Below are 63,937 nucleotides of genomic sequence, written 5' to 3'. Positions count from 1 at the left end.
AAAGAATTACATATTATTCATCTTTTAATTTTGCAATATTGTTTAATCCAAGTTTTTTTGTGTTACTACAAAAATATTGTATAAGATTCAAAATTGTTTAGCATTAAAATTATTTTGATTATTTAATTATTAAGTATTAAAAAAATTTATTATTATATATTTTATAACATTAAATTTATTTTGAATATTTAACTATTTAAAAAATGACTCATGTTTATTTTCATTTAATATTGAAATTTTAATTTTTAAATAAATATTTAAAAATAAAAATTTGAATTTCATTGAAATTGAATTACTTTATCCAAACAAGGAAATTAAAATACAAGAAATTAAATTGTCTCATTCAAACAAAATATTTACAAAATAAAAGAAATTTAAATCAAGGCGCTGTGAATTTGAATTTCCTATAAATTTTTAAATTCCTCATTCAAACATATAGTAAAAGTAAAATAAAATAATCAATCTCATGGGATTAGTGGGACGAACTGTAGTGAGATGGTGGGCTAGAGTACCTAATGGGTTTGGTGGTGGTGCAGATGGGTGTAGATCAGTCATGATGGAGCAATGAGGGGATGATGATGCAATGGGTGTAGTGAATGGCATGGGAACAAGAAGGTGGAACAAGAAGGTGGAACAATCAAAGCAAATCCGGAAAGAAACCGGAGAAGAAAAAGAAGAAGAAAATAGATTTTAAAATTATTTAATCTAACGACTAAAAATCATATTTTCACTATGGGAGACTCATTTTACTCTCCCACCCTAGCCTCGCCCGCCAATTAAACTTTCTTTCGTTTTCCTCGGAAGACACGTTGGACAACTCTGTATATTTTTTGGGGCTTTTCCCCTCTCTTTTTGTGTGGGTGTTTGTCGTTTTGTCATTTTTTATTTATTTATAGTCATTGTGTTTGCGTCTACGTTATTTTATGTCCCATCCCATTGTCACAAGTTTTTTGGCAGAATCCATGTGATATTTGTCTCATTTGAAATATCTAGAATTGATTATATTACTATAAAAGAAATAAAAATATTTTTAGCTTTTAAAATTGATTTAAGTCTTATTTAGATAAATTTATTAATAATAATTCTAAAACTATGAAAGTAAAAATAATTAAATTTTTTCATAAGATAAAATTTATAAAAGCTTTCATATTTTGTCTGGAATGATTTTTAATGGTAACTTTAAAAAATCCAATTTTTTTAGTTTTTAAAAATTAGGTGTTAGTTTTTCTTGTCGATAAATATTAATTATTAATTTTGTTAATTTTTTTTGTTAGAGGGAATCGTACATGGAATATTTTTCTCTTTTTTTTCTTCCATAACCATCCAATCAACCTTAATAATTTTTTTTTTACTTTTTAGTTTTGTAATAGATTCACTTTTAAAACTTTCCTATCTTATTAAAATTAATTCAAGGTTATGTTTGAATAGTAGGTTTGGTTTGACTTTTAGATAAAAAGTCAATAGAATTAAACATAAAATAAAAATGTGGTTCAATTTTAATACAACATCATAAATCAAATCAAACTAATCTTTTGTATTTTTTTGGATTTGATTTGGCAGTATTTTTTTAACACTATTAGTACATCCTTTTTTAATATATGAAAGTAAAATATACATCTTAATTATATAGCAAAGAAAAAATAATAAATTATTTAATGCTTATTACTAATTACCATAATAAAAATAATATAATTACAATATGTGGTTTGTTGATTTAATTGGATTTTTTATAACAAGATTTGAAAACCAAACCAACCCACAAAAAGTAAGTGGTTTTAAAAAAAATTATGGTTTTCAATCTTTATGGATCGGTTTGACGGTTTACAAAAGATTTTGTTTGATTTTGAACATCCCTATATTTGAGTAGTAGTGATAATAATAGTGATGATAGCGATGTTAAGACTAACAACAATAATGTTAGTTACAATAAAAATGACAGAGATTGTGATAGTAACAGGATGCACTTGCATGACCATGGGACAATCCCTGACAAGTAATTTTTATTTATTTTTACTTAAACATCTTTAGTAGAAAATTTCCGTAAAAAAATGTTGCTCCACAAGATAATTAGTTTTTTAAAATGAAGTTAAAAAGTTAAGAGATAAAAGAGAAAATGCATTAATTAATATGTGTAAAAGATAGTTCTAATTTATAGAAACTTTGACATTTAAAAATCTTGTCATAAGATTAATATATTTATAAAAAACTTATAATACTTTTTTATGAAAATATTATGATTTTTTTTTGCTCCCACTAAACAAATATTTGGATTCACTGGATAGTGATGATGGTGACAACATGAAGGAAATATCACTCAAATATAGCAAGAGTGACAACATGAAGGAAATATCACTCAAATATAGCAAGAGTGACAACATGAAGGAAATATCACTCAAATATAGCAAGAGTGTTTTTTATTAAACCAAAAATCAAATCCACAAATTTTATTTCTTATTTTGAAAATAAATGAAGAGTGCTTTGAAACTAAATGATAAATTATTTCAACTCAATTTAATCAAGCATATTTTATTTTGAAAATTATATTTGAAAATCAAAACAAAAAATATACAACCCCTCTAAACATATCTTTAACTTCTCTATAAACTTATTTTAAGTTATCCATAAATTAATTTTAATGTAGGAAAAAAGTATATCTATTTGAGGAAAAATAATATACACTATTGTTATAAAATAATTTTATACCGTCATTCAATCATAATTCATCATATATGATAAGTTTATTGACTTTTAGAATAATTATTTAAAAATCACATAAACAATGATTTGTAATTAAATGATAACATAAAATTATTTTATACAGTCAGTAATTTAAACTTTATCTATTTTACTTATTTTTTTATTTTTTTTATAAGTGCTCATCGAGAAGCTTTATCCAATTAAGATCTTAGTCTCTTTAAAATCCATGAAATATTTGTAATTAATTACATTAATTTTAAAAGATAAAATTATCACTTCAGTATTTAAAATAACAATTTAATTGACTTGTTTTTTTTATTTGATTTTAAAAAAATCATTATTTTTATGTTTTAAGATTAATACAACGGATTCAAAATTTCTGAAGATTAAGATATTCATTTTAAATTAACATCTCACTTACCTCTCTCTGAACTGTATTAGACTCTTGGAAAAAAAAAGACAAGAGAGTAATATAATGGCGTCAAAGTGTCAATTAAATACAGCTTAGCTTACAATTACAAATTAATAAATTTCAAATTTGTCAACATATTTTTATTGGCGTAGTGGGTTGAATTAGTAATAGCCAACATGTTGACCTATGTCAGAAATATAGTAAAACAGAATCTTATTTATTAATTATACTCTTAAGTCTAAGCGTACGGCGGGCGTTGGTGACATGTTAAAGAGAGCAGTAAGCCCATAACTTTTCGTAGCCCAAAGGCCATTACGCCTTTACAAACACGAAAGGTTGTGGAAATTTTCAAATAAATATCTCTCTGTTTAAATAAATTCGCTTTCATTAGTTTACAATTTCAATCTTAGCATGGATTTGTATTATCATTAAAAAAAAATCTTGAGTCCTATTTAACCAGAAGTCTATGATTCAATTCTTGAATATGCAAGTGGTCTATACCAAAAAATAAACGTGTAAAACTATTTGCATCCTCATGTCATATATGTAAAAAGAATCAACATATAACATGTATTTAAAGTATAAAAATATTTCTCAAATTTTATTTTAGGCCTTCTTTATTAAGTTTATTGAAAAAAATTAATCATTAAAACAGCTGGTAAATATTTCAAACCAATATTACATTAAACCCCTAAAAATGGACATTAAGAAAGTTCTGTTTTGTTGTATTAAGAAAGTTTACTTGACTTTGCCAAAGAAAATAAAACCTAATGTAACTTTAAATAGACTTAATCACATTTTTTCTCTCTCTAGTTTGAAATATGTGTGACTTTGTTTTTTTGAATTTTTTTTCGAGTTAATTAAGTAGGATTATTTTAAAATTGACAAAATTTGATTCCTAGACATTTCTTTTACCTAAAATCTTCAAAAAAAAATTACTTCCTATTAAAAAAAATCATGAATTGAATTAATTATATTGACTTTTACTCACCACATACCAGTTAATTGACTACTTGGTAAACAGACTTTTTTTAATTACTTTTAGCATTTTTAAAAAATTACTTGAAGTAATCTTATTTTAAAATGGTAGTTTCTAATTTTTAACTTCTAAATTTTTTATATTTATTTCATTTTTGTCTTCGACATTTATTATATTTTTTTAATATTTTCTATTTAAGATAAAATTTTATTATTTTTATCCCTTTGTTACATATAAGATTTTTTTCTTCTCATTTTTACCTTTTTATATTGATAGTAATATATAATAAGTTTATGCTTTTTAATATTTTTTTGGATATTTTATAAATAAAAAGCTACAAGGGTTTAATATTAATTTAATACTGAAATTTAAATACTACAAAATATATTTTTTATCAACAAAATCAAATTAAAATCTGTATAAAAACATTCCATATATATGTTCATTTATGTAATTTTATATTTTTTAGCTATTTGAACAAATAATTTTTATCAAACACTTATGATTTAATGAGATAATTTTTCAGCTTTTAACTATTTACTAATTTTCCATCTGGCTAGCTTTTTTGCTTCCTACTAGTTTTTCAGATCAAACGTGACCTAAAGTATCAAATTTCAACACCCCCTTTTCAAATTCCCATTTTACATCTTATAAAAATCTTTCATTAAATTTCTTACTTCAAAACTTTTATAACGACGTATATCCCAAATTTATCAAAAAATTATTTCAGTATTTTAATATAAAATAATAATTTAAAGATAACTTAAATATATTTTTCTCCTCAAATTTAGGTTACTTCTTGTCTCCTAAATTTAAATTTATTCTTTTAATCTCTTAATTTTGAAAAATTCTTTTTTTTTGTCATTCATAAATCTAATGAATTTTTTACTGTTTGAATTCATAATTTGTGCGGGTTTTTATCTCAAGAGGGATTTAAAAGAGTATTTTTTTTTTGAATTAGGAGACTTACAAAACAAGTTTAAATTTGGAGGATAAAAAATAACAACAACGATCCCAATTTTAATGAATTACAAACCTATTAAACCTTTTAAAATTTTAAGTAAAAGAAAAAAAATCTAAACTTGCTTACTTTTAAAAAAAATATACTTAATCAACTTAAAAAACCTTAAAAAATAAATCTCATATAATCTTAGAAAACTATAGTTGCAATTTTAAACATTAATAAAAACTTAAAGGATCTAAAGTAAATTGGCATTTATCCAATTTTGGAGTTGCAATTGCATTTTCATTATAAGTAGCTATGAAACCGCAGAAATTTTCGGATGGTTCAAGGTGGGAACGGTCAACGTCCCCACAATTAAGATGGTGACATAGGCAAATAGGGAACAGCACATGCTCCCTTTCCTAACACCAAGAGTTACCAACAACCCACCAACCAATATTGAGAATAAAATATGTTAGCAGAGAGATCAAAATGAAGATGGATACTCCTACAATACAAGTGTGTGGAAATTGACCCATAGTTAGATGCAGATAGAGTGAGACCCCATGCACCCTTTTTGAGAAGCTACACGTGACTCAATGTTGAGGAGCTCACAAAAGGGTTCAAGGAATGGAAATTTGGAATATGCTTCCAAAACGGAAAAGGGTACTGTAATACATTTTTATTTTACTTTTTAATTAAATGTCAATCTATTCAATATGTTATTATTTTTGTTTTTAAAATTAAATTTCAACATTCTTTTAGAAAAATGTGAATAATTAAAAATAACTTTACATTATAACTTAATTAAATTTCTAATTATAAATCTAGAGTATGATTTATATATTAAAATCATTTATTATAAAACTTAATTAAATAAAATTTAACATATCATACTTAGTTAATATACTAATTAACTAGTAATGCAATATTTATTACTTTGTTCTTAACTCATTTTTATTAGTTAGTTAAAGTTTATACAGCTTAGTTTGGTTTTCTATGAGTATAAAAATATCTATTAACTTGATTGATGGTTAATATATGTCAAAAAATTTAATCATTTTTAATGATATTTTTTCTTTTAATTATTTTTTTCATTTACCATACTTAAAGGCTGAGATGATTAACATCTAATCTAGTTAGTTTGGAAATGAGCCTCAAAAGTAAATAAAAAATGAAACTCGTTTATTTAGTGAGTCTCACAAAACTTATTAACACTCTCTCACTGATATAATTTTTAAACTTATTAATATTCTATCAACTAACATTTCATTATGAATTAATTTTTAGGCATAAGCCGTGTTCTAAAGAGTTGGGTATAGTTATGAATTTAATTTTTCACGAGCAGCTAAACCAATTACTAGATTGATAGAATTAATTTTGATTCAATTCACGTAAACTCCTTACCGATTCGATAGTAAAATTTAATATTTTTCCGATTTGATCAAACTTAAATATGTTTCACCTTAATTTTAAAACTTCAGAAATATTTCTTTCATTATTGAATCTTTGACTGAATATTTAAGATTTGATTTGATTTGAATTGAATTAATAGATGTGCTTTTTCTCAACTAATTTTTATTTTTGTTCTAATTTATAACTCATGCTTCTTCAGCTTCAGCTTTGCGCCTGCCAAACTTGACCGAATACAGGGAGACGTGCCACGAATCTACCTCTCAAACGTACTGCTACTCACCTCTTCCAACTGGGCTTGAGCAATTCATTTTGGGCCAATTTTGTAGTTTTGTGCTGGTCAGTACTTTATGCACCCCAAAGGAAACTCAACAAACTGAACGGACAAAACTACCCTTTAGGACTATTTTCTAGGTTCTAAAGAAACAGCTCTCCCGTAACCATACAGGTATTGCAAGTAATACTTTTTGTGTTATGTGAAAATGAATCCAGAACAATGTAAAATGAGTTTCGGAATAACAAATCGAATATATTGAGCAGGAAACTGATCCTTGCGAAGCACATTATCTAAAGTTATGAAAACATAATTCTGGATTAAGTAATCTAAAAAATAAATCATTTATGGAAAACTTAATCCAGAACTATGTTTACATAATTCCATCCTAAAAACAATTGTTTCTAGAAAGCTTAATCCGAAACTATGTTCACATAATTCCATGGAATTATATAACAATTCTGGATTAAGTTTTCCAAAAACAATTTGTTCTTTGGATTGATTAATCTAGAATGACACAAACATTTCATTATTTTGGATAGTGTGTTATCAAAATAAAATCATATCTAAAAAAAATTGTGAAGTCTCATGGCTTTTCCATTATTAAGAGAAGAAACATTTTTCCAATGAATTGATGAATCAACCCTCCTTCAAATTTCATATAGATATCATCACTTGTTCTTTTTGGGTTTTACTATATCATCCTTGGCCATGCTTGCACTTTCACAACAATGGAAACAAGTTTCATAGCAAAACATGCACGTCACATTTCCATTAGTTTGCATTAATTGGAACCAAAATTTTCATTGCCCTGAAGAGCCTTCCATTCTTAAGCCATAAAACAGATGCAATGGGTTTGCACAAGAGAATAAGTTGTTGGAATGCTTTAGTCTTTAATCTTTATTTCAATATTCTTTATTTTTTATGCGGAAATCAAAATTTATAGGCCTTAAGATCAACCACATGTTTTGATTATTAAAGATTGAGATAAATACCTAAATTTGTAGTTGATTCTTGATCAAAATATTCTTCAACAATTGTTGCAGGATCTTTACAGTTATCGGTCATGAACATGAACAATGACATTATGATTCTTCCTCAATCAGAACCTCTTTATTCCTCAACAGGACCTTCATATCTCTTTAGATGGGGAGAAGAGAAATTGTGTATGACAAGTCGATATATTAGGGACCATAATCTTCTTATAGTGTGTTAACTTAATAAGATTCTCATAATTCCCTAATGAGCCAACACTAACATCTGCTCATTTAAGCTCATATCACACAATTTAATAGTCTAACAGACTCACTTAATTTGACCACATAAAGTAAAGTCCACTAATGATAAATAACTAATATAATTATCTTAATATTAGCCCATATTAATTATTGAAACATAAAATTCCAACGATCTCTCACTTGAGCTATATATTGTAACAATTATATCACAATTCCTCAGATCTGCATTTGTATTCTATTTATATATAGACTTCCACTTTAACAATCTAGTCCATCTCATGCATCAATATTGAATCACTGTGACTTTCATCACTACAACATAGTCCACTGCTACCAGGATGTATTCATTGTCGTATGACAATGGTAGGGGACTGACAAAATCAATGCCCCAATAGTCAAAGACCTCTATCTCCAACACAGATTGTAGTGGCATTTCATGTCTCCTAAAGATGTTGCTGGTTCTTTGGCACTTGTTGCACCTTTGAGCATGTGCAATAGCGTCTTTGAACAAAGTTGGCTAATAGAATTCGAACTCTAACAATTGTTCTTCCCCATTGAAATGACCTCCATAGGGTGAACTTTGACAATGCCATAGTATGCTAGCTAATTTTTCCCTTGTCACATACCTACATAATAGATTATCAACCCCAATTTTGAACAAGTGAGGGTCATCCCAAACATACATCTTAGCTTCTCGGTAGAACTTATTTCTATCATATGAATTTAGGTCTATTGGTGGTTCCCCTATGGCTTTGAAGTTAGCCATGGCAGTAAACCATGGGAACTTGTCTTTCAAGGAGCTTATAGCCATTAGTGTCTCATGAATGGTGACCTCTTCGTTGACCAACCGTGAAAGATGATTGGCTGCGAGGTTCTCACTCCCCTTCTTGTCTCATATCTCCGATTTGAATTCTTGCAATAAGAGAACCCATTGGATTAGTTGTGGCTTAGAACCTACCTTGGTGAGAAGGAATCTAATGGTGAATTTATCTTTTCTTAAGAGTTAAGAATTTTTAGGATTGACTAAGAAAAACTAGTCTCTACTCTCAAGACTTAGACCTCCAAATGCACTCAATGACATATTCAAGTTTGGCATCATCAAAGCCAAAAAGGGGGAAGTTGTCAGAGATAGGGGGAGCAACATGAGCAACACGAAGACTTAAACTTGAAGAAGTTTTGTCTTTTACATCCCTGATAAGTGCCAAATTTTTGTTATTTTTGGCATTAAATTGTTAGCACTTATCTTTCGATTGTAATAGTTTTTTTTATAAACTACCCTTAAATCTAGTTGTTTTATATATATTGTACATTTACCAATGTTGTTGTTTAAATATGAAAGATTCATCCATGATTTTCTAAGTTTTGATAGTTGTTTGTTAGATCCAAAAATAAAGCCAAAATGAAGGGCAAAATGGTCTTTTCTGACTAGCCTGGGCTAAAAATCTTACTTCAGCCCTAAACAAGCAACTCGCCTAAGCGAGGGGATGCCTTCAAGAGTAAGCAACAAATTCGCCTGGGGGAGCTATAGCTCGCCTGGGCGAATTTGTCTGCACTCCTAGGCAATTTTCTATAAATAGCCATGCATTTGGGGAAGAAAGTAATCCAACAAAAGCAGGATAGAGAGAAAAACGAAGACAGAGTGAGAGGAAAAAGAAGGAAAAAGGAAAAGTGGAGTCAAGGCGCTGCAGAGTTGTGATTGTGGATCACATCCTTTGTCATTTCTCTTGTTAGTCTTGTGTTCTACGCAATGATCGGTTAGTTTTTATTAAGGATTGGATGTAACCTTTGTACCTTTATGTATTCCTTTTGATATTATATATGTATGAAACTTTTCTACTCATTATTGGTGATTTCATTCTACTTGTAATGCTTGATTCTATTTGATCACTAGTGTCATGAAATTGGATTTAAGTGAGACTCGAAAGTAATCTTAGAATTTGAATTGAATGATTTTACTCTTTACGTTACGTTGCTAGGAATAGAGCATAACGTTTTGATTGCAAAAAGCACAAGAATATGATTGTAATGCTGAGGTATTTACTTCATATGCGAGGAATTGATATTTGGTAAATATTCTTAGACCTCAAGTGCAAGGGATCAACTTTGGGTAACTTAATGTTTGCATCAGTAATGCTAGAAAATGATTCATATATGTTAATCTTATTAGGATACTAAGGATATGAATGATGAAATCCAATCTTATGTTTTCTTGAATTAATTAAATTCGTTATTATTGTATTTGTAATTTTACATATTTCTAATGCGTTAAATTCCGTTATTTTCGTTATTCTTGTAATTCCGTTATTTTACACTTAATGTGTGCATCTGTAATGTTAGAAAATGATTCATATATGTGAATCTTATTAGAATACTAAGGGTATGAATGATGAAATCCAATCCTATGTTTTCTTGAATTAATTAAATTTGTTATTATTGTTTCCGTAATTTTACATATTTCTGACGCACTAAATTCCGTTATTTTCGTTATTCCTGTAATTCTATTATTTTCGTAAATCCATTATTTTCACTATTCTTTTACTTTAAAGTTATCTTTAGTTAGTTAAACCAAAACCAATGACATTCGATTAAATTTGTACATAACTGTTGAACTAATAACTTTTATTCGAATGAATTAAGTAACTCAAGTCCCTGTGGAGACGAACTCTTTTTATTTTCAGTTAGATAGGCTATTTTTCTTACTTTTGTAATTATTTCTTTTATTTTCACTAACCTTTGGTGCTTACGGGTTGTTGTAGTGTGTTCTTTTTTCCTTTGTGCGAGGTAAAATTCCAGCGGATAAAATGCCATTTGATCTGGAAATTACCAAGACTAAAAGGAAGAATAGAAAGAAAAAGAAGCAAGCAACCACTAAAACACCGGGTGAGTCTTCTTCTTTTGATTATCTTTCAACTGATAAGCCACTTGTAGAAAACAACATGGCTGATCGAGGAGAAGGAAATAGGCCCCCAAGTAGGACTCTTGGTGACTATGCTTATCAACAAGGACCAAAGAATTACAACAACATAGTCATTCCTTCTTTTAGCAATAAGGTTGTGGAATTGAAGCCATCATTGCTTAGTCTAATTGGCTCACATCCCTTTGTTGGAATGGATCATGAGGATCCATACACGCATTTGTCTACCTTCATGGAACTATGCAGTACCATGGGGGCTTTTGACGAAGATGCTGAAGTTGTCTACCTCAGAGCTTTTCCATTTCATTAACAGGTAAGGCAAAAACATGGCCCCAATCACATCCAAATAAAAGCCTCAACACTTGGGAAGAGGTGAAGGAAAAATTCATAGTGAGGTTCTTTCCTCCATTAAGATTTATCAGTGCAAGGATCTAACGAACCTCTCTACGAGACATGGGAGAGATTCAAAGCTTTGTTGCGGAGGTGCCCAAACCATAATTTGGATGATGTTGCACAACTGCATATCTTCTGTAGTGGTTTGAAACCTCAAACCAAGATGATCCTTGATGCCTTAGCTGGAGGCACTATGATGTCCAAAAGTCCAGAGGAAGCTATTGTAATCATTGACTCTATAGCAGCCAGTGATTATCAAAGTCATCATGATAGAGCTCCGACTCAAAGAAAATGTATAATGGAGTTGGACACTCAGAGTGCAATTCTAGCTCTAAACAAACTCTTGAGGCAACAAATAGAGGCTTTAACCAAATAGATAGGCCAACTCCCTCAATAGTATCACCAAGGTGGACTGCAGAAAACGCACCAAGCTCATCAAGTTCAACAAATTCTGAGATGAGATTTTTGTGGTGGTAACCATCAAAATGGCCACTGATCAGCACCTGGTGATGGTCAACAAGAAGAGGAGGCCCATTATATGCAGAACCAAGCTAGACCTCAACAAAACTTCTAAGGAAGCTAGCAAGGCTATAGAGGTGGCTCAGGTTCAAATCAGCCTTATGGTTGGAGACCACAAAATTCTGGTCCCACCAAGACTTCTTTTGCAGGTCCTTCTAACAACTTTTATGGAGGTTCTTCAAATAGGGGTCTACAACAAAATCAAGATCAACTAGATATAATGTCAAAGATAGAAAATACTTTAACATAGTTTATGCAGGTATCCATCTCAAACCAGAAGAACACTGATGCTTCTATTAAAAATCTAGAAGTTCGGGTTGGAAAACTAGCAAAATATTTGTTTGAGCATGGAAGTGGATCTTTCTCAGCAACTACATAGGTCAACCCAAAGGAACATTGTAATTTAATTACAACAAGGTGAGAGACTGTGGTTGGTTTGAAGGATAATGATGAGAAAAAGAATAAAGAAGGAGTTGAAAAAGAAAACGAGAAAAATGATGAAGTGGCGACTAGTGAAAAAGTGGAAGAAAAAGTGGTAAGTGAAGAAGAGAAGAATAAATCAAATGAAAAAGCCACTAATAAAGGTAAAGATATAGTAAACCATCCACCAATTGAGCATCTTCCTTATCCACATGCTCCGTCAAAGAAAGATAAGGAAAGACAATACAAGCGTTTTATAGACATTTTTAAATGATTGCAGATTAACATTCCTTTTTCTGAGGCATTGGAGCAGATGCCAATATATGCTAAATTCATGAAGGATTTTCTTACAAAGAAGAAAAGTATTATGGATGATGAAATAGTAAAGCCTCAGCCACAATAATGACGTCCAACTTAAAGGACGTTAAAGAAGTGCTCCTGGGAGGCAACCCAGTGTTTTTTTTTTTTAAAAAAAACTTTGTCTTAAATTGTTTTACTTTAATTTTATGTCTTATATGTCTGAACTTTACTTTTGAGTCTTTATTCAAAAATTATATTTTTTAATGTCTAATTTGTTTTGTTAGAGTTATCATTACATGGCCTGGGGATAGGCCTACTTTTTCAGGAGGAGGAAAAGTAAGTGAAGATGAAGATATGGCAGATCCTATTGAATATTTCATTGGAGGAGACTGAGCTCCTCAACCATGATCTTCAAAAATTTGTGAACTTGTCTTTATGTTTATTTATCACTTTGTATTAAAATCCAGTACTTTATTATCTTATTTATTGTTTTGATTTTTTTATGCGAGTTTGTGCTTTTGATTGTTTTACGCATGCTTTGATATATTTTGTTTTGTTAGTGTAGTTATAGATTATATATGACTCTTTTTGGGACTTAAACAAATTTTTTTTCTTGAACATAACATGCTTTAGAAAGAATCAACAACCAGTGTTTTTGAAACTTATTTGGATCATAACACAACAAAAGGATTTTTTTGGAAAACATTGAGAATGAAAACAATGAAGGACTTTCCCAGATACCAAATGAACTCAGATGTTTTTGCATGGACTTGATAAAAGAACAACTTTCAAAACATTGATTTGATTTGAATATGGAAAGATGCCTTAAGCTTTAGTGACTGTGTGCAATCACAGATTTTTCATTGAGTGTCCTCATTGATATATTCTATAGTTGATTTTGCATGAATTTCTAATTGTCATAACATATGATTCATGGATATGATTTAGGCATTCTTTCTTTCTTTACATTTTAAGCCATTGACCAAAAAGATGTCCCAATGTATATTATTTTACCATTTGCAAGCCCTTTGAGCCAAACACTTGATATTTTGTTGGAACGCTAACCTAGGATAAAAGTTTCCTACCTTACCTTAGGTTAGGAGAGCAAAGGTGTTTTGATGGGGATTTCTATCATTGGGTGGCTAATGTGATGTAAATACTGTTTTCAATATGGGTATTAAGGGAAAACAGAAACGAAAAGAAAAAAAATATAGGAAAGAAAAGGAAAAACAAGTTCTTTGTGTATAAATAAAGGTCTGAATCATGTAGATTTTATCAGAGTTGTTGTAAATATCTGAATATAAAGAAGTGATAACTTGGTGGAAATGAAAAAGGGATAGGAAGTGATTGTTCATTTGAGTTACTAGCTAATTTTTATGTTTGCTCTCTTATTCTCAAGGTATGTTTGAATATCCAGAAATACCACGATTTCCTTCAAAACCAGGCCCAACCTCAAAAGACCTATTGATCCATGATGATTATGTAAATTATCTTTGATTTGATGGGAAATGACTTGCAAAATTGATTTATGACATATTAGTGATTGGAATTGAGATGAAACACTTGCCTGTGTGATAATTATACAACTTTGAGAGGTTTTCCTTTGTTTGAATGCATCTAGTGTTTCCTCTAATGTTCTTTAGAAACAAAATGTGAATTGATCTTAGTCTCATTTTTGGTTCTGTGAATTCCATCTTTGTGCTTTCATTTCTCATTGTTGCTTTTTGAAAAATGTTGTTTTGATCAATTTGGGGATTGATTCTTTACAAAGCATGTTCATGTTTTTTGAAACATATTTATTTTATACTTATACTATTGTTATTTGTAATTTTTATTTACTTTGCTTGAGGATAAGCAAGATTATAGGTTGGGGGGAGTTGATAAGTGTCAAATTTTAGTTATTTTTGGCATTAAATTGTTGGCACTTATCTTTCGATTGTAATAATTTTCTTATAAACTACCATTAAATCTAGTTTATATATATATATATATATATATATATATATATATATATATATATATATATATATATATTGTACATTTACCAATTTTGTTGATTAAATATGAAAGATTCATCCATGATTTTGTAGGTTTTGATGGTTATTTGTTAGATCTAGAAACAAAGCCAAAAGGAAGGGCAAAATGGTCTTTTCACAAATATTTCTAACCCTTGTCGCAACGTGCCCTTTCGCGGGCGAGCGAAGGCGAGGCTCACGGGTGCGCTTTCCAAAGGAGGAAAGATGCGCGGAGTCGCCACCAACGTTTATTTGTGGGAAACGTCGGAAAAACAGAAGGAAACCGGTCAAAATGAAAATTCTAAGTTCGGGAGTTGTATTTATGTTTGAGGAAGGTATTAGCACCTCTCACGTTTGTCTCAAAGGACAACAACCTATTTTTAGAGTTGTGGAAATTGTGTTATCTTACCTTTTATTTCTTTTTATTTTGTTGAGGTCGACAAAAGTGGGGCTTTTGCTCCTACGTACCCTCCATCGAAGAGGAAATCAGACCTACGTAGTTCTTTCTTAAGAGTGAATCAAGTGATTCTTTTTACATTGAAAGGTGATCATTTTAAGGCGTTTGGACCTTAAAAATGATCCATTTACTTGATAAGGAAAACTGAAATGATAAACTTTCAAACCCCATTTAATGACCTTTTTTGTGGATGAGCTTGACTAGGCGAGTTGATTTTAGCCTTAGTTTCACTTTAGTTATTAGTCAATTCGATTAAGAATGAGAAATCCCAAAGAGAAAACGTCCGATTGATTTTTCGCTTTATTTTACTAAAATGTATTTTTTGATTATTATATTATTATTTTACCTCTTTTTTGATTTCCAACGTGGTTACGGCACGATCGAACGGTCGAAATTCATTTTAACAGAAATTAACGGATGATATAATTCAAATGATCGGTGGAAATTTATTTTATTTTTAGATTAGGCGAGAAACGACTTAAATAAATAACTGAAGCACATCAAAAGGGGGTATAGAAAGTGAATGAAAACGAGAAGAAAAGTACATGAAACAAAATATGGACCACCACGGGTACATAGAATGAATTGAAAAGCTCGGTTTGAGGTACTTACCAGTTGAAGACTGAAGAAAACGAAGAACGAACGATGAATGTCGAAGAACGGTTGAAAATATTCGCGTAATTACTCACGAAAACGTTACGGAAGCGCCTCGGCTTGGATTTTCTTCACGGAAACAATTTTCCTCAGCAATTTCGAGAGAATAAGAAGTGCCAAGAAGGCTGAACCCTTTTCTTCTACACTCCTCCTTCTCCATTTATAGCAAAATAGGGGAGGAGCTTGCCACCCAGCTCGCCCAAGCGAGCAAGGTTGCTTCCTCCAGAAGCAACCGCCTTCTGGAGGAAGAAACTGGAAGGCCCAAGTGGGCCTGATTGCTATTTGTACCCCCTTTTTACTAAATGCACCCCCTTTACCTTTTTTGGTAATTCTTTTTTCGTAACGTTAAGAAACTTTACGAATTTCGTAACGATACTTATTTTCCTTCCGCAAGGTTACGAATCCTTACGGATTATGTACTCACTCTTTTTTAGCTTTCGAAGAAGTTACAGAAACTCACGGATTGCGCAAAAACACCTCCTTTTGATTTCCGTCACATTACGGAATTTCACGGATTGCGTAAGCCTGCTTCCTTTTGATTTCCGACACGTCTCGGGACTTCATATATTGTGCAACAAAGGACGCCAAATATCCCAAAGCGGCCAACCAAAGGTTGCATGTCATCAAGTAATAATCCCCGGACGAAATTAGGGTATGACAACCCTAAATTCGCCCAAGTTAGCAACAAGTTCACCTGGGCTCAAAATCTTACTTCATACCTAAGCAAGCAACTCGCCTGGGGGGGGGGATTTGTTTGCACTCCTAGACTGTTGTGGAAGAAAATGATCCAACAGAAGCAGGGTGGAGAGAAAAACGTAGAGAGAGAAGAAAAAGAAGGAAAAAAAGGAAAAGTGGAGCCGAGACATTACAGAGTTGTGATCGTGGATCACATCCTTTGTCATTTCTCTTGTTAGTTTTGTACTCTACACAATGATCGGTTAGTTTTAATTAAGGATTGGATGTAATCTTTGTACCTTTATGTATCCCTTTTGATATTATATATGTATGAATCTTTTCTACTCATTATTGGTGATTTCACTTTACTCGTAATGCTTGATTCTATTTGATCACTAGTGTCATGAAATTGGATTTTAAGTGAGACTGAAAAGTAATATTAGAATTTGAACTGAATGATTTTACTCTTTACATTACGTTGCTAGGAATAGAGAATAACATTTTGATTGCAAAAAGCATAAGAATATGATTATATTGGTATTTACTTCATATACGAGGGATCAATATTTGGTAAATATTCTCAGACCTCAAGTGCGAGGGATTTACTTGGGTTAACTTAATATGGCATCAGTAATGTTAGAAAATGATTCATATATGTTAATCTTATTAGGATACTAAGGGTATGAACGATGAAATCCAATCCTATGTTTTCTTGAATTAATTAAATTTGTTATTATTGTATCTATAATTTTACATATTTCCGACGCACTAAATTTCATTATTTTTGTTATTCCTGTAATTTCGTTATTTCCATAAATCCGTTATTTTCACTATTCTTTTACTTTAAAGTTATCTTTAGTTAGTTAAACCAAAACCAATGATATTTGATTAGATTTTTACATAATCATTGAACAAATAACCTTTATCCGAATGAATTAAGTAACTCAAGTCCCTGTGGAGACAAGCTCTTTTTATAAATGTGTAACATGCAACGACAATTGGTACGCTTGCCAAAAGTCTAACAATGCCCAACTCTCTTGAGTGGCATTTGTATTGGTTGCTATATTGAATGTTGTATCTTAGTCCATATAATGTCTTTTGTGCATCATGCATCATCATGAGTGAGTGAGAAGAAAGTTTCTAAAGTTAGAAAGTTTTTTCAGAAGGCAAAACTCTCTGTTTTAATTGATTACAACCTTATCATAATTGATTACACAAGTTGTCTTAATCTTATAGAGTTATGTCTCGTATCGGTTTAGTCGATTACAACCTTATCGTAATCAGTTACATAGTTTTTTTTGAGACAATGATTGATTTATTCATGAGTCTCTGCTTTAATCGATTACCATGTGATATAATCGATTATTTCTCTTTCTATAAGTGTTTCAAAAGTAAACAAGAACACTTTAATTGGTTACTTTGAGTATCTAATAGATTACATTATTCTTGAGCTATTTCCAGTTTTTTGGAAGAACATTTTAATCGATTGAAAAGATAATCTAATCAATTACTTCATTGAATTAATCAATTACCTTGTACATTTAATCGATTACAGGCGGTTATAACTGTTTTCTCTATAAATAACCAACTTTTGTTCTATTATAAAAACTATGAAAAAACAACGAAATAAGCTTCTGATTGAGCTAGGATCACGTGTTGTTATTAGTTACAGAAAGAAGATAAGAAAAATGCTTAGAAACAGTAACTCATAACTTCAAATCTTTTTAATTATGAAGATCTTTTGTGATAAGTGAGTTGTGTTACTTTCTTGAGTTCAAGAATACACCTCATTCAGTCAAGCAAGGTTTTACGAAAAGGATTGATCAGGTTGTATCTATATTTGACTATAGTTTTTCGTGTATGGTTTTACATATCTTTTGTTTGTGCATGAATCTCTGAAGGCATGCTAGAATATATGTTTCTAGTTTGGGCTAAGGGTAGGTTTCTCTTAGGCTCTTATTCATAGAGGACCCTAGTGTTAGGTGACTAAGTCTTTTTTTCTGGGTGAGAACTGAGATTGCTTGTGATTTCTTGTAAGGATCCTATATGCATAGTGAAAATCTAATTCGGGTTTGGATTAGATAATTGGATTAGCTTCTTTAGTGATAGAGAGTGAACTAGTATAAAAAGTCATGTATTTCTTCTCTTGGTCTTATCTTTCTTTCTCATTCTGGTCTTAATCAGTTTACTAAAGGTTCAAGAAAATATATTTTTGAAAGAAAGAACTTTAACAAGGATCTTGTGTAAAGGGTGGATTGATTCAGTATTGATTAAGTTCGGTTTATGTGAGTTTTGTGATACGATCCGTGTAAAAGAATTTTTTGCAACTCTGGTTTTAAAAGTTTGTTTTTTTTTAAAATCATTTCATCCCCCTCTTGGTTTGTGAATATCATCATCTTTTTTCACACCATTGCACACTCTAGTGGAGACCTCACACAAAATTGTATGACGTGTTCTCAATTGCTTCATTGGTGGGATCTACTTTGAAGTAAGCTTTTTTGTCCTCTGGGTGTTACATAGCTCGGATTGTAAACTTCCCTTCAACAACACTAATAATGACATTAGCCTAATTCATGAATGGTCTCCCTAAAATCAAGGGAATGTTTGAATCCTCCTCTATGTCCATAATGACAAAATCGACGGGAAGTGTGAAATTTCCCACATCAACTAGCATGTTCTCTACCACTCCATGGGAAATTCTGATGGAACGATTTGCTAATTGGATAGTCATGTAGGTCTCCTTCACCTCCATGTTTCCAATTTTCTCCATCACAGACAAGGGCATCAAGTTGATGGTAGCACCCAAGTCAAGGAATGTTATCCCAATCGACAAATTCCTTATGGTAATAGGAATTGTGAATCTGCCTGGGTCTCTCAACTTAGCTGGCAAGGTCTTCTAGAGAAAAGCACTACAACCTTCTTGTAAAGTCATTATGCCTTCATCCCTTATACTTATTTTTGTTGTCAACAAGTCTTTCATGAACTTGGGGTATATCGACATTAACTCCAATGCCTCTGAGAAAGGAATTGGTGATGTTGAGCTACTTGAAGATTTCCAAGAAACGAGCATAATGTCTCTCCTTGTCCTTATTTGTTAGCATGTGAGGGTAGGGTTTCTCTTTGGAGAGAGGGGATTTGGGAATGAGCTGCCCTTCTTTGGCTAACTGGCTCCTTGTCTTTGGTGGTTCCTAAACCACCTAATCATCATTTTCTTTCTAACTTTTCTCTCATTTCTCAGCCACGTCTTTCTTCTTCTTCACCACTATATCAGGAATGACCAGTCCACTCTTGATCCTCATAGCACTGCAATTTGTCTTTAGGTTCTCTTATGTAACTATTGAGAACCTGATATAACTGTTATGAAGCTGCTTTGCCAACTGCAATACTTGCATCTCCAAGTTCTTGATGGATGCATTAGTGTTTTTCTGGTTTTCCATGGAGGCAATGGACAAATCAATGAGCTTAGCAATGACTTTTTCCAATCTATGGTTTCTATTTACTAGCTTAACAGTCCTGTCATACATGTTTGGCTTTTGGAATGATGGCTTACTCTATGAGGACCAATATCTGCATTCTAGTGGTAGTTGCCACTAGAATTCTAGAAGTTCCTTTACTGGTAATTGTTATTGTAAGGTTGCCTTCCTTGATTCCCCATGTAAAATCACTCTTGATGTCTATAGATGGTCTCACAGTGGGAAGACTGATGCTCTTCCTCACATTGTTCACAACTGAATGTAACACCCTGACAAAAATTACAACTCAAGCTGACAGAGAAAACTTTGTGTTGTGTCTTTTTGTGTTTGTGCATATTTAATTGCAGTGATTATATGCTTTAATTATTGATTTACGATATATATATATATATATATATATATATATATATATATATATATATATATATATATATATATATATATATATATATATATATATATATATATATATATAGCAAATAACTTGTTTAGTTTAGCTTGGCTAAGATATGGAAACTGCCCGAACGAAAATTCCATCGATAACAAAATTGTGTTGTACACTAAGTGGTAGTGTAATTTAGCTCTGTGTGAGGTTCACTCTGATTATACATAATTCCAGGGAGATTGGAACAATAATCAAGGCATTTAGGATAGAATTTACTAGCTTTGGTTTAAAGCGAGAATACCCATTTTTGGCAAAATTTTTCTTTAGCCTTTTATAGTTAGTTTCGGGAAAGTGAAAGAAGCCATATAAGGCATGATTGAGCTCGTGGAGAGCACATGAAGGGCTGTCCAAGCTTCCAATTAGTCATATTAATTGTCATTCAAAGTGCTTAGATTAAGAAGATGAGGATTAGGTCTTGCAATTCCATTTGTTCAACCATTTCACCTACAATAAGTGTTGTTTTTAAAAGCCAAAGTCTAGGCCATTTCTCCCATTTTGATGAAAGCTTTTAAAGAGAAATGAGATCATATTTTTGTTCTTCTTCTAAGCTTTCCCAAGTGTTTTTGAGCCATTCTTCCATCAAGTTTCGGTAAATGACCTCAATTTTCAACTCTAAGCTTGATTTTTACTTCATTTTTGTGCTTATTCTCACTTGTAGTTTCAAAATCTTATTTTTGCACTCTTAAAGGTTGGAAACTTGAATCTAAACTCCCTCATTCTTCCTTCTAAATTTTGTGGAGACTACAAGAGGTAAGGTGTAACGTCCCTAATTTTTTACTTCTCGATGAATCTCACACTACGACACTTCAGGTAATGGCACTTCACGCAGTGACACTTCACTTAACATCCTTGTTGGTCAGAACCCTCCACCGGTTAGAACCCTCCATAGGTAGCCTTTTTCAAGACCTTGAAAATTAGCTTTGTTTGCTTCTAGGATCAATGACTAACCCCACAAATCAACACAAGACTTTTCAGCGTGTTTTGTCCTCACTCGTATGCTTTTTGGGAAACTTCCCAGAAGGTCACCTATCCCATTACTACTTCAAGTCAAGCACGCTTAACTATGTAGTTCTTAAGTGATGGGCTACCAAAAAGTAGATACATCTTGTAGGTATAGGTAGTACCAATTAATTCCTTTAAGCCATCCCTAGATGTACAATCCCATACCTGTACAGCCTCTGGATCCTTTTCATTCTAGTGTGATTTGATCGGGGTGTTACATGATCACCAGCTTCCTCTTGGTTCGTCCTTGATCCCCACTGTACTGGGAGAGAGGTTTGCTCTGATACCATTTGTAACATCCTTGATTTTTGAACTTGGCTCTGGTACCATATGTAACACTCCGATCAAATTACACCAGAATAAGAGGGATCCAGAGGCGGTGCTGGTATGAGACTATACAATTGAGGATTACTTAAAGGAATTAATTGCTACTACCTATACCAACAAGATGCATTTACTTTTTGGTAGCCTATCACTTAAAGAACTTCATAGTTAAGCGTGTTTGGCTTGGAGTAGTTATGGGATGGGTGACCTTCTGGGAAGTTTCTTAAAAGCATGTCAGTGAGGACAAGACACGCTAAAAATTCTTGTGTTGGTTTGTGGGGTTAGTCATTGATCCTAGAAGTAGGCAGAGCTGATTTTTGAGGTCTCAGAAAGGGCTACCTATGGAGGGTTGTGACTGGTTGAGAGTTTTGACCAACAAGGATATGGAGTGAAGTGTCACCGTGTGAAGTGTCATAGTGTGAGAGATGATAAGAATTCAAAAATCAGGGATGTTACATAAGGGGGGTTTCTCCAACTCTTGAATCCTATTCTTGTTGTTAAACTTCCTTGAATATGTTGTTGTCTTGAAAATTTTTAGGATGTGTGTGTGTGTGTGTGTGTGTGTGGTGAAGTGTCATAGTGTGAGAGATGATAAGAATTCAAAAATCAGGGATGTTACATAAGGGGGGTTTGTGTGTGTGTGTGTGTGTGCGTGCGTGCATGCGTGGGTGGGTGTGTGTGTGTTGCTATAATTTCTAGATGATTGTATGTCAGTTGTTATGTTGTTCATGAATAAACATGTTCTTTTTATTACTTTGAGAGATTGAGATTGATTTCTTAAGAGTAATACGTATGTTTGATCCTTGCCTCAATTTCTTGTTGTGTGAATATTTGTTTTTTTATAGATAGGGGGAGCAACATGGTGAAAAACCTAAGGCTAAAGCTTGAAGCTCAAGGAAAAGCTTAAAGAAGTTTTGGCTTTTACATGTCTAACTTCCTTGAGTGGCATTTATATTGGCTGTTATCTTGGTTGTTACATCTTAGTACATTTGATATCTGTGTTGCATTGTGCATCATGATAGTCTGTGTGAAGAAAAGTTTCGAAGTTAGAAAATTTCTTTAGAGACAAAAACTCTTTGTTTTAATTAATTACAACCTCATTGTAATCGATTACAACAAGCTGTCTGAAGCTTGTAGAATTGAGTCTCGTATTGGTTCAATCGATTATTGATATCTCGTAATCGATTATACTGTTGTTTGAGACAATGACTAATTTATTCAGGATTATTTATTTTAATTGATTACCAAGTAGATTAATCGATTACTTCTCTCTCGTTTAAGTGTTCAGAGATGAACAAGAACACTTTAATTGATTACTTAGGTCATCTAATCAATTACATTGTTCTTGAGTTGTTTTTCAGATGTTGGATGAACACTTTAATCGATTACTTTGCTAAAATAATCAATTACCTTATAGATTTAATCAATTACAGACGATTATAACTATTTTCTCTATAAATAACCAGCTTGTGTTCACATCTACACATCAAGAGATCAATAGAGAATACTCAATAGATCTCGAAAATAACATCTTAGCCTCAGAATAAGCAAGATTTCGTGTTGTCATTAGTGAATAAGAGAAGAGAAGAAAATAGCTATATAGTAACTCACAACTTTTTAATCGTTTGGTTATGAAGATCTTTTCTTGGAAGTGAGTTGTGTCTTTTAAGTAGAAAAAGATAACCTTCTCAACCCAACAAAGTTTTTATGGAAAGATTGGTTAGGTTGTATCTCTCCTACTTGGTTTTTGTTGTGTATGGTTTTTTCATGATCTTTTTGTTTATTCGTGAATTGCTTATAACATGCTAGAATAGGGTTTTCTAGTTTGGGCTAAGAGTAGGGTTCTCTTAGGCTTATATTCACAAAGGACCCTAGTGTTGGGCGCCTTAGTCTCTTTTTCCGGTGTGGGAATTGCAGATCGATTGTGATTGCTTGTAAGGATTCTAGATGCATAGGGGAAATCTTATTCAGGTTGTGGATTAGATAATTGGATTAACTTCTCTAGAAATAAAGAGTGAACCGGTATAAAATATTATGTCTTTCTTCTTTTGTTCTGATCTTTTTCTTTCATTCAAGTATTAATCAACTCATTCGAGGTTTAATCAAGTCATTTGAGTATTAATCAAGTTTTTCATAAAGATTCAAGTTTTATGATTGTGAAAGAAAGGATGTTAATGAAGGATCATGTTTAAGGAAGGATTGATTAAGTATGGATTACATTCGATTTCATATTTGTTTGTGATACGATCCATACAAAAGTTTTTTTAACTCCATTTTTTTAAAAGGTATGTTTTGTTTTGAAACCAATTCACCCCCCTCTTGGTTTATTGACTTCCATCATCTTTTTTATGATTATGTTTATCATACGCAATATGAGGGCTATGCACACGACATGACGACAAGAGTGAGAGGACCAAAGGAAGAGTAAGAAGCCGAAGGTTCTATGCCATCTGTGAATGGTGAGATTATGTTGAGAAAGTGGATGATGGACAAAGATACACTAGGGTGTAGTGGGCAGGGAGGTTTACAGGACCTAGGGGAATTAGAGAGTGGTGACCACCCGACATTTCGTGCTTTTATTTGGTGCGAGAAGCTCAAAGGCCTCACTTTGTTATTCCTAACTGGCTTTGAGACTATACTTTTTGAGTTGGGAGCTGGGGATCGATGTACATTGTGTCTATATGTGGCAATCACTCCCAATTGTCATCTACATAAAAATGGAAGACCGTCATGACTTGGGAGGCTTGGTGGTAGTGGTTGGGCCCTATTTTGAAATAAGTTATTTTGCTTAAACAACCAAACACAATGGTTAAGTAGATTGTATGCTATAGTTTTGTTTGTTGTTGTATGTTTTTTTTATGACATTTGAGGAGCGGAGGACTCACCCCTACAACCAACAACTTTTCAGGAGCAAGTCATGGAGCATCCGTAGAGGATGCTCACGTGGATTGGTAGATACCACTACAATTATAAGGTGGGGGAAGAGGCGCCCCTCCACGGGAACTTTAGTTACAACCGGTGCCACTTTTGTTGTTAGATGAACCCCAGATACCACCGATCACTGTAGAGGCACACACACTATGTATCACGTTCCTTTCGAGCGTACTCGTCGGCATGAAATTAACCATGTTATCACCTACCACACTTACTTAGGATTTGAATGGCCAGACAACCCATTGCGGTTCTTGCGACACTTCATTAGGTATGATTCTAATGGGAGGGTCATTAGATCTACCTTATGTTAGGATACAGCCGTCAAAATCAACAAGGTTGTGGGAGATTTTATTGATGATGAGGATCTCACGCCATCCGAGATAGCTTTCTACAGGGGTGTTTGCAGTGAAGAGATATCCGGGGGAGTGATGGTTTCGACCGATGAGGAATGAGATTCCTCAAGAGACAAGAGTGATCTTTCTGATAATATGACTTCACCCTAGGTAGTTTGTGGGTCTTGGGTAGTGACTGCTCTGAGTGTAGGATTGTTTTCCCTTTTTTATGTATATGTGGGATGGAAAAATTTTTATACTCAGTGTCATGATATTTTGTTGTATTAATCCTTTTGATGATACTGTGTAATATTTTGAGGGGCGATGAATATTTTATCTTTCTAGCAAATAGTTGTAATGATTTTAGTACATCCATGTTTATATGTTAAGGGCCATTGAGACACATTGTGTATGATTACATAATTGTTTCAGTTTATCATTGTTTAATTTTGTGTAAGTAAATTCTTTATAAGTTGTACATTATTATTATTATTATTATTATTATTATTATATATATATATATGAATTTTATTTTGAGTTCCTGATAAACTTTTTGTTAGTCTAAATTTCTGATATATTAAAATTTTTGTTACGAGGTATATGCTGTCAGTCAAATGATAATGTGTTACTATCTCAATGATTAATACATATTAGAAGAATTGTTAGAATTATGGAGCTATATCATCTCTTAATTGACAATAAAAACTTGAAACAAAACTTTTAATATATTAGATACTCAAAATAGAAAAAAATCTATTAGAAATTTAAAATAAAAATAAGATATATATCATGATCTCAAACATATTTAGCCAAAATATATTTAACTATCAATTACATAATATACATGACAGCATCTTGTGCCAGAAATTTTTGGATTGTGGTGCCGTATGCGGTCTAGCACAATAAACAATTTCAGATCCATCAATTCTATTACTTTGTTTTGCTTTCTCACACTCATTCAAGAATGTTCCAAATGCATCTTCACAGTATTTCACTGCCTCCGAAACAGTTAAGTTCTCAGTTAGCTTGTGGTATATACTCTTATTATGATCCCCATTTAGAGTTGCTGCCATATATATCAAATCTTCTTGAAATTCACTCAATTGCGTTTGTTGTTCCGCGGAAGCAGCCTCTCGCAGTTTGACGGGGTCAGGCAATTTCACTGGAAATTCGTAACAGAAATCATAAAAAATAAACCAATCGTAATGTATATATGCACTATATAGTGACAAATATAAACCTATATATAGTGTTTTCTGTGTTTATATTGATTTTAATATATTTAACTAATGATTAGTTTTTACATTATTTAAGCGTGTTTTATTATTCCTTTTGCTAAAGACTAATATGAAAGTGTAGTTTGAATAATGTTAAGACTGGTTTTATTTTCATAAGTGACCAATTGATGTGAGTTTTCGAGTTTTATTGTATTAGGTTATTCAATAAAAAAGTGAAAATCTATCTGTTTAATAAGTAAAAAGGAAAAACGAAAGAAAAGATAGAGATATGACCTGGACAATCAGTACGTGGGGTGCTTAGAGATAAGAGATCTTCGAGTGTTCCAGCCCATGCGTCTCGCTTTGTCAAAAACTGAGGTAGATTGAATATTTTCTTAACAGTTGCTGGTATTGATGAATGCTCATACTGTGATGTTGGGAATGGCCCCGAAGGTTCGTGCAACACTATATACAACATAGTGACTTAATTATTACTCTCTCCGTTAATGTTTAAATTTTTAATTTTATTTGTAAAGTATTTATGTTTTAGAAATTAATTAATATTTTTCCAATTATATCATTATTTAAGATTAAAAGAATTAGACCATCTAAAAAAGATTAAAAGAATTAATGTTTTACTAGTAATATACTTTAATTTTTACAAAATCAGTGTAGTAGAGTATTTATGTTGTACTAGTAATTTAATTTAATTTTTACAAAATCAGTGTAGTAGAGTATTTATGTTGTACTAGTAATTTAATTTAATTTTTACAAAATCAGTGTAGTAGAGTATTTATAGCTATCCAGAACAAAAAAAAAAAACCATCAAATACTTCATGAGGTATCTAAAGGAGTAGAATGGGCAAAAGAACCCTATTTTGACTCGGATTTTTTAATAGTTAAAGTAATATCTATAAAAGGTCTATAAGAAATCATTTGCATGTTCCAATCGTATTTTCAAATTTCTTTAACTTTAAGATATGTATTAAAGTTTCTCTTAAGAGTGAAAATGGAAATTTAACACATAGAAGTTGATTAAGTAAATTAATATTATCCGTGCCTATTTTGAATTCGTCGGTGCACTTCTTATTGTGTAAACCATAAAAAAGGAAAAGCATTTTGATTAATCAGTCATGTGTTCTCTCTCAATCATCATACCTCATTTTTATTTTTCACATGCATGTACTTTGTTTTTCCTAACAGTGTATTCTTTAATGGGATCAACAAACTTAATTTTCATTTATATATCTTGACAAACATTTTGAGACATCATCCAAATTCCAAAGTCAATAAACTATACATATATGTTCATCATACCTTTTCCTGCCTCGATCCATGGAGAAATAATGATGGTAGGAACCCTAACACCAAGTCTATCAAACTGAAACTTGAATGGTTCAGGACCAGCAATGTCATCTGGGCTAGGCACTCCATCCACAGGGGTTGGCACGTGATCATAAAACCCGCCATGCTCATCGTATATAATCACAAACAACATTTCATTCCACTGGGGACTAGCTCTTAGTGCCTCATACACTTCTTTCACAAATTTTTGCCCCTCAGCAACATCATGGGATGGATGGTCATCGTTCGCTGGCAGTGATAACAAGTCAAAGTATCTTTGCTCAATCACCACGTAGTTTGGCAGTTTCCCTTCTTTGCACTGTTTCTTGAACTTTAAATCGAATTGATGAAAGTTGTCTATGTATTTCAATTTCCTAAGATTTCTGAAATTTTGGTGAAATTAAAGATTTATTTATCAACAGGTGTGAAAAAATAACATATACATTATATATTCGTTTTAGACTCTTATATAAACAAAAAACAATATTATATGTTGGATTTAAATATAAGTAAATTTAATTAATTATCTTATTTAATATTATCATTCTTAAAATATCATTCATTTAATTTTAATTTTATTTTTAATTATTATTATTTATTCGTAATAGTAAAGTCCAACGAGAGACATTTTAAAAATTATTTTATTTTCATTTAAAATTATGAAAATTAAATGATATGAACTAATTAATAACACTCTTATATAATGTGAAATTCATTATTTTTATTTATATATAAATCTAGAGGAAATAATTTGTTTGGATACCGATTGAAAATTTGTTTAATAGAGAAAATTAAACACACATTCCTAGACACAAACACAAAAATAACTCCCCTATTGCTTTAAATTTGAGAAAAATCTGTTACCTTCAGTTAAATGAAATGATTTCACAAACACAGCCATAATAACCACAATTTTGTTTGAGCACAAAATACAAAATATTTTTCATACAAAAGAAAATGTATCTTTATCCAGATTTTCTCTCCCTATTGTTTTTTTTCCTTTCATTAAATAGTTAAACCACTAGAATTGTGTACCATCTAACTAGGCCTAATTAGGAAAAACCATGTTCTCATGTGTATCATTCAAGCGTATAGCAAGAACTGAGCACAGAGTTTGTGTAACATATCTATTGAGTACATACTCTCAACACAAAATATACGTTCTTTTTTTTTTTTTTAGTTGAGAAGATTTATCCTGACTACTTAAGGCCCAGTCTGAGACGAGGTCGTCATAAAATAAAACAATTAAAACTTTGTTAAGCTGATTAATTTTTCTAATGACTATTTGAAACAAACATTTCTTTTTAAGTTCAATTGTGAACCAATTAATATAAATGCTACTTTACATTAGCTTTTTCATTAATAATATAAGAAACACTGGTTATGCCAATGTAAAGAGAAACATTCAGAATATATAAAATATAAAATAATCATCAGTTTTGGAATCTACATCTACATAATGAACATATGCATGTGCGAGTCACCGAGCTGTGTCATTTTTTCTACACAATTGTGTTGGTTTATTATTGGGATTTGGATCCAAATTAACGTCTAGTTTTTGTTTGATAGCTTCGCCGATATTCTCAATGTATCCGTTGTTGTACCGAAAAAATCTATCCATTACTCAATAAATGCAAAAGAGTTTAACTATAAAAAGATAATAGTATTTAAGAAGCAAACATGCATTGAATGAATACTTTATATTAAGATAAAATATACATTAAAAGAGAAAAATAATAATAAAATACATAATTAAGTATTATAAAAGTTTAATTTTATGTGATTAACGTAAAAAAAATTGACAGTTAATTAAACTTTATTTTAAGTATAATTTTAAAAAATTATTACAAAATTTAATAATATTAAATGTATGATAATTTATGATTAAATAATGGTACGAAATTATATTCTCAAAATATTCTAATTAATTTCTTCATTTAAATAAAAAAATTAAAGTAAAAAAAAACTATTTTTATAACTATCAAAAGATTTAATGGCAATAATAAAGATAGAGAGTAAGATGATGGCAAGTGACTGACCTAAAAAAAAGAGTGGATGGCGGGTACTGATAATATATTCCAAAGCTGAACCCATTTTCGTCCAAAGAATCGAATATAGTCTTCTGTGGCAAGCCTCCAATAAGTTTCTTCGTGTCCTGTGTGGTCAATCCATGCGACGTCGCAGAGTGCACGTAAAGCCGGTTCGGTTGGGTCGGACCGGGAACCGAAGCAAACCACCTATCACAAACAGCAAATTCCTTAACCAACTCTTTGTAAACCGGTAATAAATCCGGTTTATAGCCATTCATCACCGTTTCCGCCGTTGATCCCTTCTTTTGCTTTGCCGAATTTTGGGCAAAACCTTTCATCCTCGGGGACAGTTTATTTGCCGCCGAGGATTCACTCCACGGCTCGCCAAAAACTTGCTCGTAGACATCCTCAACCGTGTGACCTGGATCCGGTTCTTCAAACCCGGACTGGTCGCCGAAGTAAACCCGGTTCGAGTTTGGATCGAATGTGGAAACCTGGTTTGACTCCAAACCGGTGACCCCGTCAATTTCCCGGTTGAGGGACTTCATCCAACCCAACATGTGGTCAAAGGAACGGTTTTCTTGAACCAAAACGACAATCGTTTTGATGGGGTAAGGCGTGGCACTAGTACCGGAACTTGAAGACATGTTAATTATGTTTTTGTGTTGAGGTGGTGTTGGTTGATTCTCAAATGGGATTTGAATAGAAGCTTGGAGAGGAGAGTAGGTGGAGTATATATGTGTAATTATGAAATGGAAGTTGTTAATAATGATATTGGAAAGATAATGTTCATGATTATATTTCTTTAGTAATGGTTTTGTTGGAGCTCACGTGGTTTAGCTAGCTACGTACCACTATAGAAGAATTTGATAAAGATGTCTTTGACTCGTACTTTATAAGTTTATGTGGAGAATTCTTTATCGTGGTGGGCTCAATTTTGCCTAATTATTGATATAGGATCTACATTTTAAGTGAGATAAAATTATACAATAGTTTACATAACATTTTTTTTCTATCAAATCACTAATTTTAATTTACAAATAAATTACTGCATCAAATTTGGTCTTTAAATATTGACTTTTTCTCCTGAATAATTCTTTAAATAATAAAATTATATAAATATTCCTTAAAGTATTAAATATCTATTAATTTAATTTTACATCAATATATTTTATTCATGTATAGAAATTAATTTGATTTTTTTAATATTTAACAGATTATTTAATATGATTCTGATATTTTAAGCATTGCTTATATGATTTATTTATTTTAGGAATTATTTAGGAGAGATAGTAATACTAATTTGAAATTTTTAGTCTCAATTTTATTATTTTTCCTTTACTTTCTATGTCTCTTAATTGAATGAATTGTTGTAATATATTTATAGGACGAAGACGATTTCTCTTTCTTTAGCTTATCTTTCTTTTCTGATTAGATAGAGAGAATCTTCTTTTCTTGCCTCACCACTAATTGCGGGAGAATCAGAGTTTAGCTATGTTAATTATTAGCAGCCATTAGTTGTTTTCCCAAATATTTTTTAGTATTAGGAAAACATATAGAAAAAGAATTCTAAAGTTGACAAAAATGTAAATAGTAAAAAAAAGTAGTACTTAATAATAATAATAAAAAACCCAAGAGCACTCATCCATAAACATAAAAGAAATGTGTAACAACATTTATGGGAAAAAACAATATCAAAGATTTGGGACCAAAAGGGATCGATTAGCGGTAACGATTGAATAAGTTTTTTTTAGCTTAGATGGGATTAAAACGACGGAATGTATTTACACTACCACCATCTGCAAATAAAATATTAAGAAAAATTGTCTATCTTCTCTTTAACCTCGGGCAAAATAGGACCGGGGATGCTAATTCATACTTAAATATACTGTTGTCTTATTAAATTAAATTATGACACCTATATAATTTTTTCAAGCAATCAAGCCAACAATATTATCAAATTAAGTTGTGATCTCCTTTTCCTCGGAAGAATTCATGAAATTAAGTTTATTTGTGATTCAACTCGATTTAATTATATGAGATTAGATTTTTATAAATATTCAAATGAAGTTCGATCTAATCCGGTAATTAATGAATTGAATAATGAGTTCTATTTTTTTACTCAACTCAACCCATATCTCATAATTAAATTTATTATTATATATAAATTAATTATTAAATATAAAACACATTAATTTTTAGATCACATAATTTATTAAATTAAACTATTCATGTTTTTTTTTCTTTTTCTTAAAGTTAATTGTTGTTTTTATCTTTATCTTAATTTTATTTATATTTTTCATATTAATACTATAATTTATTTCTATTTAAAATAAAAATATCATATTAATATTAAAATCATTAATTATATTAATTAAATATTATCAAAATTTTATCTTTTTTAAATATATTTAGTTATTATATACTTATAAAAACTATAGATAAAAATAAATTATTGTTTAAATTTTTTTAAAATAAAAAACAATATTCATATTTAGTTAACCCAACAACCCTTTTATAATACACAAACTCAACCTGTAAAAATTTGGTCGATTAAGCAGTCAAAACTAACCCCTGAACACTTTTACTTTCATCTTCTCTATGCGGGATCTATGTCTATACCAGATTACTAGAAATACCTCTGTTTCTTCTCCCATCAAATTTAGGATTATTCCACCGAACAACTATCGCTCTCCCTTTTTAGTTTTTTCTAAATTGAACTAATACGTTCTAATAAAAATCAAATCAAATAACATACAACTAAAATCACTAACAAATCTATAATACAGATTCAGCGGCTACAGAGCATGATACACGCACAGGTCGCCGCCCTTATGAAATGCTAGTCGGCAAAAGACGTTGTCGCATCCCAGCTGCATCATGAAAGCCACGTTAATTAGATCATGTTTTTTATTATTTAAGATGTCATTCAAAGTATTTTAAAAATTTAAAATAAAATAAATATCATTTACAAATAAATAATTTTATAAGCAAAAATATAAATAAATACTAAATTGTAAGAATTAAAACGTATTTAAGCCATTAAAAAATATATCTTAAAGTTAATTTTTATTTTGGAATTTCCGAAAACAACATAGCTCGTATTAATTTACACATCTTTTATTAGAGAAGAAAGAGTGAGATTTACTGATTAAACCCCATTAGCATTAAAAGAAAATTTACGAAACAATTAGCGCAGGAGAAAAGAGACAGCTTGTGAAGAAATCGAGGGAGATCCAAATTAAGGGGATATATTGACGAAAGAAGAAAGATAAAGAAACAGACATATTTCGTTGAATTAGTAATTGATATAGGTTTTACAATTGCAAATTATCTTTCTTTTCTCTTTTTTTTTTTCTAGAAATAGAATTGCGTGACTCATACTTGACCTTGAGGGAGAGTTTAGCCACGCTAATATAGTAGCTTCCAATTGTTTATATTTTCTCAAGGAAGAATATTTATAATTTAACCTAGTTAAAAAAACGTATACTAATTGGGAACAAGGTCTGCACTTGGAACACAAAAAGTAATTGATGAAGTCAGAAGGAATGCTAAAATAGAAATACAAAACGTGCAAAAGAAAGTAAAAGAGAAATTGGAAACAATGAAGTTGGAACTTTTAGGTGACTCAAAATAGTTTTGGCTGAATTACAGAAATTTTTTCCAAGAGTATAATAGTTCCTGATCTATCTAGCTTTTCATACCCAATGAAAAATAAAGGAGAAGCAGTTGATGCACAAGCTTTTGCCAATCCACATGTAATTTCTAAACTTGTTTGTAGGAACTTTGATTTATATATGCACATTCATTTGTTTTTCTCTTTATTGCAAGCATGGTTGTCTATGTTTGTTCATGTTGAAAATCAAATGGACCAGGCACACGATGGGAACTTTGGGAGTAAAAAAAAAAAAAACTGATCATAAGAAAAGACACATGAAGGATAAATAAAATAAGTCAATTCTTTATATATTTTTGCTTTTTACTTTTTATTTATTTTGTGTTTTCATTTTTTATATATATATTTTAGAATTTTAATATGCGGAAAAATCTGTCAAAACACTAGAAAAAAAGTGAATTCATCTCCCATTAAATTATGGATTTATTCTATTGTAAATGTTAAAGATTGCTTACATTAATTAAACTTAAATATATTTTTTTATTCTAAATAAATATCTGATTTTTGAGTGTCTAATAAAATAATATTCTTATTTTTTATTCTTAATATTTTGTTTTAGTCCCTGATAAATTAAAAAAATTTATATTTAGTTCCTAAGAAATTAGAAAATTTTATTTTAGTCTATATTAATAACAAATAGGAAATATTTATCATCAATAAACACAAAATTTGTCAATATATTAGGGGCTAAAAATAAGTGTCAAGGACAAAAAATAATGTATTAATAACAAATGGAAAATATTTATCATGAATAAACACAAAATTTGTTAATGTATTAGGGGCTAAAAATAAGTGTCAAGGATCAAAAATAAAATTATTGTTTTATTAAAGACTCATCATAAAATAAAAATTTATTAGGAAACAAATACAAAATTGAATATTTATTAGGAATAAAAATATATTTATAAAAGCCTATTAATCATTTAAAAATTTGTAGCAAATTAAAAGAATTTGTGGCAAAAAGAAACAAAGTTAACAAAGGATCCTAATTATCTTAACCATCCAATTTGTGAAGGAGAAAACCCTTAAATGTTTGCAAGGAGGCCATGCAAGTGCTTTTTTGTATGTGTTTTATGGCATAGTGCAGTAACTATGAAAGATATGGGCGAAGGTTAAATTTTTCATATTAAATTTTCATTTGTAATTTGGGTATTCTAGAATTTTCATATAACTCCTCTTTTGGATCATACTATCTTACTATAGTCAATTCCTAATAAAAAAAAACTGTTATTATTAATTTCATAAAAGAAGTGATTCGTTTATCATCATCTATCTATATATAAACAAGGCCCTACCTTGCCTACGTGTCGCTATATGGTTAATCCATTTTTCCGTTCAAAAATGTCAACATCAATACCGACTTACGTGGCAGCTTTTTATGTTTATACGCTTTTTTTTTATTTTTTTGAATTAAAAAACGTAATTAATGCGGTATCTTTGTAATTAATGTGGTACCAATACCGATGCATTTCACGTTGACGTGACCCATTTCACACATTAATTGTGGCACCATTATCAAAGCACGTGCATTAATTGTAGCACCATTATCGGTGAACCAAACACGGTACCAATGACATGATCCATTTCACACATTAATTGTGACACCATTATCAATACACATGCATTAATTGTAGCACCATTATCGATGCACCAAATACGATGCCAATGACGTGACCCATTTCACGCATTAATTGTGGCACCATTTTCCCAATGTTTGCATTTTCCAAATACGTTTGTATTTTGTATTTGCTTATGAATTGAGTGAACTCGAAGGGTTTTCGTGATACACTCACATTTGCATCCTCTCTATCTTCCATTTTCGTTCCTCTCCATTCCTCTTCATATTCCGTTTTAGTTCCATTTTCGTTTTGGTTCCATTTTTGTTGGTCGGAACAACAACGATATCGTATTTGCGTTCCTCTCCATGTTTGCATTTCTATATCGTGTTCTTGGTGGAAGAACACATTAAAGCTGCGATTTTTATCTCAAAACTCCATGAGTGAAGGTTTATTTTCTTTGTTTCTTTACTTTACGATTTAACTCCATGAGCAGTTGTTGATAAACACACCAAAGCTAGTGATTTTTATCACAACTCTATGAATGCAGGTTTGTTTTCTTTGTTTCTTTACTTTACAGTTTAACTCGATGAGTAGTTATTGATAAACACACCAACGCTGCAATTTTTATCACAAAACTCCATGAGTGCAGGTTTGTTTTCTTTGTTTCTTTACTTTACGGTTTAACTCGATGAGTAGCGGTTCATAAACACACCAAAGCTGCGATTTTATCTCAAACTCCAAGAGTATATGTTTTTTTCTTTGTTTCTTTACTTTACGGTTTAACTCCATGAGTAGTTGTTCATAAACACACCAAAGCTACAACTATTTCTTGATGTTTTTCTCAATTTTCTTCATTTTCGTTTTTGGGGTATAATGAATTTCTTGATGTTTTTCATTTAAGGAATCAAGATGTTTTCTACAAGCAGCAAGAAGTCATGGGTAAGTGTCTATTCTCATCCATATTTTTTTATGATTAAAAATGAGCACATATTGTATGATACAAAAAAAGGTAAAAAAATATTGATAATGTGTCTTTTATTTAATTTAAGAAAAATAAAATTATAAAATTATGAGTGTACTCTAAATTTCTTACATGATTTATAGCTTTTTGAACTAATTAAAAATACACTTCTATATCGTGTTGTTGGTGCGATTTTGGTAGTGGGGTATGTGTTACCTCCTCTGTGCGATTTTTAAGTGGTTTTATGTACCTCGCATTTTCTCTGTTGACCTTTGTATGCTTCTGTTTATTTTTTTCATATTTGTTCATTAATTTTTTTCATATTTGTTCATGGTACACGTATCACTTATGCAGAATATTTTTTGTCTTCAAAATGTTTTTTTATGAAATCTTTGTGCTTCCCAGTCGTTTATGCAGAAGATTTTTTCACTTCAAAATGTTTATCATTGACTTTATTTTTGTTGGATTATTTGTGTTTCTCAACCGTTTATGCTAAAGTATTGTTGATGTTGTGTATTGTAATGGTTAGTTTAGGGTGTTGATGGAAGAAATTGGAGACCAAGCAGCTAGAATGTTAACTTCTAGAGCAGCTATATCAGACTACAACATCTAAAGCTAACTGAAATAAGCAAGTAACCTTGAAGCAATTGGATTAATCAACTATCAACTATCCTTCTACAAACAAGTCCCTGACAAGCGTTGTCAACTTACATTTATGGTTCTCTGCCTTTTGTGTTTTTTTTAATTCATTTTCCAAATATTTTTTTTTGCCTTTTAAGTTTTCATTGCTTCTTTTTCCAAGCAACATTTATTATATTTTGTCTTTTGCATTAAATGCGCATCATTTTCCCATGAATGGATGTTTCTAAGAACCATAATTGCATTTATTGTCACATTGCATTTATGGCTTTTGTCCTTTCTTTACCATGCGCGCTTACCCTTGAATTTATCTCTCCAAAAATATTTATTGAGCCGCTCCCGTCAATGTCAATGTGCATTTATTATTTTATGTCTTTTGCTTTTTCTTTGTTCCAATGAATCTCGCTTTGAAAATCATCAATGTCAATCCGCATTTATTATTTTTTTTTATCTTTTGCGTTTAATTTGCTTCAGTATCTCTTGAATGACTGTTTCTTGGACTGTTTGGATTGGTTGATGAAGAAGCTGCCGCCCGTATGAACAAACAAAGGAACTTCCACCCAAAGCGTTATGTGTTTGTTGACCTTTCACTTCAATTTTTTAGTATTCCATTAGGATATGAAAATAATCATAATTTAGACATTGACTTATGCCTAATTAGTAGGTACTTAACAATCAATTTTAAATATTACACTATCAACTTTAACATATTATTAAAACCAGCTTCAATTTTGTATGTTTTTGCCGTAATCATTGTCAATTTATTAATGTTTAATTAATAAACATATTTTATTCATATTTTTGTTAATTTTAATTTCAAATTAAATCAGTATATCATAATAAAAACATGATAAAAAACGATAATGTGCATAGATTAATTTCACGACCTTCGTCAATACTAGGAAAATCGTGACATGCACTATTCTTTGAATGTATGAGTATAGAGATTTAAAAAGAAAGATAGTAAAGACAATAGACATGATAAAGAAAATATGTTATTAAGATTTATGATTTTTTCACTTATGGTATATGTTATTACAAGATTTATTGACTTTTCATATTTTTTTATGTTTATCTTTTTAATTTTTCAAATATTTTTTTACATAGCCTCTAATAAAGAAAATAAATATCAACAATTACGGGAAGTGTAATAGCCTCGCAATAAATATACGACAGTATTCATAATATTTCTTCTAGCACGGGAAGTGAAAAATATTATCATTATACTGATCAACAATAAATATGGATGACACACGGAAACTATAAAAGGTTAGCGCTTAATATACTAAGTACATTATTAGAGTATATATATATGGATTAATAGACTAAATGTTTGCTGAGGTGCAAAAGATTATCATGGGAAGTGAAAAAGATTATCATTATATGATCAACAATAAATATGGATGACTCACGGGACAAACATACTACTTTCCATGTTGACGTCATAGGACATGTCATAAGTTTTTTTTATAATTGTTTGTTCGTGAATATATTATGTGTTTGTCATAGTACTTTGAATTATAATTTCATTAACCAATCTTATCAGACAATGTTCCATCTTTGTAATCTGAACCATATTACTAGACTATATGGTTATTTGTTATTTGCTTAAATATACAAGTTAATTTTTTTTATATATTCTTAAATATTAGTAATATTTAACATTTAAGAAATCTCAAATATTACTATAAACAAGTCTCAAGGACCGTCCTTGGGACATGTTGGATTGTATTTACCAAACCCAGTATTTTGTCATGGCCAACTATATGTTGCACTTTCACGAGTGCAAAGTAAAAAAGGACTACATATTCTTATTCATGATAAACAAGACATTGCAAAAAATCTACCATTAATGTAGTATACAAAGAAGTATATGCAAACTTATAAACAGGTATGCTTACCAAAATGTTATACTTACAAGTCCTACATTCTCAACCTACTACATTTTCCTTTAACATCATTTTCAACATGTCATTATTTAATTTACAAAATTTCCATATATAATACATTTATTTCTTTATGTTGTAGCATCACATAACCAAGACAATTGTTGGATGTTTGTTATTATATCACCTCCACTAAAGTATATTGATTTTAAATGTCTACTTTTCAGGTGAATATTGGTGTATGTAGTACCATTGTCGTACTTATGATTATTAAATGATCACTAATTGTATCCACAAATCTAATCAACTCATTTATCTCTCTTTATTGTGCAGCCTCTCTTTCATTACTACAACAACACCATCCAACAATCTACAATAGCATTAGGTTTGTTTGTATTTTTACTTTATGTTACTTTTTCTAAACATAGTTCAACATTATGATCATACAAATGAACATCGTTATTTGTTGGATCGAGTGGCCTCAGAATAATTAAGAAGGGGGGGGGGGTTGAATTAATTATTCCTAAACCTTTACTAATTAAAAAATTTACTCTTCTAAGGCTTTTACTATGTTGTTAAGAGAATGAGGAGTAGAAGAGAAACTTAACAAAAAATAAAAGAGGAAATTAAAATGCACAGCGGAAAGTAAAAAAGTAGGGAAGAAGGAGACAAACACACAAGAGTTTTTATACTGGTTCGGCAACAACTCGTGCCTACATCCAGTCCCCAAGCGACCTGTGGTCCTTGAGATTTCTTTCAACCTTGTAAAAATCCTTTTACAAGCAAAGATCCACAAGGGATGTACCCTCCCTTGTTCTCTTTGAACCTAGTGGATGTACCCTCCATTAGAACTGATCCACAAGAGATGTACCCTATCTTGTTCTCAGTCAACAACCCAAGTAGATGTACCCTCTACTTGTACCACAAAGGATGTACCCTCCAATGTGTTAAGACAAAGATCTCAGGCGGTTAAACCTTTGATACTTTGTGAATGGGGATACAAAAGAATTCTCAGGCGGTTAGTCCTTTGAACACTTTTGTATAAGGGAATGGGAAGAATCAAAAGAATTCTCAGACTGTGTCATTTTGAATTCTTTGACAAGGGAGAAGGGAGACACAAAAGAATTCAGGCGGTTAGTCCTTTGTTCTTTTGGAAAAGGGAGAAGAGAGACACAAAAAGAATTCAGGCGGTTAGTCCTTGGCGAATTCTTTTCGGCAAAGGGAGAAAAGAATGAAGAGGATGAATAGCACAAGTTTTCAAGGTTTGGAAAACCAGAAAACTTCAGAAAGCTTTTGGTACAAAGAAGAAGAAGAAGTTCAAAAAGATTCAAGGCTTATAAAGGATTGATTGAATGAATGTAAAAGTGTATTGAAAAGCAAATCAAAGCCTTGCATTTATAGACTCTTCATGTCTGGCCAAGAGGACCATTTAGAAGAGTTATAACTTTTAGAAAAACTTAAAACCAATTTGATAAAGTCAAAAACCTTTTGAAGAGTTACATCTTTTGATTTATTCAGAAACAGTCACTGGTAATCGATTACCAAATCAGTGTAATCGATCACACAAAGCTTTTGTGTGAAAGGATGTGACTCTTCACATTTGAATTTGAATATCAACGTTCAAAGGCACTGATAATCGATTACCAAAACATTGTAATCGATTACAGTCTTTTCGAAATTAATTGGAACGTTGTAAATTCAACTTGAAAACTTTTTCAAATCCATTTTGCTATTGGTAATCGATTACAACAATCTGGTAATCGATTACCAGAAAGTAAAAACTCTTTGGTAAACATGTTTTGAGAAAAACCATGTGCTATTCAATTTTTGAGAAAAACCTTTTCATACTTATCTTGATTAAGCATTCTCTTGATTCTTGAATCTTGATCTTGATTCTTGAGATCTTGAACCTTGAATCTTGATTCTTGACTCTAAACTTTCTTCTTGAGTCTTGAATTCTTCTTGATTCTTATCTTGAACTCTTGAATTGTTCTTGATTCACTTGAGTTGTTCTTTGATTGATCTTTGATTCACTTGAGTTGTTCTTTGATTGATCTTTGAGCATTTTGTCATCACCTTTGTCATCATCTTTTGTTATCATCATTGTTATCATCAAAACACCTTTGAGTCACCTTTGTTCACCATGAAGCTTTGCTTCTACATTATTGAACTTTGCTCATGTGTTGGTAATATTCAAATAAGAGTTTGAGCCCGTGCATCGACACGGGCAAAATGCTAGTTTATTACTAATATCCATAAATTGTAGATGTTACATGTTAAGAATCACACTGCTTTTAATGATTATAAAAAATAATGCTATTATTGTTTATACCTCCATCATTGCTATTACTTATAAGCCCTCCATTTTCCAACTTTTGAATATTTTTTTAAAATATTATCCTCACCTGTGCACCTTTGGTTAATTAGATCTTGACAATGATAGGTATAGATAACAATTTCTCACCATAGTGTTCATCGTCTCAAGGGATCTTTTTGTTTCTCCCTCTCATGTGTTTTGTTATATATGCTATGAGGATTCTCGCTTTGTGTTGGGTTGAGTCCACATGGCATCATAAAGGTAGAAACTGAAAACTCCATTACTTCGATTTGAGACTTAAGAATACAAGAATGGAACAATTTCATATGCTAATATGCATATCCTTGTTGATAATGTAGAATGCACACTACTAGAAAAACCCTCTTTTACGACGCACATTTCACATCGACCCTTTGAAACTGTTTTAGAAGAATAGGCGGTGGCAATTTTGTAATTATGGTGTGCGACGGTGAAACAAAACTCATCTTCATATGAATCTTACAATGATGAGTCCAGCTATGATCGTCGTTGAAATGAGAAATTCACGTTTTTCTATTAACACTGTCGTGGTATGCGCTGTCAATTAAATGACTAACCCTTGTACTTGAAGTCACTCACAGATCCTCCTGCCCTCATTCATGCATAAATTTACATTTTCCCCCTCACTTAGCTCATGCCATTCATCACTTGTCGGGCGTCATGGGTTTCTTCCAAAACTGCCCCGTGGTGGAACGTCCTGTGCCATTGTGTAACACCATCATTGTTGAAGGTTTGTTTTCAGGGTTTTATTATCGCCTCTAAATTTCATGCTTTATTGGGTTGAATGGGAAAGGAATTTCTATTCAATGTACACCCAATTCATATTTAGAACTATTTCATGGTATTTTAGCACTAGCTCTTGGAAAACGTGCATTTGGTTTTGTGGTGGTCAGCTAGTTGGAGCTTGTACTGTTCCCTCGACAGGTTCTTCTCTACCTAACTATTATACTTAATGTTCCCTCAATAGGTGCTTTATTGGTTTTGTACACCCAACTAGTTTAATTTGAGCTTCATGTCAAATGAATAATGGTCATTGATGTGCCATCATTTTCTTCTATTTTCTAAACCCTTTTTGCACCATTTTAATTATTGATTGGTCTTAATTGCCAATTAATCAGGCAATTTTATTATTTGGGCTCATTTAGCTAATTTGATGTTTTTAATCTAATTTCAGGAATTAATGAAACATTGGGCTTAATCCGGATTTTGGGGATGGACTTGAAGAGGGCAAATAAAGTAGCGCTTACCTTAGTTAATTTCTAATTAGGAAATTTCGCAATTTTATTTTATGTTGTTCAGTGTTTATTTCGTTTTGGGACAGAGTATTGTAATAGGGCCCAGTGACTTTGAGTGACTCTTTTTAAATAGCAGCATTGGGATTCGTGCAAGGCTATTTTGTTATGCTATTCATTATTCAGAGCTTTTGTTTTAGGGTTTTATGTTTTCTGCTTTGATGCTACTGTTCACGTAATGCAATTTTACGTTTTCTGCTTCTAATTACAATTTCGTTCTTGCTTCTTCTTCTACTCTCATTTACATTTGTGTTTCATTTACATTTCTGTTCATTTACGTTTCTGCTTCATGTTTCATTTGCGTTTTCTGTTTGAATCCATGGAAGGCTAGATTTTCTGGTGTTGTTTCCTTTTGAGGACGAAGCCCAACTCTCTTTGAGGTTTCGCTTGTAATGTGGTTTCCTGACAGTTTTCCCTTCACCAGTTATCCCAAATTCATGAATATTAATCAGTGCACGCTTCGTGTTCGATTAATTGCCTCTGAGCCTAACTTGCGTTCATGCTTAATGGACGAAGGGCTAACTGGTGTATGTGGTGCCTAATCACGTATTGAAAACCCTAAGTTGATTTTCGCTTAGTAAATTGAAATAGGGTTGGATTAAGTGGTTGACTGTTAAGGACGAATTCTCCATAACCCAGGATAAGAGAATGGCTTCTGAATCAGAGGAAACAACCCGTTTTTAATATTAGTAGTTTCGTATTCCAGTTTACTTGTTCTGCTCTTTAATCACAAAACAAACAACCCCCCCCATCGTTACCGTTACTGCAAGTATATTATGAACATTTGGTTTGTCACTGCTCGTTGGGAAACGACCTAGGATCACTTCCTAGTTACTGCATTTTCATGTTTATTTGATTCGGGTACAACCTCGATCAAATTTGGCGCCGTTGTCGGGGAGCAGTGTCCAAAGGTTCATAATAGCTAGCGTTGTGTGTTTAATTCTTTCGTGTTTTATGTTTAATTGTTAGTATTGTGTTAGTATGTGTGTTAGTGTCGTTTAGTATCTTGATATTTTGTTTAGTGTGTGTTCTGTTTCAGTTTTCCTATTGAGCGCTTCCCCTGTTTCAGTTTTGGGTGTTTTGCTGTGAATAGTGTTTTGCGACGGACTTAGCAACCATTCCTGCTTGCGGCAAACCAGAGTGGTAGTAGAAATCCCTTAGCGACGGATTTTAGCGACCACCCATGCTGAATTATTTGTGATTTTTTGTTTTAGTAGCTAGGGTTGTTATTTTTGGCTGAATTTTTTTGTGGTAACTTCTTTTAATCCATATTTTGTGGGAAAAATAGCTAGAGCCTTTAGTTTGGTCAGATTTGAAAGTTCCAAAAAACTAGCAAATTTTGTGTTTGTCAAAACTTCAAACGGCCATAACTTTTGCTCCGGTTATCAGAATCGCAATTATTATCTATGCATTTGGGGTAGAAAAAAATTTCCTACGCCCTAGCAGCCCACATAGGCTGGCTGAGGTCTCCATCGTCCAAAAAAAGCGATTCTGTCAAAAGTTTTTTATTTTTCAAGTTTTATTCACTTATTTTTCTTAACCTACCAATTTTAGCTTTCATAGTTAGACTTTGAATTTTTGTCTGAAATTTTTTGTGCTATCTTCTCATCATTTTATAAGGTTGCTCACAAAATTTCAAGTCATTTGGATATCATTTGAGGGTAGCTGTAGCTCAAACCTACACCTTTATTTACATGACAAGGCAACTAGTTGTGTGCATGCTGAATGTAGTGTATGACTAGAGGCAATCCATCTGACTTGCAACCCTTTGATCCTGAGATAGATAGGACATTTCACAGATTAGTTAGGCATCATTTTATACCTTTTGATCATTCTGAGCATTCCATTACTGGTGAATCTGTGCATTTTGTTATTGGTGATTTTGAACATCTTGATCTTGAGCATTATAATTTTGAGCATTTTGATTATGAGCATTCTGATTTTGCACATTCTAAGAACATGGCACAACCTCCACCCCGTGAGAGGACTCTAAGGGAAATGGCTGCACCTGATTTCACCTACGAAAGCTTGTGCATCCAATACCCTGATGAGGATGTCCCATATGTTCTTAAAACTGGACTGATTCATTTGCTTCCAAAGTTTCATGGCCTTGCAGGTGAAGACCCGCACAAACATTTGAAAGAATTTCACATTGTCTGCTCCACCATGAAACCCCCAGATGTCCAAGAGGATCACATATTTCTGAAGGCTTTTCCTCATTCATTAGAGGGAGTGGCAAATGACTAGCTGTATTACCTTGCTCCAAGGTCCATCACGAGCTGGGATGACCTTAAGAGAGTATTCTTAGAAAAAATTTTCCCTGCTTCCAGGACCACAGCCATCAGGAAGGATATCTCAGGTATTAGACAACTCAGTGGAGAGAGCCTGTATGAGTACTGGGAGAGATTTAAGAAACTATGTGCCAGTTGCCCCCACCATCAGATTTCAGAGCAGCTTCTTCTCCAATATTTTTATGAAGGACTTAGTAATATGGAGAGAAGTATGATAGATGCTGCCAGTGGTGGAGCCCTTGGAGACATGACTCCTGCTGAAGCCAGAAATTTAATTGAGAAGATGGCTTCCAACTCCCAGCAGTTTAGCGCCAGAAATGATGCCATAGTCATTAGAGGAGTGCATGAGGTAGCTACAAACCCATCTGCATCATCTGAAACTAAGAAGCTTGAAGGCAAACTGGATGCATTGGTTAACTTGGTAACCCAGCTGGCCTTGAATCAGAAATCTGTACCTGTCGCAAGGGATTGTGGTTTGTGATCCTCTACTGACCACCATACAAACCTTTGCCCTTCCATGCAGCAACCTGGAGCAATTGAGCAGCCTGAAGCTTATGCTGCAAATATTTACAATAGACCTCCTCAACCTAAGCAGCAAAATCAACCACAGCAGAACAATTATGACCTCTCCAGCAACAGATACAACCCTGGATGGAGGAATCACCCTAATCTCAGATGGTCCAGCCCTCAGCCACAACAACAGCAGCCTGCTCCTTCCTTCCAAAATGCTGTTGGCCCAAGCAGACCATACATTCCTCCACCAATCCAACAACAACAACAACCCCAGAAACAGCCAACAGTTGAGGCCCCTCTACAACCTTCCCTCGAAGAACTTGTGAGGCAAATGACTATGCAAAACATGTAGTTTTAACAAGAGACCAGAGCTTCCATTCAGAGCTTGACTAATCAGATGGGACAATTAGCTACACAATTGAATCAACAACAATCCCAGAATTCTGACAAGCTACCTTCTCAAGCTGTCCAAAATCCCAAAAATGTCAGTGCCATTTCATTGAGGTCGGGAAAGCAGTGTCAAGGACCTCAACCCGTAACACCTTCCTCATCTGCAAATGAACCTGCCAAACTTTACTCTACTCCAGAAAAAGGTGATGACAAAAATTTACCTAACAATTTCTGTGCAGGTGAATCTTCTTCCACAGGTAATTCTGATTTGCAGAAGCAGCACATTCCCCCTCTTCCATTCCCTTCTAGAGCAGTTTCCAACAAAAAAATGGAAGAGGCAGAGAAAGAGATCTTGGAAACATTTAGAAAAGTAGAGGTAAACATACCTCTGTTGGACGCAATAAAGCAAATTCCAAGATATGCTAAATTCTTGAAGGAGCTGTGCACTAATAAGCGGAAGCTTAAAGGAAGTGAACGAATTAGCATGGGCAGAAATGTCTCCGCATTGATTGGTAAATCTGTTCCTCGAATTCCTGAAAAATACAAAGATCCAGGTACATTCAGCATACCTTGTATTATAGGGAATAGTAAGTTTGACAATGCCATGCTAGATTTAGGAGCCTCTGTTAGTGTTATGCCTCTGTCTATTTTTAATTCTCTATCTCTAGGTCCCTTGCAGTCAACTGATGTGGTAATTCATTTAGCTAATAGAAGTGTTGCCTATCCTGTTGGTTTCATAGAAAATGTCTTAGTTAGAGTTGGTGAACTGATTTTCCCTATTGATTTTTATATTTTGAATATGGAAGATGGATTTTCTCAAGGATCAGTTCCCATCATTCTAGGCAGACCCTTTATGAAAACTGCTAGAACTAAGATAGATGTTTATGCAGGCACACTGTCCGTGGAGTTTGGTGATATAACTGTTCATTTTAATATTCTGGATGCTATGAAATACCCATCTGAAGATCTTTCTGTATTTCGTGCTGAAATAATTGACCATGTTGTTGATGAATACATGACTGATCTTTATTCTAATCTGCATGCCTCTCACTCTTCATGCATTGAGTCTGAAATTGTACTTGATCATATATCTGAATTTGATGCTGAGAGTGAATCTGAGAGTGATATTGATTGCATGTCTAGTGGTGGTGGTGTTTTACCTCTCGAGATTGATTTTCTAGAGTCAGATAGGACTAACCATGTTTCAGGAAGTACACATACCTCTGACTTTCTTTATGAGGTAAAGGCTGAGAAACCATCTCCTTCTATCACTGTCCAGCCGGCCACACCAGAATTGAAGCCTCTGCCATCAAATTTAAAATACGCTTACTTGGATGATTGCAAGAGTTTTCCAGTGATTATATCTGCCTCCCTTGCTGATGAGCAAGAGGAGAAGTTGTTGTCAGTTCTCAAGAAGCATAAGAAGGCTATAGGCTGGACCCTGGCGGACATTCCTGGTATTAGCCCATCCACATGTATGCATCGAATAAATTTAGAGGATGGAGCTAAACCAGTAAGACAGCCACAGAGAAGACTCAACCCGGTGATTCTTGATGTAGTGAAGAAGAAGATAACAAGGCTTTTGCAAGCTGGAATCATTTATCCTATCTCCGACAGCCAATGGGTGAGTGCCGTCCAGGTAGTCCCGAAGAAGACCGGCCTCACAGTGATAAAAAATGAGAAGGAGGAGCTGATTCCTACTCGGGTGCAGAATAGTTGGAGAGTCTGCATTGACTATAGGAGGCTGAACCAGGTTACCAAAAAGGACCATTTTCCCCTGCCATTCATTGACCAGATGCTTGAACGCCTGGCAGGTAAATCCCACTACTGTTTCCTTGATGGTTTTTCTGGTTATATGCAAATTACTATTGCTCCTGAGGATCAGGAAAAGACCACATTCACCTGCCCCTTCGGCACTTTTGCTTATAGGAGGATGCCTTTCGGCCTGTGCAATGCCCCTGGTACCTTCCAGCGGTGCATGATTAGTATTTTCAGTGATTTTTTAGAAAATTGCATAGAGGTGTTTATGGATGATTTCACTGTATATGGATCCTCTTTTGATGGTTGTTTGAATAGTTTGGAAAAAGTTTTGAATAGATGCATTGAAACTAACCTTGTTCTAAATTTTGAAAAATGTCATTTTATGGTTGAGCAAGGTATAGTTTTAGGCCACATTATTTCCAATAAGGGTATTGAAGTAGATCCTGCAAGAATTTCTGTTATTTCACAATTGCCTTACCCCTCTTGTGTGCGAGAGGTGCGATCTTTTCTTGGTCATGCAGGATTCTACAGGCGCTTTATAAGGGATTTTAGCAAAGTAGCCCTTCCACTGTCCAACTTGTTGCAAAAGGAGGTGGAGTTTGACTTTAATGACAGATGCAAAGAGGCTTTTGATTGCCTCAAAAGAGCGCTGACTACCACCCCCATCATCCAGGCACCCGATTGGACAGCCCCTTTTGAGCTTATGTGTGATGCATCAAATTATGCATTGGGGGCTGTCCTTGCTCAGAAAATTGATAAATTGCCCAGGGTGATATATTATGCTTCTAGGACTTTAGATGCTGCCCAAGCGAATTATACTACTACTGAGAAAGAGCTTCTAGCCATAGTTTTTGCTCTTGAAAAATTTCGATCTTATTTGCTTGGTACCCGCATTATTGTTTATACTGACCATGCAGCTCTAAAGTACTTGTTGAAGAAGGCTGATTCTAAGCCTAGGTTGATCCGATGGATGCTCTGGCTCCAAGAGTTTGACTTAGAGATCCGTGATAGGAGCGGAGCACAAAATCTAGTTGCTGATCATTTGAGTCGGATCGAACGTGTATCTGATGCAGATTCACCTATTCAGGATGATTTCCTGGATGATCATTTGTATATACTGTATAGTATTTCTGACTCTCTTTCTACTCCCTGGTTTGCTAATATTGTCAATTATTTAGTTGCTTCTGTTTTTCCTCCCTTAGCATCTAAGGCCCAAAAAGATAAAATTAAAAGTGATGCTAAGCATTTTATTTGGGATGACCCCTACTTGTGGAAATTGTGCAGTGATCAGGTCATTAGACAGTGCATTCCAGATCATGAGACTGACTCAGTCCTGCAGTTCTGTCATTCTTCCGCACTGGGAGGTCATCTGGGTGTTCAAAGGACAGCTCGCAAAGTGCTTGATTGTGGTTTTTATTGGCCCACCATCTTTAAAGAAGCGTGGAAGATTTGCAGCACTTGTGAGCAGTGTTAGAGAGCAGGAAATACACTTACATGGCGACAACAAATGCCTCAGCAACCTATGCTATTCTGTGAGGTGTTTGATGTCTGGGTATAGATTTCATGGGTCCTTTTCCTGTCTCTTTTGGTTATGTTTACATTCTCCTTGCAGTTGACTATGTTTCAAAATGGGTGGAAGCCAAGCCCACTAGAACTAATGATGCTAAAGTTGTTGCAGACTTTGTCAGGTCTAATCTATTTTGCAGGTTTGGAGTACCTAAAGCAATTGTTAGTGATCAAGGAACCCATTTTTGCAACAGGACAATGCATGCCCTGCTTAAAAAGTACGGGGTGGTACACAGGGTATCCACACCATACCACCCCCAGACCAATGGACAGGCAGAAATTTCTAACCGGGAAATCAAGCGAATTTTAGAGAAGATTGTGCAGCCAAGCAGGAAAGATTGAAGTACCAGGCTTGATGATGCTCTTTGGGCACATCGGACTGCCTACAAAGCACCCATAGGAATGTCTCCTTATCGGGTTGTCTTTGGAAAGACATGTCATCTTCCAGTGGAAATTGAGCACAAAGCTTACTGGGCAGTGAAGACTTGCAACTTCTCTATGGATCAAGCTGGTGAGGAAAGAAAGTTGCAACTGAGTGAGTTAGATGAAATCCGCCTAGAAGCCTACGAGAATGCCAAGTTCTACAAAGAAAAGGCCAAGAAGTTCCATGATAGCATGATAGTTAAAAAGGACTTCATGGTTGGGCAAAAAGTGTTATTGTATAATTCTAGGCTTGGACTCATGAGTGGTAAGTTGAGGTCTAAGTGGATTGGTCCTTTTGTTGTTACTAATGTTTTTCCTTATGGTACAGTTGAGATCAAAAGCGACTCCACAAACAAGAGCTTCAAGGTCAACGGACATCGACTTAAGCCATTCCTCACGAACCCTTCTTTAGTGGACGTAGTGGTGGAAGAGACTTCCTTACTCCACCCTACTCTTCCTCCACCATGACTTAGGGAGTTTTTCTTTTCCTATCTCCTTCTTTGCTTTTATTACACTTGTCCGATTCTCTTTGATGGTTTAATTGTTTTTAATCTTTTAATTGTGCTACATTGAGGACAATGTGTTGTTTAAGTTCGGGGGGGGGGGGGGGGGGGGGGAGTGTTCTTTGGTTTTGCTAGTTTTGTTGGTTTTGTTAATTTGTTAGTTGTGTTAATTTGTTAATGTTGTTAGTTTCGTCGGATTTTTAGTTTAATATTTTGGGTCAATTTTGTGTGCATGTATGACTTTGCATGTTTTTCTTTGAATTATAGGATATGTTCAAGAAATGGGTAATTGTTTTGAAAATAAAAGTTCTTGGCATTTTGTGACTTGAAATCCTTGATTCTCCTCTACATGTCATGATAGTTTTGAAAGCTCAATTTGAAAGTGATGAGTTTACCTTTGTGAGAATTTGAGCCATCCATCATCATAATCATTTGGTGTGTTTTGCCCCATTGATTGCTTGCACAATAGCCTTGGCTTGATTCTTGTTGATGCTTCCTAATTCACATGCATATTTGGAAATGATTGAGGCAATTTTGTTCTTATAAGCTTCTAGCCAAATGGACTTACCTTGAATTAATTCCTTTGATAGCCCTTTTGAGCCTTGTTTCCCTTTCCTTGTTTTGAAGCTCACTACAAGCCTTAAATGAAGAACCATGATATCACCATATCCTTAAGGAATTTTGGAGCTTTGGAATTGTTTTGGGAATAAGTGTGGGGGGTTTTTGTTTCATTGGATAACTTGTTTTGTTGGCTATGCTTCATGATGTATTTTGGGCCATACTTGATGTACATTGTATATTGGTTAAATGTTGGACATGCTGTGTGAAATGTTGTTTCTCAAAGGCTATAGAGTAAAAAAAAAATTGAAAAAAGAAAAAGAAAAGCAATAAAGTTGAGTGAATAAGATCTTAAATGACACAAGAATGATGAAACTCTTGGTTCTACTCTTTATGTTTAAATTTTATCTTTACTTCTTTTTATTTTCTTATTTTTTTTCTTAATATGCACTTATTCCCCATTGCTCCTCTATTCCTTTGGGATTTAGCCACTTATTCCATATTTCTCCATACCTTGTCCTTGGCCCCATTACAACCTTAAAAGACCTTTTGATCCTCATGTGCTTGTGTTTGTGGGTTGATTGTCAATTTTAGAATCTTGCCAAGTTTATGTGGTGTTTGCTTTCATGGGTGCTTTGAGGGTAAATAGTAGCCTAGACACTTGAGAGATAGAGTGTATATCTTGTGAGGCTTTATCACTTTTCATTCTTGAGCTGATTAACTATTTTGCCATGATTGGGTTGCTTGGATGATTTTCATGAATGTCTTGACTTTTTGGATCTCCTTATGTTAGATGTTACTCATTCCTTTCATTCCTTGATGTTCATTGAGAAATATGTGAATGTTTTTGTTTGTCTCTCTTTGATATCCTTGGATTTTGTTCTTTGTTTCATTTTGCCCAGGAGTGCAAAAGGCTAAGTATGGGGGGTTTTGATGTGCCATCATTTTCTTCTATTTTCTAAACCCTTTTTGCACCATTTTAATTACTGATTGGTCTTAATTGTCAATTAATCAGACAGTTTTATTATTTGGGCTCATTTAGCTAATTTGATGTTTTTAATCTAATTTCAGGAATTAATGAAACATTGGGCTTAATCCGGATTTTGGTTATGGACTTGAAGAGGGCAAATAAAGCAGTGCTTACCTTAGCTAATTTCTAATTAGGAAATTTCGCAATTTTATTTTATGTTGTTCAGTGTTTATTTCGTTTTGGGCCAGAGTATTGTAATAGGGCCCAGTGACTTTGAGTGACTCTTTTTAAATAGCAGCCTTGGGATTCGTGCAAGGCTATTCTGTTATGCTATTCATTATTCAGAGCTTTTGTTTTAGGGTTTTACGTTTTCTGCTTTGATGCTACTGTTCACGTAATGCAATTTTACGTTTTCTGCTTCTAATTACAATTTCGTTCTTGCTTCTTCTTCTACTCTCATTTACGTTTGTGTTTCATTTACATTTCTGTTCATTTACGTTTCTGCTTCATGTTTCATTTGCGTTTTCTGTTTGAATCCATGGAAGGCTAGATTTTCTGGTGTTGTTTCCTTTTGAGGATGAAGCCCAACTCTCTTTGAGGTTTCGCTTGTAATGTGGTTTCCTGACAGTTTTCCCTTCACCAGTTATCCCAAATTCGTGAATATTAATCAGTGCACACTTCGTGTTCTATTAATTGCCTCTGAGCCTAACTTGCATTCATGCTTAATGGACGAAGGACTAACTGGTGTATGTGGTGCCTAATCACGTATTGAAAACCCTAAGTTGATTTTCGCTTAGTAAATTGAAATAGGGTTGGATTAAGTGGTTGACTGTTAGGGACGAATTCTCCATAACCCAGGATAAGAGAATGGTTTCTGAATCAGAGGAAACAACCCGTTTTTAATATTAGTAGTTTCGTATTCCAGTTTACTTGTTCTGCTCTTTAATCACAAAAAAAACAACCCCCTCAATCGTTACTGTTACTGCAAGTATATTATGAACATTTGGTTTGTCACTGCTCGTTGGGAAACGACCTAGGATCACTTCCTAGTTACTGCATTTTCATGTTTATTTGATTCGGGTACGGCCTCGATCAGCCATGCATGGTTTTCTCTGTAATACAAGGCAAATCCTTCTCAAATTAGACTTACTATGATTTTCCTTGATTAGTGTACATAATGTAATAGTATCTATAGGTAGATTTTGTATAAACATATGCTTTTATTTTTAATTTAATCTATTGGTGATGACATGTATACATTAAAATCCATACAAGTAAAAACTTATCATTCATTGTATTGTTAGTTCAGACAGAATTAGTGATATTGACACAAAACCCTATTTTTTCTATCTATCAAGTATGAGAGAAAAATTATGAACTCAAGTAATAATTGATCAGTATCAGTAGCTATAGGTACATGATGGCTATGAAAATAAAAAATAGAAATTTAAAAATTACAGCCGACTACTTAAAGAAACTAACAGCTAAGTAGAAAGCAAATATTGTCTTTGAATCTTTGCTCAGCTTCCAGACATTGGTTATGTGTGGAGCTAATTCATTTCAGGATTCCATTAAATTTATTAGCTCTGCAGTGCACTGTGCACCTAGTTGGTTTGCTAGAAAAGTTGTTACCTAGCTTTTGTGTCTAGCAAACTAGTATTTTCCCTCTAATTCAATACCTATTAATTAGTTTGGGCCAGAAAAAATGACATCCACTTGTTTTTCATTTTATCCCAAGATGTCTTTGTCTTTAACAATGACTTGATAAGTGATTACTTCGACCATTCTGGAGATCAACAAACATTTTATCATTCTTTTGTGTTGACACATATTTGAAATGTTTCTATGTGAAAATGAATTCATTTGAAAATGTCTAAACTAGATGTTTGAAACGCTAGGATTAGGAAAATGAATGCAGCCAATGCTTCATATCTAGTCAGAGGCTTTGATCTTTCATCATAATCACCATCTTTTGCTTTAAGCTCTTGGAGTGTTGATCGATTCAACACCAAACACAAACCTTGTAGTGGTGCACATTTTTTCTGCACTTGAATCCTCATTATTTTGATCAACATGGTCATGTAAACTCAAATCATTCAATGGTGAAAAAAAGGAAGCAGAACTTAAATAAGGAAATGCTACTTCCTCCTTAGAGCCGCGACATATAGCATGAAGAATAGTATGGAGACTGCATGTGCCTATAGCTATTCCAGCACAATTGAATATGTTCACTTGTACAAGTACTTGGGGCAAGGCTTCTGTATGTGAATGCATCTTATTAGGATCACTTGGGAGCAATTTGTTTAGAAATTCTAGCTTAGGTGGTGTGAGAAACTCAACCATATTAAGGTTCAACTTGGCTTCCAAGTAAAGTGCACCCTCATCATTGCAAGTGATGAAGAGTCTTCTCATGTGCCTGCTACGGGGCAGAAAATGGTTAGTGTCTCAGATTAGCTTGCTTAAATTGAGCACATATATGAGAGGGTTGTGGGAACCCTTCCTTGTTGGGGTAAAATTGAGCTTCTCAGTCACTAATTTCATAGTAGCAAAAGATAAAATTAACTTTAATTATTTTTATAAGAAAATAATCTTCACTGATAGATTGAAAAATACTATTTGATGCAAAAGAAGAATATCTCATTCACTTCTAATATTTACTCTCATTTTCTTTTCCCTTTTTCTGGTTGATTTGTACGTAGTAGTGACGCAATCCTACCCCACAAGGACATTAGATAGAATACTCTAAGTAGATTGGGCCAGAGATGCAAGAGAAGGCCCTATGTTTCTCATGAGCCTTAAGGTAGATTTTGGGCCCATGGGCTAAGTATGAGCCCACTTATCTTTGTACATATTAGATTAAGGTTTCATTATTTTTTAGCCTTGTATTTTGGGTTCCATAATGTAGGTAGGGTACCCTTAAAATGTGGGATTTTTCAGCCCTTGTATTTTAGGGCACCTAGACTAGTTTTTGTATTAGGGGTTGTTTTGTAATTTCACATTCATTGAGTGAATATTTGATGTGTGAGTTGGAAAATAGATTTGATTGAATTGGGAGAAGCCCAATACAATTAAATTTTAGATAGGGGTGAACATTTGCTTGCTACACCCCATTGCCACATCATATAGTCACACTTTGTGCATGTCCTTCATGCTTTAGATGCCTCATGACACCTAAGCACACTTAGTGGAGAATCTTGGACTTGATCTTCGATTAGTGGGCTGAACCATAGCTAAAATTCACTAATCATAATTAGTGAAATTTTGGCTCCACAAATTCAATTTCAAATTCAAGTAAAATTTGAATAGAAATTCAAATTTTCCTCCAATTTTATGTGACACTTAGGCTATAAATAGAGGTCATGTGTGTGCATTTTTTCAACTTTGATCATTTGAAAATTAAACTTCAGAGTTCAGACCTCTTTTGAAGCACAAAATTTTGTGCTCTTTCTCTGCCTTTCCCTCCATTCATCTTCTCCTACCTTCAAGCTCTTATCGATGGCTTCCTATGGTGGTAAGCTTCTTCTAGACTCATCTTCTCCTTGAAGTGTCATCTCCAATCATCTTTCTCCTTCTCCATTCCGTTGCCATCAAACTTCAAGAAACAAATGACTCCATTGATGAAGAAGATCCTAGGCCTACAAGCTCCAATGGAGCTACATCATGTAGTAAATACTTAATATTCTACATTTGTTATAATTTTCAAAAGAAATTATCTTTTAATTGAAAAAATGTTGAGCATTATTACACCACTTTCTGTTTTACAATACATTATGTATCCTTTTTCAAGATATTATACAATATCGTTATGACCAGACACATAAAAGTTATCAAGAACTTTTCAATTTTCAACCAAGGTATTATTTCTTGCTTTATTCTTTGAGAATGAGGAGGGAAAACAAAATGAGTGGAATTCACTTAAGCTTTTAAATGTATTACAGAAAATAAAAACCGTTTTTTCCAAAAGAGCTGCATCTGAATTGCTTCTAGTTATAAAAAACTGAGCTTTTACATATAGATTTGGCTCGCAATATAGAAAGGTAATTTTTCCTTCTTTTTATTTTCCCAGAATTTGATATTTAGAAAAGTTCATTAAACTTTGGTTAATTTGACCCAAGTTGGAGAGTTTATTAAGGGAAAAAAAACTCACCTATTTTTGCCACCCAGAGAAATCATACTTGAAGAGAATTAAACTCCTTCTCACTTGGACAAATATCCAGTCCAGAGTAAAAAAAATGTTGAGAATTTTTCTTAAGGAGAGAAGAAAAATATCCATAATTGTTAACTCGTTGGTGAGTGTACCAATTTGTCACAAGTAGTAAAGTTTAAAATGAAAGTCCAAGTGTTGAATCCACATGGACTTTGGTTATACTTAAGTGATGCAAACCCAATTTTTAAGCAATGAAAAGAAGTAAAAGAGAAAAGGAATTGTAAGTGTGAAATTTGGGGGTAAAAGGAAAGGAAAAAATAAACAATAATTTAAATGCAAAAAAATGAGTTCAGAATGTAATAATGTTAGGGTCTAGCATGCCTAATTACCCTTGATGCAATATTAATATTTTTCTCTATTAACTGCTTTTTCAATTTCCACCCACATCTACTAATATGCTCAACCCTGATCCCTCATGATGAAGAGCCTAATTTATGTTTTCTCTCTCCCAAATCCCTTTGCAAAGATTGAATCATAAACAATATTAAGTATAAAGATGTATGAAGAGGCACAACAAAGTCACTTTATCCATAGTAATGCAATGTTGAGATGCCCTTTCCCAATTTCCTAGAAATTACCATTTCCCAATGTATAACCCCTAAAAATAGATGCATGGATGGCCAAAGCACACAATAAAGATGAAAAGCAGAAAATAAAAAATAGAAATTGAAATTGCATTAATAGATAAAAAGAGCAGTTACATTACAAAGGCGTTGGCTGCTAGACTCCCAACAGAGGGGGTTTAGCCTCTCATAGCCATGAGAGACTTTACACTTCAGAGGCTAATAGAAGAAGGGGAAAGATGAATAGTAGTAAGAAAAGGGGGAATGACTAAGAAAAGAGAGGATTTCCCCTAAGGGAGAGACTCAAACTTTGGATTTCTTCACTAGAGAGCTCTGAGACTCGGTGTGTCTTTTCCTTCTGCCTCCTACTTCTTTTATAGGCGTGAGGTAACTTACTTTTCATGCTAAATTTGTGCTAAGAACACATCCATGCACTAAGCGCAACTTGGGCTTTTCCTCGTGGACCTTCTCGCACTAAGCCTTGCTTGCACGCTGAGCTTGAGTTGCGTGCTGAGCGAGATTGCATGTTGCACCTGACTATGCACGCTGAGCGAGCTGTCCAATCCTTCGATTTTTTCTTCAAGGCTTTTTCTTCTACTTTTTGCCTTAATTTCCCTTCAAAACACTTAAATTCTTCTTCTCTTGACTTTTGTTGATAAAAAAAGCCAAGATGTTAATTTCTTTATGATTTACTTAACCCTATGTTTGGATGGAGAATTTAAAAATTTCTAGGAAATTCAAATACACAACATTTTAATTGCTTTGATTTAAATTCCTTTATTTTTGTAAATATTTTGTTTGGATGAAGTAATTTAATTTCTTGTATTTTAATTTCTTTGTTTGGTTAAATTAATTCAACTTAGCCTTGATTAGATTGTTAGAAAAAGTACCGCAACCCAAACCTTCATTTCCTCACTGGAAAAAGAAGCGCAGGCGTAGAGCCACCGCCACCGTCGGTTCCACTTCCGTTTCCTTCAAAACCAGCCACACTGATGGCCCCAACCAGCTCAACACTCACATTCATGACGATGTTGTTGTGTGCGAACAAATTAAAGCCATTGTCGACGATATTCATTTCGGTGAGCTAAGGCAGAGCAAGAGTGGGTGGGTGGAGAACTTGAGGCTTGAGAGGAGCGAACAATGTTTGTCCCTTGAGAGGAAAGACCGAGAGAGAGGAATGAGCGTGAGGAGAAATTGAAATTCTTTAGTTTTTAAGAGAATTTCAAATTACTCATTTTTTGTTAATTAAAATTTCCTGTTAAAATGACAAATATTTAATTTCCCTTTAAATTATTACCCAAACACTAAATTTAAAATAACAGATATTCAATATCTCATTTAAAATGAATTACTCTGTTAAAAATACTCATCCAAACACAGGGTAAAAGAAATAATAAAGTAAAGAAATTACATCCATTTGTTAACCAAAATTGACTATCAAATTAGCTTATATGTCACAGTTATCAATAATATTGCTAGATCTTCCCAACTGAATTGTGTAAACAAAAACAAAATCTGCTCAATAGAATTAGAATTTATGATTATTTTTTATTGCCCTTCAATGTATAGGCATATAATTTCAAATCCTTATTACCATGTATCCTGGAATAGCTTATTAGGGAAAATGTTTGCATCAACCGTTTAATGTCAATCGAAGAAGGATGATATTTTGCTCCCTTCCATTGTTTTGTTTGCCTTGCCACCCTTGGCACACAAGCTATCGGCACAAACTCCAAATCTCTTTCAAAGTGGACCTCATGTTAGAATACCTTGTGACTAACATGATAAAATAATCAAACACAGTCTACTCTACAACTATAACTTCCAATATGTAATCAAAATTGTATGACTCTTTCAACTATATAGATTCTGCCAAATCTAACATTTTTAATAGTTACATAACACACAAACTCAACATACTCTTTAGCGTAGCGTGATTCAGCAAATAGAACATATATGTGCAACTCGCAAGATGCTTCTGCAGTTACTAAAATCACCATGTTTTTTTAGCATTTTGTACACCTGGATTTTGCCTTGCAACCTGCCGCTCTTGATTTCTAGGTCCTATTCCACCTTCGTTCTTTCTTGTTCATTCCAATTAACCCTCAGAAATATTCTACTATATTAACATTAACCAAATAAAGTTAAAAATCAATCAATAAATAAAATTATTTAAAAATACACTGCTAAGATTGCATTTGCACATGCCTCACCTGAAACAAAATTATAGCATATTATAGTCCGTACTGTAGATAACATTAAGGAAACATACAATTTAAGGATTTATGAAGGATAAAAGTCGGAAATTTCTAGATAACATATGAGAAATATTTCAAATTTATACATGAATGAGATGAGATTAGCGATAATAAACACAATAGTTAACACGTGGGAATAATATAATTTCATCATCTGCTGCTACCTATACAAAAGCTTACGATCCTAATTCTTGCAAATCACTTCTTGATCGACGAAGAAAATACCCCCAAATAAAGGTTTTACTCTTTCTGTTAATTAACTTTTTCACCCATACCATACCTTACCTTGAGAATAAGCTACTTACAGAAAACACAAGTCGAGTTGATGATCCTTCTTCCAAAATAAATCTTACTTTTCTTCTCCCTTGCATTCTATACACACCGAGGGAAGTGAAACAAAATGAAATCAGCGACTGACAAGCTCAATTTTGTTGGCTACATAGTAGCCTACAAAATCCAACTTTTCATGACAACATTTTCCACTCAAAATTAGCTGCATTTTGACATTATTTGCCATCATGAGGCAACAATTTCATCAAAGAAAAGGTTGAAAAGAAATTATTAAAGCCAAAACTTGCCTCTTGTTTGAGGGAATGTATATATTAGCTGGTCACTAATTACCAAAATGAGGGGTTTAGAAAGTCATGTTTGGTTGTTGAGAGTGTTGGACAAATCTCTATTCCAAGTCGGGAACTTGGGATTTTCAAACACCCTCTACTAGTCAATTGTTGAAAGTGAGTTGATTCCTCATTAGGGTAAACATGTCACTTAGACATCATACTAGTTTACAAAGCACACTTCCAAACATCATAAAATTATTTCAATTGAGATGTCTATCAAAATATTATATTTCAATCAATAAACAAATTCTACGCATTTAAATGATGCTTGATGGACTGCAACCAAAAAAGCTTGTTGCACCGAAAGAAAAAGCTTTCAATTATTTTAGCTAATTGAAAGACATGAAAAATATGGTTTACAAAGATTGAACAAACCTATTTTTACCATAACATCATAAAATTCTAATTGTAGATATATTATTTGGACACCAAGTGCATGAGATTTGGACATTGCCTATCCAAATTTGAAAGGGTTAAAACCCTCTGAGTGCATACTTGAATGTGGTGGATCATAAGATGTCACTGCTTTCATGTTGTGTACTTGGAGACCAATACGAATTGTTGCTGAAATTTAGTCAAAATTAACAAAATACAATTAACCCATACGTATGAATCTACTGTAAACAATGTCTTCCTAAATGGGATAGGGCCATGCCTTTAATGAAAAAAAGTGAGATTTTCATGCAAGTCGGATAACTTAATCAAGTGTCACAACAAAGGGGAAACATGATCGAAGTTAGATGAAAGCATCATGTATAATTGAAGATTGTGAGAATGGTGTTGAAGAATTCTTACAATTTACTCAATGTAATGCACCATTTTTGCGGGGGAAATTTTTCTATCCATATGTCAAATGTGCTAATGGGAGCCGCTAATTAGTAAATGACATAAGATCTTATCTTATATGTGAGGGGATCGTTCTGAATTACAAAAAATGGATATGGGCATATGGCATGGGTATCGTCGGACATACCAATAGTCTCTCAGGCTGAGCCAGTTAATGTAGACATAGGACATCGTATAGAAGATATGATTTGTGATCTTGGGCAAGATAGTTGTTAACAATCACACACATCCTTGTATGACAAAATACAAAATGATTCAAAGAAGTCTTTGTATTCGGGGTGCACATCTTTCACAGGGTTGTCAGCGGTGTTAGCTTTGGTCAACTTAAAGGCACGATTTGGATGGAGTGACAAGAGCTTCACTGAGTTGCTTGTGTTATTGAAAAATATGCTTCCTGAAGATAACATGTTGCCAAAGAACCACTATGAGGCAAAGAAGATTTTATGTCCAGTGGGAATAGAGTACTAGAAAATCCATGCATGCTCTAATGATTGCATTTTGTACAGAAACAAGTTTGTTGAAATATGTAATTGCCCCACATGTGGGGTATCATGGTACATAGTGAACAATGGGGAATGCAGTGTTGATGCAATTGCAAACAACAACCATCCATCAAAGGTGTGTTGGTATCTTCCAATAATACAAAGGTTTAAGCGATTGTTTGCTAATGGACATGATTCAAAAAACCTTACATGGCCTGCAAACGGCAGAAAAACTGATGGATTCCTCCGACATCCGGTTGATAGTCCGCAATGGAAGGCAATCAGTCATCTGTATCATGATTTTGGGGACGAGCCAAGAAATCTAAGGCTTGGTCTAGCTTTTGACAGAATGAATCCTTTTGGAAACTTAAGCACTAACCACAGTTCCTAACCTGTTTTGCTGGTGATTTACAACCTCCCTCCTTGATTGTGCATCAAGCGAAGACAGTATATACCAGGCACCGAAGATTTCTCAAACATTATAATCTATATCAATGATTGAAGTGAGCTTTTGATGGAACTCAGGAAAATGAAAGTGTGGTGAATCCATTAGCTGGCAAAAAAGTTTATGATCGGGTAAAAGACATCATAACTATCTTTGGGAAGACAAAAAAACCATCATCTGATGCAAACATATGGAAGAAAAGGTCAATATTCTTTGATCTTCCATGCTGGATCGATCTTAATGTTAGACATTGTATAGACGCCATGCATGTGGAGAAAAATAATTTTGATACTTTAATTAGCACCCTTAACATTAGAGGCAATACAAAGGATTGTTTGAAGTGTTGTCTAGACTTGGTTGAAATGGGTATAGGAGACCAGTTGCATCCTATCTCACAAGGCCCGTGAATGTATCTGCCCCCAGCATGTTACACAATGTCAAAAAAAGAAAATAAAAGTTTTTGTCAATGCTTGTGTAGTCTAAAAGTTTCACAAAGATACTCTTCAAATATCAAGAGCCTTGTGTCCCTCAATAATCTCAATTTGGTTGGCTTGAAATCTCATGATTGTCATGTACTAATGCAACAACTATTGCCTGTGGCAATTCACGGTAGCTTGCTTGACAAGGTTAGGATTGCCATAACTTGTTTGTGCTTTCTTTTTAATGCTATCTATAGCATAGTCATTGACCCTCGAAAATTGGATGAATTAGAGAATGAGGCTGCCATTGTTCTTTGTCAAATGGAGATGTATTTTCCTCCATCATTTTTTGACATAATGGTTCACTTAATTGTTCATCTCGTGAGGAAAATCCGGTTATGTGGTCCTGTGTTTTTACGGGGGATGTATCCAGTTGAGTGATGTAACATCCCAATTTTCGTAAACTAGATTAAAAATGATTGTTATTTATAAATAAATAGAGTTTAAAAAAAAGATGAGATTTTATAAATAAATAAATAAGGAGATATATTTATTAATTAAAATAATGATTTGAGAGAAAATAAAAATTGTATTTTATTTATTTGTTTGATAGAGAATAAAATAAAGTTTGTTTTTATAAAATAATAAATAATAAATAAATAAATAGAGTAAATAATAGGTCGTAAATGACCCTAGCTATAAATAGCAACATGCTAGGTCAGTTTTCAGACTGATTCCTCAGCCTCCTCTGCCTCACAATTTTGTTTCTTCTCTCTTCTCCCAAAACCCTCTCTTTTTCCTGCAGGCCACCTAACCTGTCTCAGAAACACAATGATCTCGGACTCGTTCACCGTTGGATCGTCGTGAAATTTGAGCACTACATTTGCAGCCAAATTCCAAGAATTCTCACCGTTGGGAATTTTGATATCATGTTTGAGCTGAGAGAATACCTTTCGCATTGTAGCATTTTTCTTTCCCGCAGAAACCCATAATGGTCTCAGTAAAATTACGATCTTGGTTTTGTTAACCGTTGGATTTTCATAAAATTTGGATATTTTGTTAAGAATTTAATTTGTCACACTTTCACCGTTGGGATTTGCTAGATAATGTTCGAGGAGGGAAAAAAAGGAATCGCATGAAGACAGTACAAGTGGAGGTTTCAATCCCTCCTCTGTCTCTCTGACGTTTGGGAACTCTATCAGAGCAGTCGGAGGAAAAACTGGAGGAATCTCAGGAAACCGCTAGAGATGCCGTTGTCGCTGTCGGAAGACACGTGAGTCCGCTTAGAGGTAAGGGATATTGAGAATTAGTGAGAACATGTGTAGGGATCCTTAGAGATATCAATTGGAATGGGTTTTGGGGTATTTTTACAATTTTCATTTTATCCTTATAATTATTACAGTGAATTATATATGTTTGACAGACCAATTTTTGTGAAATTGATATGCTATTGTGTTGAGCGTGAACCCTATAAATCGAATACTTTTTCTAATTAATATGAATTGATGAAATAAAGTAAGGAGAAATTTAGAGAGAGATATTGATTTTGTATTTTCTCTTTTTTTTTTGCTGTTTAGGTTTTTATATATAATTTTTAAAAAATAATATCATAATTGAAACTGACCAAAGTGTTCATATAATTATTTAGAATTTGTGCATTGAAAGCTTACTTTGAAATTTGTGATTCAATATGATGTATGTTAGTTTATAGATATAGAGGTAGTTATTTATATTAATAATTTATGTAAATAATATTGTAGAGTGTTATAGTATGATTCCAAAATAATATTGTAGAATATTATGGTTAAATTTCATGAACATGTGTATGTTGTACCTTATGAATATCATTAGGAATGTTATGAGATGGTTGATGTGATGTTATGAGATGTTAAAGTGTGGACATGATATTCGATTGTGAATAAGTGGATGTGTTAACACTTGATGTTACATTAATTATATCGTGAGCTATGAATTATACAATAACCCGACCAGTGTTTATGCGCAGTGTTAAAGAGAAAGTGTAGGTTCCTAGTTAGGAATCAGTGTTAAATTGTAGCGCAATTGTGTTAAACATGTTTGAAACATGAGTGTGAGGGTATTGTATAATTCATGAGCAGTGCTTATAAATGAAATATGTGATGAATTGTGGAATAATATGTTGCCTTGAGATTATAATATTGTTATTAAGATTGAGTAAAAGTGTAGAGTAGAACAGGTGTTGAATTGTGAGATACGTGAAAACATGTGATGATGGATTGTGGCATTATGAGATGTGAAATTGTGAATGAGTTTTGATTGTGAATAAGTGTGTGATTAACTCTTGATGTGACATTATTTGTGTTGTAAGCTGTTAATTGTACAATAACCCGACCAGTGTTATCTTGAGAAAAGTGTAAATGCACAATGTTAAAGAGAAAGTGTAGGTTTCCTATTCAGGAACCAGTGTTAAAGAGAAAGTGTAGGTTCCTATTTAGGAACCAGTGTTAAATTGTAGCGCAATATGTTGTACGTGTTTAAGACATGAGTATGAGGTCGTGGGTATTGTATAATTCACTAGCAGTGTCTGTGTGCTAAGATGATTTTAGGGGTTGGACCTGAATCAAGAGGGAGAGGCCCTGATGGACTCTTCGGAGTGTAGGCCTTGGGGGTCACTGGGTTTGAGTGCTCCTTTAAGCCTATGCTGATCCCATATGGTTGGAGCATTCTCGCAAAACATCGTGACCCTGACTGGTCTCCCTATGATCTTACTTAGTGAGAGTGACTTGGCAAACCCATTGTGTGGTGTGTCTTGTTATGTACTCCTAAGTGCCCCAGGGTGATTTTTCACTGACATGGTACCACATTGCATGTAGGCTTGAGTCTTAGCATAATTGTCTCATGCGCTTGCTAATTGTTTATTATGAAATTGAGGTGTTATTATGTCTTGATCAGAGCGTGTGATTCTTGTGTAGTGTGATTGATGATTGAAAAGTGTGATTGATGGATGAAAAGTGAACTTTGAATGACAAAGTGGTGGAATTACATGAATTACGTGGAAGTAAGTTTTATTTGGTTTATATGATATGTATATCTAGTTGTCTTGTTTCTCTATTAGTTAGGAATGTGATAACTCACTCCCAGTTTGCTGTTTGTGTTTGGATCCTGTGATGATCTTGAACTTTGTGTTCGGGGGAGCAGATGACTAGGTGAACTGCTTTAAGGAATATTGTGCTGAAGGACGTCGGGACACAATGCTCTAATAAGATGTGACATTGGGATTCAAGTTTTTATGTTAATTTTATGATGTTAGTCTATTTTATTTCACCTCACTGATTTAACAAAATATTTTTGTAAATTTTGACGGCCTTAT

General features: G+C 33.1%; 1 protein-coding gene and 1 non-coding gene across 2 annotated transcripts; both read right to left on the bottom strand.

The window, feature by feature from the left end:
* Window positions 1–25,606: 25,606 nt before the first annotated feature.
* LOC100789421 (non-specific phospholipase C4) lies at window positions 25,607–30,272 on the bottom strand. Its single transcript, XM_003547706.5, has 4 exons — window positions 29,414–30,272; window positions 27,348–27,757; window positions 26,325–26,495; window positions 25,607–25,975 (listed from the first exon to the last, which is right to left on the bottom strand). Exons 1-4 carry the CDS (start codon window positions 30,049–30,051, stop codon window positions 25,641–25,643), a joined length of 1,554 nt encoding a protein of 517 aa, XP_003547754.1. The 5' UTR covers window positions 30,052–30,272; the 3' UTR covers window positions 25,607–25,640.
* Window positions 30,273–44,110: 13,838 nt separating this feature from the next.
* Window positions 44,111–44,217, bottom strand: LOC112999871 (small nucleolar RNA R71). Its single transcript, XR_003265089.1, has one exon. It is a non-coding gene; the product is annotated as a small nucleolar RNA R71 (small nucleolar RNA).
* Window positions 44,218–63,937: the final 19,720 nt, after the last annotated feature.

The sequence above is a fragment of the Glycine max genome, chromosome 16 (assembly GCF_000004515.6).
Source record: "Glycine max cultivar Williams 82 chromosome 16, Glycine_max_v4.0, whole genome shotgun sequence".
Taxonomy (NCBI): domain Eukaryota; kingdom Viridiplantae; phylum Streptophyta; class Magnoliopsida; order Fabales; family Fabaceae; genus Glycine; species Glycine max.
Note: the sequence above shows the minus strand (reverse complement) of the source record. Positions and strands in the feature narration are given on the sequence as shown.

Bases quoted from the DNA above. Each gene is read 5' to 3' on its own strand.
- LOC100789421 (XM_003547706.5), bottom strand. From the start codon at position 30,051: ATGTCTTCAAGTTCCGGTACTAGTGCCACGCCTTACCCCATCAAAACG. The intron at 27,758-29,413 runs GTCAGTCACTTG...CCAAAATTTCAG, and splicing joins CCATCCACTCTTTTTTTTAG to AAATCTTAGGAAATTGAAAT. The intron at 26,496-27,347 runs GTATGATGAACA...TGTTGTATATAG, and splicing joins ATGGATCGAGGCAGGAAAAG to TGTTGCACGAACCTTCGGGG.